Consider the following 72,089-nt stretch of genomic DNA (forward strand, 5'->3'; position numbering starts at 1 on the left):
CTGGGTTATTCAGTGCTAGGGATGAAACACGTGTTTTCATGGATGCTACACAAGGACTTCACCAACAGGACTACTTCTCAGCCCCTGGTGCTTTAATTTGCTCAGTTCACAGTGTGTACTTCCTGGAGTTCTGGTGTCCCCCACACATACCATCTTTTGACCCAGCTCCCTTCTGTCCCAGGGTTCTTGCCCAACTGGATTTAATTTTAAGTCCATGGATAGATAGCTCCTGGTACTCTGCCTTCAGGGTGCCCTCAAGGTGAAGAGAGCTCTGCCCAGCCAGCTGCTAAGGGAAGGATTTTGCCATTACTGTTGTGCTTCTCTGGAGCTCAGTGGAAGGTTGAATGTGTGTCCCTGGCTTCCTGTGCGTTTCCTTCTAACCTTTAGGAGCCTGGAGGAGTCTTGAGAAATGAATCTTCACTCTTATCCGGTGTTGACAGTCCCAGGCACCTAGATCATAGACTTTGTAGGTGGAGTCAACACTGTGGGATAATGTCTGGGTGCAGCCACCTCACACTAGAGGATTTATCCCAACACACACGCGTGCGCATACACACACACACACACACACACACACACACATACACACACACACGTCTGCAGACAAACATGCACCCACACACTGAATTTTTAAACATACTCATCCCTTGTTTGTTTTTATTATCTAATGCTAACATTTTGTAGATATTCAATAATCAACATAGTAGCACATCCATTATTTAACATCCTAGACCTGGATGACATCTACAATAAAACTATGTTTTTGACCATTGTAATTTTTCCTGAGAATTTGCAAGCTCATACAACTCTTCATTCTCCATTCTTGACCTTGATGGTTTTAAAATCGTAGCACAGTCACTCTATAGACTGTTCCTTGATTTGGATCTGTGTGCCATAATCTCAGGATTAAGGATGGCTTTTGTACAGAAAAATGACCCAAAAAATTGTTTTTTTCTCTTTCCAGCACATTGGGTGCCACACAGTCTATTTATTCCTTAAGGTGACATCCACTTAGTAATTCATGTGTCTATGGCATTATACTTTATAACTATGTAAATCCCTTTTCTCCCATTTTTACCCATGGAAAAAAGAAAGCATCTTCAACAAATGGTGCTGGCATAACTGGATGTCAAGATGCAGAAGATTGCAAATAGATCCATACCTGTCACCATGCACAAAACTCAAGTCCAAGTGGATCAAAGATCTCCCACTTTTACCTGCTGGTTTTAACATTTCTCTAACTCCACCGTTACTAAGATGGTGTCTTCATTCTTATTTTCTAAAACCATTTTCTGCCAATATTCCCTCTCTGGCTTTCTGCTGTCTTCAAGGCTCTCTCTCTCCACTGCTGTTTGACTGTCCGTAACTGCACATTCCTAAGCTAGTATTTTATTCAGTAACTGCAGCCCTATACTATCATGTTTGTTGGTGCCCAAAGTGTCCCAGACTGGGCCAGGGGAGTTCTGATGAGCCAGTGTGACTCCCTTAGACATAACTGTGTCATTCTCTAAGTGCTCCCCTTCCTACCTTACATCATGAGATCTTTTGGGTTGGTCTGTCTATTCAGGATGCTCTAACAAAATACCATAATCTGGGGGGCTTATCAACAACACAAAGCCACTTCTCACAGCCTGGACCCAGTACGTCTAAGATCAAAAGGCCTTTCTTGATGGTAGAGGAGGAGAAGCTTCTCTCTGGGGCCTTCTATAAGATCTCCAATGCCACTCACAACGGTTCTGCCCTCACGACCAAATCAACTCCCAAAGTCCCTACGTCCTAACAGTGTCACCCTGGAACATGGGAATTATGGAGGGACACACATCAGGTGCTTCACAATGGTTAGATCAGGGCCGGGGGACACTTTTGAAAGCAGCTGAAGAGCAAACCACCAACTTCCAGAAATTGCTGATTCTCATACCGAAATAGGTCTATAATTTGAACTGACTCACTAAATGTTTGGGCAACGGGAGTGCGCTCTAATCAGACTTCTGACATGGCATGCCCTGCACAGGCAGCTATCAGCACGTATCCTGCCCAGCATCAAGAACTCACACTACATCACAGTCCAAGGCTTCCACCAGGACAAACAAAACGCTAATTATACTGAACCGCTTGGGTCCCTCCACCATCTGACCGGTCCTCCCTCCCACTGTCCCTGGCCTTCATCAGACTCTCTCCCAATCCAGGCTGCAGGCTCCTTTCAGCACTCTTTCTGTAAATACAGACTCCATCCACCACATCATTCCCAGAACTCCCACAGTTTCCCATCACACGCCGTCTGTTTCTAGGAACACAAAGCTGCCACGAGGCTCAGTCTACCACGACCCTCCCCCCCCCCCCCCAGTTCCTTTAGATGAACCCTTGCTGCTGCCATGGCTGCCTCAGGCTTGCTCCCAAGTATGTTGCCCAGATGCTGCCTTCTTTGCCTGGCAACTATATCCCTGCCCTGTGCCGTGGAGCCTCGCAGGATCTGCAGCCAGGACCAGGGCTTCCTCTCCTGGCTTTTGCCTTTGGTCAGAGCTCACCCAGCAGATAACTCCTGGGCTCTTCCTGACAGTTGCAGCCACTGGATTTGTGGGTGAGCGAAGGCCCCCAACAGGTCTCTGCCTTCCTTCCCAACCTCATCTCCAGCTGCTGCTCCACCCTCACACCATGAGTGTAGAAATAACTTCAGTTCCTGCAGAACAGATGATTTTGGACATTGCCTCACTCCATAATCCCCTCCCTCCTCACTTCCTGTCGCCACCTCCCATTGTCCTGTCCATCTTTCGGACAGCCCACCCTGACTCCTCTTTTCTCCCTCCCATCCCTCCCATCCGCTGCCTGGGTAGAGATGGGCTTCCCTCCTCGGCCTTCATTTAGCCCTTCAAATGGCGCTCCACTAACCACACTGTAGTCTACCTCGAGTTCAAATCCCAGTACCTCTCCCTGGACAATCTATGATCATTGGAGATTCAATTACCTTTACCTTATGTCCCCAACACTGCACCTGGTGCCGGCAGATAGAATACAGGAGAGTCTCAGACTGCGTAAATGGATCAGGCACGGACAAACAACCCATGGCTAGATTATGCCACTGGTCCGTTTTAAATTTATTCTTTTTTTTTTTTCTTCCAGATACAAGTGTAGAGCATTCGCTCTCACAATTTTTTGAAAACTCGCTTACTGTCTTTTCAAAATATGTAGATTATGCTGAAGGAAAATGCAGAAGTGTTAGGTGTGAGAGCCTGGCACCCCCAGCCAGTGTGGACATGGCTCCGTTTCTTTCTAACGCTCTCTGCCTGCACTTTTCAGCTGATCTACAATCATCTTATATACTCCTACATTTCAGTTAAAAATCATTTTTTTTTACTATAAGACAGACTGTTCATTGTCATAAAGTTATGGTCACTGAGTCCACTCCCCTGTGGTCATTACCAGGTTGTCTTAGCAAAAATTCTTGAGTGGAATGTAGTGCCCAAATATAGTTTCTCTACAGTTCGTAGCATGGTTGATTGGAAGGATGCAAATGTACTGCTTTGTCACAAAAATTCCATTTTTAGCTAAGGTTTTCTCCATGCCTGGTATCTCCTGTTGTTCTAAACACTGAGTTCCTGGGATACAAAAAGAGGTCTCATAGTTAAGTCTAAAAATAATTGGCATTCAATAAATACTTTGAATACATGAATAAGAAGAAATATTTTTCCAGGTATGGTGGGCACATCTCTAATCCCAGCACTCAAGAGGCAGAGGCAGTTGGATCTCTGTGAGTTCCAGGCCAACCAGAGATACATAATGAGATCCTCTCTCTCAAAAAAAAAAAATAGCATTTTTATTATCATGTCATTCCTAGAGAAGAAAACCTCAGTGGCTTCCCATGGCAAAACTGTAAATAAAATATATAAATTATAACTATTATGACTAAATAACATAAATTATATAAATCAATTATACATATGAATAAAGTTTGGAGTCCATATAAGTCTGTTCCCACAATCCACGCCTGAGCAGACCGGCAGAAAGGGAGCTGGGTGGTGTGCTGACAGCTGATAGCAGAGCCCACCTGGCACAGTCCTTTCTGCCCTCTGCTTTCTGTCCCATTTCCCCTCCACTGTCCTTGTTCTTGCTGGTTCTCCCAGACTGGGGCTACAACTCTTTGGCAATTCTCTGATCCACCCAAAAACACAGATTCTCTTACATGAGCCAAATGTGGTTTATACAGCATGATAATTAAGAACATTCACTGTTATAAAATTTGGACAGTGGTTAATCATTGTTGAGTTCTAGGTTTATCTAAGTAACAAACCTGTGCCCTTCACTTAAGGAAGACAACCATAACTTCCATGCCTTTCCATGGACCCAACACACACACTGCAGAGGCATACCCAGACACCTGAATGTTGAAGGACACATAACACACACACACACACACACACACACACACACACACACACACACACACACACACACGAATCACACATACCAAGAGACAGAACAGTGGGTATCAGAGCTTTCTAATAGTATCTAGATCACTTATTTACTCCACTTTTCCTTCCAAAGTGGAGTTTACCATACTTTTTCACATGATAGAGATGAGAATATTTCTTGTCCTCGGAAGTTCAGAACATCACCCCTCCACAGCAACCCTGGTTGACTATTGTCATCTGGACAATGCTGGAGTCACCTGAGATGACAGGATCTCCTCTGAGCAGTGCTCCATCATACTGGCCTACGGGCATGTCTGTGGAGAATTTTCTTCTTGATTAAGGATTGATGTGTCTGGCCACTGTGAATGGTGGCTGTCGAGCCTGTAGGTCTGGGGCTGTATTAGAAAGCAAACTGAGAAGCTCTTAGCGCGACTCTGTGGTCTGCCCCCTGTCCTGCCTGAGTCCCAGCCTGAGCTCGGGCCCTAGCGACAATCATGGGCTGTAAGCTGTACAGTAAACAAATCCTTTCCTCCCCTAAACTGATTGTGGTCTGCAGTTTTCATGGCAACAAAAAGCAAAGCGAGTCATCTGCCTCCCTGTGGTGCTTTCTGTTGGGTGTCAGGATAAAGTGTAAGAGTGTGGAGGAGGGAGGAAGTAAGGAAGCGCAAGACTGTCTGCTTCTTCAACTTGTACTTCAGCTGCTGTGGAGGACATCAGGAGGGCTGTGAGGACATCAGGAGGGCTGTGAGGTCATCAGGAGGGCTGTGAGGACATCAGGAGGGCTGTGAGGTCATCAGGAGGGCTGTGAGGTCATCAGGAGGGCTGTGAGGACATCAGGAGGGCTGTGAGGTCATCAGGAGGGCTGTGGAGGACATCAGGAGGGCTGTGAGGTCATCAGGAGGGCTGTGAGGTCATCAGGAGGGCTGTGAGGTCATCAGGAGGGCTGTGAAGACATCAGGAGGGCTGTGAGGTCATCAGGAGGGCTGTGAGGACATCAGGAGGGCTGTGAGGTCATCAGGAGGACTGTGAGGACATCAGGAGGACTGTGAGATCATCAGGAGGGCTGTGAGGTGCATCAGGAGGGCTGTGAGGTGCATCAGGAGGACTGTGAAGACATCAGGAGGGCTGTGAGGACATCAGGAGGGCTGTGGAGGACATCAGGAGGACTGTGAGGACATCAGGAGGGCTGTGAGGACATCAGGAGGGCTGTGGAGGACATCAGGAGGACTGTGAGGACATCAGGAGGGCTGTGAGGTCATCAGGAGGACTGTGAGGTGCATCAGGAGGGCTGTGGAGGACATCAGGAGGGCTGTGAGGACATCAGGAGGGCTGTGAGGTCATCAGGAGGGCTGTGAGGACATCAGGAGGACTGTGAGGTGCATCAGGAGGACTGTGAGGACATCAGGAGGGCTGTGAGGACATCAGGAGGACTGTGAGGACATCAGGAGGACTGTGAGGACATCAGGAGGACTGTGAGGTCATCAGGAGGACTGTGAGGACATCAGGAGGACTGTGAGGACATCAGGAGGACTGTGAGGACATCAGGAGGGCTGTGAGGTGCATCAGGAGGACTGTGAGGACATCAGGAGGACTGTGAGGACATCAGGAGGACTGTGAGGACATCAGGAGGGCTGTGAGGACATCAGGAGGGCTGTGAGGACATCAGGAGGGCTGTGAGGACATCAGGAGGGCTGTGAGGACATCAGGAGGGCTGTGAGGTCATCAGGAGGGCTGTGAGGTCATCAGGAGGGCTGTGAGGTCATCAGGAGGGCTGTGGAAGGCACCAGGGCTTACAGATTTTGAATGATTGCTGTAATGTTTTTCTCCTTCCTGAAACCAAAAGGTGATAATTAGTCTGTATGTTCATTCATTCATTCATTCATTAAACAACATAGGTGGATTGCTTTCACTAAAAACAATCAAGAGGCTTATCATTTAGTCGGCTGAATGAGGCTAGTCAACGTTTTCTTCCTTTTTTCTCTTGGGATGTGTCTTGTTCACCCAGGATATGCACTCAATACGATGTCAGTGCCTAACAAACAGGTTGTTCCCGAGACCTACTGCCTGGTGTAGCTCCAGCTCCCTCTTCCATTCAGGAGAGGAAGACACTGTGAGTGTAACCTTGAATTCATCTAATGTGAAAGGAAGCCTTTTGCACACTCCCATGGTCCAAGAGGTACTGGGGATGAGCTATTTACGGGAGACTTGGCAGATGATTTTCAAACAATAGACGTCACGAATGCACGCCTGCAGAGGCAAAGGCGGCGCCGAACGCTGCTGTGGCTGACGCGCTCTCCGTCTCCTTTACACTTCCTTCTTCTTATTTTACCTCAGACCCCGTGGCTCTGCTCATCAGCCAATCCAATGGTTCTCCAATGTTACCAAGCATCAGAATCGCCTGAAGTGCCTGTAAAGACTTACAGTGAGGTTGGCTAGATGGTTCAGTGTGTAAAGTAGCTTGTCACTAAGCTAAGCCTGACCACCTGAGTTTGATCCTGGGACCCACATGATGGAAGGAGAGAACAGTGATTCCTATATGCTGTTCTCTGACCATCACACAAGCATGTGACCCATGACCTCTACACACACACACACACACACACACACACACACACACACACACACACTAAATAATAAATAAATAAATAAATAAATAAATAAATAAATAAATAAATAAATAAATAAATAAATAAATAAACAAACTTACAATTTAATTGTTCTGGTGGAAGCCCCACCTCTCTGCCCAGACCCTGACTCTCAGAAAGTCCCGCCAAACACAGCTCCTCCCCCAGAGATGCTCAAGACCACTCCCACAGGGTATTTAAACTGCACCCCAGAAAACAGACAGGTGGTTTTTCGGTCTCTTGTCCCTGTTTCCTCTCTGGGGGACTGGAGAATCACCTGGGAACGCTTTACCCCTTAAATGGGGACATTTTCTAATTCAGTCTGATTTGGTCTCTACATTGGTGAAGAGGCTTGTCCGGGTACAAAAACTTTTCAGTAATTTTTAAAAATTAAAAAAAAATAGACAACACCTATTGTGCTCAGTGCATTATAAAACAAAAGACTGTAGAGCACATGAAGTTGGGAGGAAGAGGATGGTGGTGATCTGAGAGGAGTTGAATTGGGAAGGGGTGGATTTAATCTAAATACATGGTGTTCATGTGTGAAGTTATCAGAAAATATATGTTAAAAGTTGAACAGTTCTCGGGTGAGGGTGATGCTGGAACCACGCCGTGAGAATCAGAGACTAGTGTTCCATCGGGTCTCTCACCAACACATTTATTAAAAGCCAACCAGGCTCCAGGCAACAAAGAAAAAGTAGCAGAACCGACTTCGTGTGCACGAACACTTTCCCCACACTGTGCTAAAATCTCTACAAAGACATGATTTGCCCCATTCATTCTAAGTTGGCATCTTTCTCCCATTTTAAATATGAAAATATCACAACCAAAAGCAATGAATCAACCTGACAGATCATGTGCATATGAGTCAGAATTATGATCTGAACTGGCAAAGCTTAAAAAAAATAAAAAACATAGATAAAAAATTAAAAATGAATAAATAATAGCCCTGGGTGAAAAGTACTTACAAGGAAATAGAATTTATGCAAGGTTGAAGAAGGAGTTACAGTCCAGGGTACATGCCAGGGCAAGCCACAGCAGTGTGCTGCACACAGAGGGAGGGGTAAGAAGTTTTTGTTGAAAAAAAAAAAAAAGGAGAAACATACATGAGCTGCTTGGCTGCAAAATACATTGGTGTGGGAGACCTGAGGCCAGAGCTATGAGCCCCGAGGTGGATCACTCAGGAAAAGCTTCTTTTCTGAATGGCTGACACTTTAAATCATGCTAAAAGTAAGGAAATCAGCGCAGTGTGGAGCACATGCCAGGGAGGAGTCAGTTCAGTGAGAGTGGGGAGGACATGCCGGGGAGGAGTTAGTTCAGGGAGAGTGTGGAGGACATGCTGAGGAGGAGTCAGTGTAGATGGAGTGTGGAGGACATGCCGGGGAGGAGTCAGTTCAGGGAGAGTGGGGAGGACATGCTGGGGAGGAGTCAGTTCAGCTAGAGTGGGGAGAACATGCCGGGGAGGAGTCAGTTCAGGTAGAGAGGGGAGGACATGCCGGGGAGGAGTCAGTTCAGGGAGAGTGGGGAGGACATGCCAGGGCGGAGTCAGTTCAGGGAGAGTGGGGAGGACATGCTGGGGAGGAGTCAGTTCAGGTAGAGTGGGGAGGACATGCCGGGGAGGAGTCAGTTCAGGTAGAGTGGGGAGAACATGCCACGGAGGAGTCAGTTCAGCTAGAGTCGGGAGGACATGCCGGGGAGGAGTCAGTTCAGGTAGAGTGGGGAGGACATGCCGGGGAGGAGTCAGTGCAGATGGAGTGTGGAGGACATGCTGGGGAGGTTTATGTTTGTCTCCTGTATGTTGGAGTTGGCCACTGTCCCAATTCTGTTCTGATCACAAGTAAAATGTGAGCTTCTCTCCCTCATATTTCCCTGGCTTTCCACTGTCTCTGAATCAGACAAGAGTGACTTCATCATTTCTCAGATCTGGGGCACTGGAATCCAGGTGGCACTAACTGATACCGTTCTGTAGCCAGTGATGCCCTGTAACACTGAAGAGTTGACACATTCGAAGAGTGTCATGGGTCTTTGCAGATATAAAACACACAACTACTGCTCCCAGAGATTAAATCCTTAGTCCAAACCCACGTTGCTAGGAAACATCTTACAGTTTAACCCCAGTCTTTCTGGCCTGCCAAAACCCCAGGGGCTCCAGCGATGCTGAAGTGATGCACTTGCCTGAAGCACAAGAGCCTGAGTTCCACTCCCAGAACCATGTGCAAAATCCAGGCCTGGTCAGCAACCGGGAGGCCTCAAAGACCACATGGGCCTCTGCAGCCTTGAGCCAGGCTCTGAAGGAAGGGTTTTGAACCTCCTTAAACACACAAACAGAAAAGTGGCATGCACTGTTAAACCCAGAGCTGAGGGTGGGTCGCCCTGGTTTGTTTACAAGCCCCATGACAGTGAGAAACCTTGTTTCCAAAAAACCGGCATCTTCTGGGCTCCTCATACACAGGCATCCAAACCTGTACCCATGAACACACACACATCTGAACCTGCACACATGAACACACACACATCTGAACCTGCACACAGGAATACACACACAAATATGACTCCTAACTAACCAAGATGCACTGAAAATGGGAGGTTTTGTCTTATGTTATGGTTAACAGACATAACTCTGGTGTTATCTCATTGAAAAACCTTCTGGTATTTGTGGGTTCACTCTCCACCCTTTTAGGCATGGTATCATGGAAAGTCACCTTGATGACTCAAGACCTTGTATGTTTTAGAACCACCAACAGCAGCAACAGCCGCAATCTTTCCAGAGAAACATCGTGGGAGATGCAGATATGGGATGATGGAGGTTGGCATGAATGTGTAGACAGCTCAACTGTATTCTAATCCAACTATGGTGTAACCATTTAACTTTTCTCATTTTTAAAATTGCATTTATTTATTTATGTATTCATGGAGTACACACAGAAGTGTACTGAGATCATGCATGGAGATCTCAGAGGACAGCTTGGGAGAATCATTTCTCTCCTCCCACCATGTGGGTCCTGGGGACCCAGGTCATCAGGCCTAGAGTCACTGGCCCCTACTCTTTCTATAATCAGAACCAAAAGGGGTCCAAAAGTAGGACTAACCGAATGTTTCAGTTGGGTGGGATTCAAATCACCCAATTTGTGTACGTAGTTAACAAGCACCATTAAAAGTGACCATTTCTCTCCTTTATGACTTGGTCAGTCACACAGAATGAAGCTTTCCCTGATCCCTGTGCACGGCTTTACCCCGTCATCAGGGAGAGAAACGAGCTGTGTAATTACCATTTGAGACATGAATCATCACTTGCGGGGCCCAGACCTGTGTGAGTCTATAAAAGGAACTCGGTCCAGGTGCAAATGTGCACGGCCTGACACCCCCTGGGCCGATAGGACTGCCAAGCGACCGAGAGGAGATGAAGGTCTTACCTGCCTCCGGCCTCGCTGTCCTTGTCACAGCGCTAAAGTTTGCCACTGCGACCCCCACCCTATTTGCAGCCACCCCTAGGACCTTCGGGAGCAGCTACCACCTCGCACAGGTTTGTGACTCTCTGCCCCATTCCCTCATCCTTCCCTAACCCAGAACATCCAACAGGGCACAACGAGAAAGTCAACAAAAATCCATTCTTGTTGAAAATCATTTTAATCTCCACAGAAGCCTGATGAACCGCACCATCTAAGATTCATGTCTGGTGCTTATCAGGTTCGTGTGTTCCATGGATGCATTAATGACTGGATAATTGTCTGTGTAGGTGTATCACATAATGCAGAACTGGTATGGGGTTATAAAACATACAAAATTCAAAAACAAGTATTTGAGGAAAAATAAGATCGGAAATAAAAAGACTGGGAATTTTATGCTGAGTGCTCAGCAGTCACAAGGGGAGGGGGTCTTAGGTTCACACTCTGAAACATGACTTTTGTGCTCAAGGTGACCTTGGTCAGAATTTAAGGTAGGCCAAGCTGTGTTTCTCCACAACCCTTCCCCCAACTTCCCTTCCCCCTGTGGTCTCTTGCGCCTGACGGTGATATGAAGCAAACTACCGTGGTGTGAGGGGTCTGAAACAATCAGTGATATATTAGAATTTTGTAAATATTTCATGGCTGAAAATCATCCCAAATGCAGGAAAGTCTGTTAAAGGAGAATAGTGATTCTTGACCTAGAGGAATGAATTTCTATGACAGATTGCTAGCTATAGTGAAAGGTAGATGTGCCCCGGCCTCTCGTGGGAGTCTGATGAAACTACAGCATGCATGTGATTCCATCTCCGCCTGGTAGATGTCAGCTGAGGGCTGGAGATCTGTCACCTGTGCACCCTGGATTGTCCCTACCAGCTGTTTCGCCTCTCACCCATTCCAGTCGATCAGTTTCTCTTACAACATGAGAGAATTCAGGGAGCATTTGCAAAAACAGCCCTGCAGATAAATAAGCAGGTTCAGCTCAACAGTGGATGCCAGCATCAACATTAGATGCCCACTTGAGCTGAACTTTCTTCGACTAGAGCCCATGTATAGATGAATTCAATTCAAAGTAGCTCCAGGTACTAAAACTGTAAATTGTGTTGTGCTGGTCCTCTCTGTGGGTCATCTCCCTCCAAATGTCTTTCCCTCTACAGACTAATGCTCTAGTTCAGAGACCATAAAGCTTTGTGATACCCACTTCCTGGCACATACACAGCAGGTGGTACTCAGCCAGAACAGATCTGAGCCAGTGGGAGGTTCTGACCCTAGTCCAGGGTTTGGGTAAATCTCATCCTACCAGCCAGTCTTGGCCAGACCATTAGATTATAGGCTGTTGTGCTGTAATGGCTGACTACGGTCTGCAGACCCAAAAATCAGCCCTTTACCAAAGGAATAGATGGTCCCACTGTAAATAGGACTAAGGTCAAAAAGTTTTGGTGAAGCCATCTTTGCTGGTCTGACCAGGTGGGGCGTGTTGGGGCACATTTCAAAGGAACAGTGTGATTGAGGCTGGGGCTGCTAGACATCCTTATTTCTTCTGTCTAAGCAAGTCTCTGTAACGCCCTCGGGATCATGAAATTTGTCCATCCCTTGTCACTGGGCACACAGAGGTTCCTGTTGCAGCTAGCCCAGGCATCCACTTTGGAAAGAGCATTTTCTTTAGGAGGCCACAAAGATGAGGACAGATCTCTCATGTTAAACTAGAAACAACTTATGTACCATCTTGTAGCTTACAGAAACACCCACCAGCCTTGTGAGCTTATAGAATCACAAATGTAAACAAGGAGTTTCTTTTCTTTTTTCTTTCTTTCTTTTTTTTTTTTTTTTTGGTTTTTTAAGACAGGGTTTCTCTGTGTAGCTTTGGTGCCTGTCCTGGAACTCACTTTGGAGAACAGGCTTGCCTCGAACTCACAGAGATCCGCCTGTCTTTCCCTCCCGAGTGCTGGGATTAAAGGCGTGCCCCACCACCGCCCAGCAAACAAGGAGTTTCTATTGTTACCGATCATCTCTGGGCAAAGCGTGGGTGAGAAGAACGAGCCTGTCTCTGTTCTCATGGCGCTGACATACAAGAGCGAGGCTGAGGTGAGAAGGCAAACATGTCACTCAGGTGCACGAGCTTGTTCCAGAGAGTGGGAAGTGGTACTGGAAAGAGGCTGACTGACTGGGGCTGTCCGGGGAAGCCTCTCAGGGAAAGCCACATCTGGGATGAACCTCAGCTGTAGAATGAGCTAGAAAATCCTGGAGACAGAGCAGGCTGGCAAAAGCATCCTCAAGTGCAGGAGTCCAGCATAGAGGAGTGTGGGATGCAACCACTGTGTGACTAGAGCTAAGAGACTTTGGAAGAGGTCACTAGATCATGGGCAATGAGAAAGCACCCTCCACACTGTTCTTTTCTTTCTAAATTACTAGCTAAGAAATAACTCCAGACACCTGGGTCCCCAAACCCACAGACACAAACATCTGCATTTGAGAGCTTAAATAGCTCTTGTTTAATTTATTTAATGTCTAGTTGTATCCTTAAATTCTGGTTTCTTAAGCTGCATTTGGGCTTTGAAATGACAGAATGGGACTGTAGATACACTATAAACTGAGCTGGGGATGTAGCTCAATAGTGGAGCACTTGCCTAACACGCCCGAGGTCCTTCATTCCATCCTCAGCAGGAGAGAGAGAGAGAGAGAGAGAGAGAGAGAGAGAGAGAGAGAGAGAGAGAGAGAGAGAGAGAGAGAGAGAAACTGAAATGGAATAATGACCAAATGCCTGCCTCTTCCTACAATTGAGGATTTATTTTAGGGTTTGTTTTTTAAAATAGCGCAGATGTTTCCTGGTTTATGGTGGTGTTGAATCTTCATAACCTTCACAATACACGAGTCCAACAGCTTATCAAAGGCACCGTTGGGCAGCACAGCTAGCTGGTGTCCAGCTTGCTACTGTGTGGCTGGGAGTGTGGTCATGGCTGAGGCTCAGGATCCACAGGCAGAGCCTCCCCACGCACAGCCAGCCGAGGAAAAGACTGTGAGGGAAGTTTTGAAGAGTGGTTTCTACTGAGGAGACATCACTTTCACAGTGTCAGGAAGTCAAAACTCATTAACTCACCCTATTGGAACATGGGAACTACCTAGTAGTGTTGACATAACATTGAAAACAAGCTTCTAAAGTGTCTTTGAAAGTAATATAAATTCTAATTTACACATGATTATAAAAAATTAAGCCATCCAAAAAAGAATCCTAGATTCTGGAACCATTGGTACCACTTCCTTTTCTGTAATAAAGAATGTTTTAATTGATAATATCTTTAAATTTTGGCTTCTTATCTCACTGAATATTATGCCATAAAAACATTTTGACTTTTAAACTATTTCCATAACTTTATGTTTAAAGAGTTACAAATAGGTGCTAAAGAGTTGGCTCAGAGTTCAATTCTCAACATCCACATGGCCACTCACAATTACCTTGAAGCTCCAATTTGAGGACATCTGATACCCTCTTCTGGCCTCTACAGGCCCCTCATGCACATGACACATACATTCACTCAGGAACACACACATACAAATAAAATTAAAAAAATATATTTAAAATATTTTAATTATCAAAAAATCCCAATCATTTCTGAATACAGGTAGGTTATCATTTCCTTACCCATTTCTTTTGTTAAAGAAACACATTGTTACCCTCATACTGGTGTGATCAGTAAGACAGTTGGGAAGGCTGGTGCTGGCAAAATAAAGCTAAAGTAGAGAAATTCTAAGAGTTTCCCTGGGCTGTTTGTGTGTAGCCTGCACTCAGACAGCACCAAAGTCCTTCCGAATCTCTTTCGGTGACTCTGAGAGATAGAGGGAATGTTGGAGAAAGCATACCCTGGTCGTTCCTCAGACCAGTGACACTCAGGAGGAAGATTTCCAAATGTCCTAAGATGTTGCAGGGAGCCTGGACCACTAGCCAGCAGACGCAAGCCCTGCCGGCCCCCATTACTTTCGTTTGTCAAACACCAGAAAAGACTCAGGTGAGGACTGCTTGATTTAGTGACTTTAACTGCAGGGAGGGGCAGAGGTGGGGAGTTGTGAACGGGACAGCGTGAAAGTGGTGGCCTATAAAACAGAGCAGTTCTGAGTGTACCTCTAACTGCCAAACCTTGACTCCAGAATGGATGCCAACGCCTTGTCAACAACTCTGGCAAGAAAGTCCCCAGAGTGCTGGCTCTCCCTAACTTAGAACATATGACAGTCCCCAGAAGCGGCTTTTACACTTTAGCCAAGGAAATCACTAAACCACCGTCTCCTTGATGCCATTTCAGTGACAAAGCTTTGTCTTTTTATTAAGTAGGAATAACTTCTGAATTTATTTCATTAAAACTGGCTGCTCTATTCCCATCTACTAAGTTCAGCCTTAAACTTTTAACACTATAGGTTTGGCAATCTGTGCATATTTTAAAGGAAAAGAAAACATTATAAACATTGTGTAGATTCATAGGAGAAAATGTATAAAAACTATAGTCGAAAAAGAAATGCCCAAGATCCATAATCAGCATGTAGCACTGTTAATACTTCAGTCTGTAGCTTTCAGACGAATTCCCCGTTACTCAGGGCAAGGCTTTGGACAAGGCAAGCAAGGACTTGGTTTTGGTTTTGAGGCTTGGGGTTTTTTTTAACTTCTATTTATTCTTTGAGAATTTTATACATGCAAGCAATATATTTCAACCATATTCACCCCACCCTCCAGCTCCTCCTGGATCCTGTCAACGTTCCTCACCCCAACCTCACACTTTCTCTTGTTTTAAAAATGGCCCTCTGAGTCACTCAGTGCTCCCCATGCATTCACAGGTGTGGGGCCATCCAGAGAAGCAAGGCCAACCTGCCAGGCACCTCACCCATGAGAACACTGACCCCCCATGCCAGGAGTGGGAGTCTCGGGTCATCATTTACTCCTCCCAAATATGATCCTGCTAGCACTTAAAATTTTGAGGGTTTCTTAGGGCTTTTTGGGTTGATTTTAGGAGGGTGCCCAGTGTTCAAGTGTGTTTTTTGTTTGTACAAATGTGTTATTTCTCTTGATGGTTGATTCTTTGGAAACCTCTCACTGGCCTCCCTGTGTCCTTGTTGGTGACTGTGGCACTTTAATAATAGCAGTAAGTGTGGGTTTTGCCTAATTTATCATAAATATTCCCCTTCTGTGGTCACATCTCATAAAGCAGACATCAGACTGTCGAGGACAGCACATTCTCAAACGTGGGGGGGCGGGGATACTCAAAACCAAAACCCTTTCAGAAGTAGAGCATCTGGTCTTAGATGCAGTTCTCCGATCTCCAAGGAGCATAACTGAGATGTCACTCAAGCTGCCACAGCATCAGTTTGCACACAAACCAGAAGGCCTTCATGTGGCTTCATCCTCAAAAAGAAAGAAAGAACAAACAACAACAACAAAACCCATAAAACTCCTGCCACAGATGGGGTGGAGGCAGAATCACCCCGTGTGTCAGAGCTCCTCATCCATAGAAAGGCCTGAACTAAAAAAGTTCGTTTCGGATTTATTTTTATTTGTGTGTGTGTTTGTATGAGTGTGTGCCACATGTGTGTGTGCTCACAAAGGCCCAAAGACAGAGTCGGATCTCCTGGAGCTGGAGTCACAGGTGGCTGTGAACCACCGACCTGGGTGCTGGGAACCAGACTCAGGTCCTCTGGAAGAACATCGAGCACTCTCAACTGCTGAGCCATCCCTCTAGCTCCTTAGCCAAACTTCTTGAGGGGGGATCACCAGCAAAGTCACCTCCTCTTACCAGCTTGAACATAACAACAGCCAACTTCACCACAGAAAACTTGTGGGTATGGAGAGCACGAAAGGGAAAGTACCTGTCTGCCACTGCCCCGCCCAGACGGCCAACACTGGCACTCAGACATCCCCGCCTCCCTTCATTGTTCACGGCATGCACTTTACTTCTGAAATTGCTGGCATCTGACAGAGATTGCTCTTCTGTTCACTCTGTGTGCGCTGCTCCATTGAGAGCATTCTCTATGCCGTTAAATATTTACCTTCCAAAAAACGTGATCTTAGTATGGACCTAGTTTTGTGTCACATAGATATATAATAATCTTCCTAACAAGTCACACACAGCAGCAGAGCATTTGCACAGCAAGCCAAAGTTTCCGGGTTCACTCTCCAGCACCAAAAGAAGTACACCCCCTCTTGTAAAAAATGAAGTTTGCTTCCATATATTAGGCATAAGTTATGGATAATTAAATCTATGGTTAAGGTGGAAATAAATATTGTATTTATCCATAAACTTTTACAATATAATACAATACATACAATCAATAATCAACTAAACTAAATATAAGATTCTAAATCTCTAGCTGCATTGGACAGGGGAAATTCCTGAACCAAACATGGGCCTCAACCTTTGCGTTTACAGCCCCATGCAGCTCAGGCCACCCTAATCCCAATCTAACGTCCACAGCAGGGTGAACAAGGTATCCTAAGGGGTTTGAAGTCTGTCTGAGTGGGTGAAACTTGATCATTTAGGGAGGGGACTAATATTTCTTCTTAATTATTTGAGGGTTTCACACACGCATGCAATGTATTTTGACCATATTCACGCTCCACTCCTCTCCTCTGGCCTCTCCTGGATTCTTGCCCAGGCTCACTCCCAACATCGTGTCCTCTTTTCTCTCTCCTTTTTTTTTAACCCTCTGGATCTAATTGGCACTACTCACATGCACAGAGGCACAGGGCCACCCACTGGAACGTGATCAACCTACAAGGAGTCATACCCCTAAAGAAAACGGCCCTCCTTCCCTCAGCAGCCATCACTGGTCAATACCTAAGCTAGGGAAGGGACTCGTGTGTTGCTCCTGCATCCATGCTGGAATATTGACTGGATGGATGTTGTGTAGTCACAACTGTCACAGGTAGTGGTCCTGTTGTGTCCAAAGGACACTGTCTCTTCCAATCTTTCTACCCCCTGTTCCAGAATGTTCCCTGAGCCTCGTATGCGAGAAGCCTAGTACCTTATGGCTTCTTTTCTATGCCTCAATGGATAGGGAACCTGATCAGGAAACCCACCCTATGAAAACCCACCCACAACCCACCAGAACTAGTTGCCCTCTTTGTGTCTAATGAGAGGCTGAAGCGTAAGTCCTCTTGGGGAAAAACACTCATCTCACATTACACATTGTGTGTTTTACACCATGTGATTAGAAATGACGTGGCAACATCAACCTGTGGTCTCCACATGAGCCCACACAAGCAAGTGCACCCACATACACACCTGTGTGTACCACAAACACACCCAAAGCCTGTAGGGGTGGGGATAGCAGCCTACAAGCCTCAGTACTCAAAGGTGATCTTTAATAACTTTGGATGTACCTGTTTAATCTATGCAAATATGTCTAAGTTTTTTTTTTGTTTTTTTGTTTTTTTTTTTTGTTTTTCAAGACAGGGTTTCTCTGTGTCTAAGTTTTTAATAAGAATTTATACTTTACTTTACACTGAGACTATTGTTCCGATCTTAGCCAAGTAGGGGTGTTCCCCAACCACACCATGGATGTGTCAGCCTGCCCCTCCATTTCAGGAATATCTTGACAAGTATTACACACAGAGAGGAGGCCCCCAGGCTGGTGAGATGGTGGCAAGAGGAGGCAAGCCCATGGTCAGGAAGATTAAGGAGCTGCAATCTTTCTTCGGCCTCCGCGTCACTGGGAAGTTGGACCAGAACACAGTGAACGTGATCAAGAGGCCTCGCTGTGGAGTTCCTGATGTGGCCAACTACCGCCTCTTCCCAGGTGAACCCAAATGGAAAAAAAATATTTTGACATACAGGTAATGAGATTGAGTCTTTCCCAGTTCAAAGAGAAAGACACACCTCACCCTCTTCTTTTCTTTCCAAGCTCTCTTCCTTTTGATCTGTATAAAAGGCAGAATCCACAGCAGCTGTTTGTTTGAAAATTCTAATCTCAGGATAACTGTCCACCTTCCCCTTTACAGACCTGACCAGCTGGGAACAACTCTAATAGTTTCAAGTTAAGTAACCCATGGTAGGATTGATAACCTTTTAATCTGGCCAGCTAAACTAGTCAAATGAGAGACCACCTCAGAAGAACAAGATGGATGTCTCCTGAGAAACAACAGTGAAGGTCGGCCTCTGCCCCCACCCACCCCACATACACTGCAAAAGACTCGTTAATACAATTCATTACTTGATTCCACAAATTATTTGCTGATGACTTTGGCTACTGTAGACACTCAAGTTATGGAGTATAACGGTGAACAACTCATCTTTCTCCTTTCCAGTCTTAGGGGAGATAAACATGAACAGGGAGAAAGATGTCCTCACAGGCCTCAGTGGCTCTGAGCAGCAGTGGGGGCAGCTGGCCTGTCATACAGAAGTCACACCTGACCCTGAGGTGAAGGTAGTTGCAACTCCAAGCCCCATTCCACATCTGGCATCTTCCTCTTTAGACTGAGGAGACCTGCCCCAAGGCCCTTGTCCTTCCTCCTTTGGGTCTGGGTATGGGGAGCAAATCCCCCACTCCAGCTTCCTTGAGCACATCCAGGTTAGACCTCATTCACAGGTTAGACCACAGTACATCACCCAAGGTGCCCAGCCTCAGTGGGCTTGAAGGAAGCAGGCGACGCTGTCATGCCCGGGCCTCACATAGCCCAGGGGTGCAGCTTTGGGTGGTTCGACAACAGAGTTTTTTTAGACTTAGGCCATTTCCAAGCAGAAAACCCACCAACCAAGCCGAGTGACAGTTCAGTCGAGTGCCCAAGCACAGTTCTGAAACTCAGCAGTGTGCGCAGCACGGAGTGGTGGGGACCGAGGCTGGGGGACAGGGGGGGACGCAGTCTGAGCAGTAAGAACTAGCTATCGGGAAGGCCAGGATCTGGATCAGCTTACATTCCCAGGATCAGCCCATCTGGATGAAATCTGGAGATGAGGAAGGGCTGGGCTGCTGCAAACTTCAGCAGGTCGGAGCAGAGCTCCTTCCTTCCCATATGAGGAGCCAACTCCAACAGCAGGAATTCTGGGGTCTGTCCTTATATTTCCAAGAACTTCATGACCTTGTTGCTAAGAAATGACCATATTCAATGATGTAACTTTACAATTAAATTGTATTTTAAAACAAACATAACCAAAACGTAATACTTCCTATTTTTGCATTTTGCCATCATCTAGATTCACAAGCTTATCCACGTCTATTTGACCTGATTAGTTTCCACACTCCACAATGGCCTCTTGACTGTTGCCAATGTGGCATCCCTGACCACATTGTGGTCACTATTTACAATACAGAAACCAGCAAGCCATGCAGGCCAACGCTTTATGTTCCCTGGGAAAGTAGGTTGCTAACCCATTCTGACAGACCCTTTGATCAGACACAGGACAGGAGAACTTGGGGAGACTTTTGTTAACTGCTACTGGACTCTCCGTCCACAAGATGGCGCTTAAAACAAAGAAATCTAAACAACATGGCCATCTTCGAGGGCTTAACCACAGTCTGAGAAACAGCTTAAGACCTTAAAAAAAAAAAAAAAAGTAAATCCATGACATCTTTTCATAATTCTTTTCTTCAACTGTGTCCTATAATTTTAGGCTGTGACTATGCACAGTTAACAGCAGTGACATGAATCAAGATAGCCTGACACTTGGGGATGTGTAATACTCTGTGATAAATAATGCAGCCCTGAAACCTCCACACGACTCTCCACACCCAGGCATCCTTGCTTCCAGACAAGCTGCCTGGCACCAGCACTCCGCTCCAAGACCCCAGAGGCTGTCTTGATGCCTTACAGCTCCTGGGTGTCTGAATCACATCTTGTAACAACGCCAGATGATTACAACGGAAGGCACAGCAGAGCACTCCTGTGCGCAGGCTTTGAAGGCAGACAGCAGGACCAGGCTCCCACTAACCACAGAGTGTAGGCCTTGATCACCATCATTACAACTGCCTCGGGACTGTGAGGCCTAGACAACACACCACCTTAAAAAGTACTTAGAACCCTGTCTAGTGCAGAGCATGTCTTCAAAGAGCATTGCCTATGATTACCATCAGTTCATGTTTTTCAATCCGTAGACCCTGGGTCAGGGTTTTCTCCACCTCCTCTTCTCTTCTTTTCTCCATCTTTATCTTGGCTGTCTCAATATACGTCATCAACTCAAGGATACAGTTGCTCTGCCTGTAACAAGAGGGAATGATGAGATGCTGTCTAACTGGTCCTAAATCATAGGTTTCTATGACAAAGGGGTGTGCCATCTTTTGAAATCATTAAATAGTCCAGAACTGAGCAAATTCCATCCTCTCTTTGGGTCCTTCTTTTGAGTACCCTAGGATTTTGGTCTTGTATTCTGGTTCAAATCATATCACCTGCATGAGAATAACCTAAGATACTTGCTAAAATACAGGTTTCAGGACTAAACCAGGACATTTAACGAGCTTGTTAAACAGTTGTTGTGGATCCTAAAATCTGAGAGTCCCAGAGCATCCTTAAACAGCTAGCCTTTGTCCCTCCACCTAATCTGTGTAAGATGCCGCCAAAGTCCGAACATCTGCCTTCTGCTTCTGTAGCCATTATTCCAGCCCAGTCAGAGTCCCCGCTGAAATTCTCTCCCTGACCTTCTTTTCCTGCTGGCAGAACCCCAACCTATGTGCTTCAGAGCAGAAGGAACCCCGGGATCTGGCAGCTCTGTTTCCACACACCTGTGTCCAAACCACCGATCTCTCCTATGTTGTCCCTCGGGGACTTCCTGAAGTGCTCAGCCCTTGTCTCAGCCCAGTGTGCGTTCTGTTCTAGGCTAACACATCCTCTCCAAGGGAAGCACGCACGGGGCTGGAGAGATGACTCTGAGGTTAAAAACCTGACTGCTTTTGCAGAAGATCCAGGTTCAGTTCTCAGTACCCACAAGGCAGCTCACAATCATCTGTAACTCCAGTTCCAGAGGCATCGATGTCCTCTTCTTGCATACATTACACACAGACAATTCGTGTAGGCCAAACACCAATACACATAAAATAAAAATTTAATAATAAATTTATTATAATAAATATAAAAAATAATAAAATAAAATATTTTTCAAAGTAAATTTTAAAATTTTTGAAAGAAACTGCATCCCTCTGCCTCTGTCTCTTTGCCTCTGTCTCTGTCTCTCTCTCTGTCTCTCTCTCTCTCTCTCTCACACACACACACACACACACACACACATTGACACTCACAAGCCACTCCCCAACTCTGGGGAAATCTCGTTGGCCTTTGATAAAGAATTGAGGTGTAGCAAACCCTCAAATAAATAACAATGAAAACTAAACTTTCAGAAGCCCAGGGTTGTCTCTGCCTTCTGGGTCTCTCCGTGGTGTCCTGTTTGACATGAGACAATTTGACTCAGGGAAAGAACTGTAGCATAGAGACCCGGGCCTGCGTCCTGGGAGCAGCCTGGGCAGTCCCTCCCCTGCCACTAAAGCCCACACATCTTCTTTTCCTTTGTCCAGAGTCTCTAAGTACACACCTTCCATGAGTCCTGCTGAGGTGGACAAGTCCATAGAGATGGCCCTGCGTGCCTGGAGTACCGCGGTCCCTCTGAACTTCATCAGAATAAACTCTGGGGAAGCGGATATCATGATATCTTTTGAAACCGGAGGTATTGTGCTATTTCTTGGGTTCTAGCTCTAATGCCAAGGAGAATTGCCCCAAACTTGCTCCTTTGACAGACGGATGGAGTGATCAGCACAGGGTCCCATCACACAGCGTTGGGATAAGCGAAGGCCAAGACCACAGCAAAGATGAGCATCTTATCAGAAGGTAGAACGGGGCAGTCTTAGCACTGTTTGTCATCCGTAGCCTCCACTGTGGGACAGACTCACTGAGGTACACTTTCACTGTGGCTCTGCCCCAGGAGAGGACAAGTTCTGTCGGCTTTAGTTTTCCCAGTGGCTAGGGGGCCGCATGACTCCAGTGTTCATCACTATTACCTGGTTCCATGTTACCCAATATCATCCCACCTGGAGGCCCCACTGAGGAAGTCATTTCCCAGGGACCTTGAGGTAGCCAGCCCCCCAGCAATAGTTACAGAAGCAGCATCCAGGTCTTACCCATGCTTGAACACTGCCTTTGGGAAGTACATGTGAAGCTTGACTCTACCTGCCTGCTTCTCCATTTCTCACAGCCTGATGCCAAGTAGAACATGACTTTGAACATTATTGGTAAAGCTCTGAGTCCTTTGCAGAGACACACAAGCAGGAAATAGATGAAACAAGAGGCCCCTGAAATTCTCCCCTCCTCAAGTTCCAACAGTGAAGTTGAGTGTCTCTGCCTCTTCCCCTGCCCAGATAATGTTGCTAAGTGCTCGAGACATTCTGAGCCCTGAGATTGTTCCAGTCTGATGTTGCTACAGGGAATGTGCTGGGGGTGGGGGGCAAGGGGGGAGGTCAAGAGAGTCATGACATGGCCTTGGAATCTGGCCCCCCCACAGGTCCCATTCCTGCCAGGCATCAAGGGCACTTGATGAAATGGCAGGACATTGTAACTCAAGGTAGGTTCGGGGGCATGGAACTGATTGGTGATTCTCTATCTTTCAAACTGGTATTCTGTCCCCGGCACAAAGGCTGACTAGAGACCAGGCAGCCATCTCAGCATCTCCTCAGACACACAGACCTGATTAAGCTGCGTCACCTGAGAGCTGAGGAATAGCATACTGAATTCAGGAGTGCTGGCTTTAAAAAGGATGGTCAGGGCTAGTGGGGGACCCAGCCAAGCACTTGCTGCCAAGCCTGAAGGCCCCGGGTAGATCCCAGAACCCTGTGTGGAGGAAGGAGAGAATCAGCTTACGTTGCCCTATGATCTCCACATAACAGTGAGTGCAGCCACTCACATACACACATACAAAGTAAAAAAAAAAACAAAAACAAAAAAAAAAAACAAAAACAAAAAAAAACTTAAAATTAGTGAGTGAATTAATAAAATGAAATACCAATTTTTAAGTGAACCAAAAAAGTAAGCATTGTCAGCTGGGCGGCGGTGGCACACGCCTTTAATCCCAGCACTCGGGAGGCAGAACCAGGTGGATCTTTGTGAGAAACCCTGTGTCAAAAAAAAAAAAAAAAAAAAAGAAAGAAAAGAAAAGTGAGCATTGTCACCAGAATCCTGGGAAATCGAGAACAGCAGCTCCTGCTCCATCCTCCAGATGGTTTCCTCTCCTGTCCAATTCAGAATGCTGTTAACTACGGAGGAGATAAAAAACACCTAAGGCTTTGTTTGGGTGCCAGGATTTTCCTAACCACCTTTACTTTCATAGGCTTTACGTGTGCAGGTATCAAAGTTAGAAATTCATTTTCTTTTGTTTTTTGACACTTAAATTATACTGTGCAAAACAGACAGAAAGCGGGCATTCGGCTACTGAAACCCTCTCGGGGGAATCAGATTTTCAAAGCTCTTTCTGCCAACAGGTTCATATTGAAATCAGTCAGTGGGCCTGGTTGCTGTCAAATGTCCCTCAGTTCTTTCTCCTTCTGTGATCTATGCTGTGTGACTATCTACCATGTGCTGTGTGTGGTGATAAAAGCCATTACAACAATCTTATCTGTTTGCAATGTCCCCTTTGAAGTACAAAACAATCTTTTTACTTTTCAACTAGAGAAACGATGCGGCAGTTAAAAGCACTTGAGACCTCTTCTGGCCTCCCTGGGCACTGCACTCATGTGCACATACTCCCACAGGGACACGCACACATACACATAATTAAAAATAGATCTTTAACATGAATATTGAAAAGTGCATTTAATGGTCAATGTTGTTGAGAATGTTGCCCACTTTCTGTTACCCCAAGAATTACTATGCCTTAATCTGACTGGTGTTTCCTATTTAGATCACGGGGATTCCTACCCATTTGATGGGCCTCGAGGGACTCTGGCCCATGCATTTGCACCTGGAGAAGGCCTGGGAGGAGACACACATTTCGACAATGCTGAGAAGTGGACTATGGGAATGAATGGTATATATGCACAATTCACCATAACCTGGAAACTATTGTACCTTCTTCTGGGCCTCCATCATGAAACCTTGAGGTTCAACGTTCCAAGCCACCCTTTAACTAGGGGAGCTGGCTAGGAAAAACAAGTAAGCCAAAAATCCAGAAGGGAACACACAGGGGAAGACCTTCCCACACTGATGCTGTAGACTAGCCTGCTCTCTGTTTCTTGGCATTTAATCTACAGAACCAATTCCATCTCAATGCACAGCTTACTTCTCAATCAGGAGTACAAGATTTATGGCTCTTTACCTGTATGTAGAAATGGACTATATTTAAAAATGACCCCAGGAAATGAATTAGTACTCCCCCGAGGAGTGTGATGGGGGAGGGTATAAAGTTCCCAGAATGCCATGTGAATCATCTGAAACATAAAACATGATTGAAAAAGGAAACTGGTACACCTCACACACTTAGGTATAGTTATTAGAACTCAAGCTTTGATGTCAATTAAATTAGAATCTCAATTCCTGGCTCCATCAATTGCTAATAATAACCATGGGTAAATTATTTCAAGTCTCTGAACCTAGTTCCTCACACTATTGATTATAATGTTAAATGTGTATAATACTGAGTTGTATGAAAACATATTTATTTTAAAGCCTTCTTTAACCTTCCCATAACTGAATTCAGCTTTATTTTTAAGTCCTTAATTTGCCTATAGCAGAAGATAATTTGATTGCATTGTACTACATTCAATTTCTATTCAGTGACTTTTTTTCACATAACCAATTTATAGTATCAAAATGGAGTAGGCTGTAAAAGCAGAACATGACTCAAGTATTCAGGACCCAAATCTATGCATTATAAATTTCATCATCACTACCAGCTGCAAGACCCTCTATCACACATGGCCGACAACGGGGGCATGGATTGTTTTACATTCCCCTCTGCCCCATCCCTCCAAAGGGTGAAGGAACCAAAGAGACTAAAGACAGGAAAGCGGAGTGCTTGACGAGCTGACCAGTCTTTGAATCCGGGTATGAGAAGGAGAGCTAACTGTGAGGTGGGCGCAGACTCCTGTCAGACAAATGACAAAAACAAACTGTGTTGATGCTTTCTGTCTGCTGCTGTCTAGGGTTCAACTTATTCACCGTCGCTGCTCATGAGTTTGGCCATGCTCTGGGCCTGGGCCACTCCACAGACCCATCAGCACTGATGTACCCAACTTACAAGTACCAGAACCCGTATAGGTTTCATCTCCCCAAGGACGACGTGAAAGGGATCCAAGCATTATACGGTACGATTTCCTCACTATTTCTACCCCAAAAGTGACAGGCATCCCTTCCAGGTTAGAGAAAGTGCATTTTCCCAGAGTTCCCTGCTTCAATGGAAATGAAGCTAAAGCTACACATCCTGTGAAGAGCGTGTGCACCAGCTGAAAACATTGTTGTGTTTTCTTTCCTCCAGAACATTCTGGTCCTGAAAAGTCAAAGAAAACAGTCCGCTTATCTAATTTTTCAAAGCATATAAAATTTATGCATTGGAAGATGGAAGGTGGTGATTATAGTTTATGGTACACACGTGCGCACACACACACACACACACACACACACACACTTACAGATAAGTGGTCTCAGCTCACTAAAAATAGCAATAATGATGTTAATAACTAACTCTAGCAGTTGACCACAGAGACAATCTGTTGCTTATGACACCTGCTCACGCTTGTCATCCATGCCAAGGGTGTATGAATTCTTATTTCATAGCTGAGAGCTTTGAAGGTTAAAGACAGTAGGGATCCTAAGACGTTTTTAGCTACCAGATTGGTTACGTGTAACAGTAAAAATTAGCAACCACTTCTTATATAATATTTTCATTAATTCTTTGAGAATGTCACATATGTATACAATGCCTTCTGATCATATTCATTCATATTCATTCATATTCATATCCACACCACCCTATCTCCCTATTCACAGGGCTCCCAAAGCCTCCTCCCAACTCTATGCCATCTTTTGTTTTTTTTTACAACCCACCAAGTACAAATTGTACTGCCTGTGTACTGGAGCATATTTGGCCTACTAGAGCCCACACCCATAGACAAAACTGACTTTTCTGTAGTCAACTTTTAATAGTTTTTGGGTATTATTTAAGTTTCACACAATATTCACAGGTAGATCCTACTAGTACCACTCCCAATTTACAGTTGAGGTAGCCATGGCCTTAAGAAGTTAAGTGATTTGTTTTATATCATACAACTAACAGCTAGAGAGGCCGATGTTCCAGCCTAGGTCTGCCGGCCATTAGAAGCCATTCCCTTAAGACACGGCCGTTTGCAGAGGGAATGAATGCAGACTTCTAGTGTTCTCAAGAGGAGAAGTGTCCATGCTCTGAGGTGCTGGCATCATTTTACACGTTGAATCCTAGGACCCCGGAAGACATTCCCAGGAAAACCCACTGTGCCCCATATTCCGCCTCACAAGCCATCCATCCCCGACCTCTGCGACTCCAGCTCATCCTTTGATGCAGTAACGATGCTGGGAAAGGAGCTTCTGCTCTTCAAGGATAGGTGAGCCCAAGACTCCCCAAGCCCCAGCTCACACCAACCAACACCATTGTCTGGATGGCTGAAGAGTGTGCAGAAATGCTGCCTTGACTGGATGTAGGGCAGACAGTGGTGTCTTAGGAGATACATGACTGCACAAATAACTGTGGATGGAGGACCTGCCATGGCCAGGGTGCTCTGCTGAATGCTTTCCTAAGAGCTGCAGTATTTATTCTAACTGCTTTCATGGTAGAGATTAGAACTCCCAATGTACAGGGGAAGACAGTAGTTGAAAGGCAGCAGCTTGGCTTCACTGGGCATCAGCCCTGGTGTATTGGGCTACTGTTTGGTGTTAGGGGCCTAATGAGAGGAACAGCAAAGGCTCATTCAGTATTTGGTGAATGACAGCTAGTTGGACAGATGAGTAGATGGGTGAATGCATGCAAACATGAGTGAAAAGATGATGGATGGATGGATGGATGGATGGATGGATGGATGGATGGATGGATGGATGGATGGATGGATGGGTGGATGGGTGGATGAGTGATCGAATAGATACATGCATAAGTAGGTTATTCTAGTGAAAAGCTCTTTCTAAACTCATTTTCAAGGCCTCCAGGTATTTCAATGTCAGTCTTCTGTCATCATAGGTAGCTTCTGTCCCCATACTCTGGCTTCTGAGAGAGTCTCATGTTGTCTCCATGATACCATGGTGACTCCATGGAGGAAAACAGAAACAGCAATATTCACACATATTCTTTCCTCTACTTCAGAGGAGATCTAATAGAACCAGAATAGACGTAGGACCCCAGGAATATGTGTGTAACTTTTTCTTCATTGGAAAAAGTGTCCAAGTACTCAGAGTGTCCATTGAGTCCACACTGGGTACCAAGAACTATCATACTGTCAAAAATTACAGAAGAAGCCGGGCGTTGGTGGCGCACGCCTTTAATCCCAGCACTCGGGAGGCAGAGGCAGGCGGATCTCTGTGAGTTCGAGGCCAGCCTGGGCTACCAAGTGAGCTCCAGGAAAGGCGCAAAGCTACACAGAGAAACCCTGTTTCGAAAAACCAAAAAAAAAAAAAAAATAAAAAAATAAATAAATAAATAAATAAATTACAGAAGAAGATGCGCCCTGGCACACCTCGTGGGAGGAGACCTTCAAAAACCAAGGGCAGGGATGTAGCGCAGGCTGTAGAGTGTTTGCCTACCAGGTTAATCCCTGGCACCTTGTCAACTCAGCAGTGTGGTACATACCTGTAGTTCCAGCCCTGGAGGTAGAGTCAGGAGGATCAGAAGTCCAAGGTTAGCCTTAGCTATATAATGAGTTTTGAGGCCAGCCTAGGCTACTGGAAACTGTCTCAATTTTTTTCATCATTCCAAGACAGAAGCTCAGGAGACAGCTGTGTGCAGGGGTGAGGCCGTGCTCAGGAGACAGAGCTGTGTGCAGGGGTGGGGGGTGCAGGAAAGCAGGTGGTGGAGGGGTGCTACCTTACACTCGTTTTGATGAATTAAGAAAGCTGGGGGGTGGTGCTCCACTCCTTTAATCCCAGCATTCAAGAGGCATAACCAGGCAGATCTCTGTGAGTTCAAGGCCAGCCTGGTCTACAGAGTGAGAGCAAGGACAGGCAGAAACCCTGTGTCGGGGGGAAAAAAAAGGAATCCAGACAAAAAGACAGATAGTGAGTCAAGACCGCTGACTCTGTCACTGCTGAGCTCTCTGTCTCTCTTCTGAGTGAGATGCGTCCTTCCTGTCTTCACGAGTCATGGCTTATGCAACCCCTTGCTCCTCACACGGGTGTAAACTGTTAGAGCTCTGGTGCACACACTTGACTTTTTAACCCACACCTGGCTTTATAAGCCCTGCTTTCATGGCTTCAGTGAACTAGACAATCATGGTTGATTTGGGGCCTCTGAAGCAATCTGATTAGTGAACCCCAAAATGAATGCCTTCTCACCCATGGATGTGACGGTGTATAATTCAAAGTTTTCAGGAACAAGTTTCAAAGGAACCTTACCTGTCTGGTAAACACTGTACTTAAAACTTACATAGTAATACTCTGGTTCTCTTCAGATCATATAAATCTTTTAAATTTTACATAGCATCAATTTATTGTAGATATTGTCTTTTAAATTTTTATACATAATTAGTGCCTATCAGGGTATAAAGCAGTTTCTTTTTTTAAACCCCCCTTATTCTTTTAGGGGACATGTTTGCAATGTTCAAGAGGGGCTAGTTGTAACAGAGTTGAGGTTACCACTTATCTGCCAGATGAGTGTCTAGCTCAGTGGCTGGACCTTCAGCCCACGCGCTCTGCACGTCACCCCCAGTCCCAGGGCTGCTCTAAGGGTGAACTGCTGTCTGCAAAACAGTCGTTATCGAAGGGTAGCCTGCCTTTGAAAATACAGTAAATGTCAATTCAAATGCGGCCGCTCCTTCAACATCAATCATTTTAGGAAATAAAGGAGCAGCAATAATACTGTGCGTGCTGAGAAGTTAATTAGAGAGTAGCTAGGGGAAAGGCAGTGTGGGTTGGTGATTAGTGTGTAGGTGGTAGAGAAGCGAGCCGGAGGACAGTAAGGCAAGGTCGGGAAGACAAGGCAGCCCTGGCTAGGGGTGGAATGCAAAGGAAAAGCGGTGCGGAAATACAACTGGATAGCCTAAAATCACCCCAGCTCTCGGGCTTCTCAGGTCTGACGGCAGGTGCAGCTCATGCAGCCTTCACAAGTCTGGCTGAGAATTCTGGTCCCATCCCTGGGCAGCCCTTCCCACGATGGGCTGTGAGTACTGGTCACACCTCAGCTCTGACCACACCTCCACCTCACTGAATTGCATATGGCTTTCACTCAAACTGTCTTCCTCATTGTCTAGAAGTATTCAGCTGGCCAGTTCTCATACACTCCCGTGGCAATTGCTCTGGGTCCCAAAGATGTATGGTTCCAGGAGGGTCTGTTTCCTCTAGGGTGGCTAGGCCACCATTTTACAAAGACATCTTTTATCTGCTCTGGTTGAATGCCAAAAAGAGGGGATTTCCACGGCACCCCCTCTTCCTCTGTCAGTTCATAACTTTTAACTCCCTTCTCCTTGGTTTTTGCTCCTTAAAGGGTCTGTTACTGGAATACAGTGCAGATTTTCAAAGGTCTTAGGCCATGGCGAGTCTGGCAAGCAGCTAGAGTGCGAGAACCCCCCAAAGTCCAACCATGCCTGCAGGACAGAGTCTGAACTTTCCCCTCGTCTGCTCTGCTAAGTTGGCTGTTTTGCTTTGTTATTGAAATTAGAGATTTCTTTAGCCATCACTTACCTCCTCTGATACATGTTACCTGACTTTCCCTGGTTTATTCCCGGGGATGCCGGCAGGCCATGTCTGCATGTCTTCTGCATCCTGTTTCTCTCTTTGTACCACACTGCCTGACCCCAAAAGAATAGTCAGCAACTAGGAGCATCCAAAAGTGGAGAAAGACACCTCTTCCCCCCTGAACGTAGGAAAAGGATACCAGAGAAGCAGACTCAGGAGGGTGTGGGACTAATATGGAAGGAGACAAGAGCTCCAGTGCAGCTTGAACTGGATTGCGGTGACTGTCCATGAAATACGGTGAAAACATCTCTTGAAAGGGAAAGACAGACATGATCTGCCTAGGCAGGCTTAGGAAAAAGATGGTCACAGTGTTCTGAACTGAGAGGTACAACCAATTGGAGGGAGCTGAATGTAGAGGAAGCAAAAGCTTGTCAACCGTAAAAAGTTTCTGAACAGGCAGTGACCACAAATTTAGTTAAAAATCAAACGTGTAATGAATCTCAGGTGTGACTGGCAGCCCTCACCCATGCTGTATTGTGTGATTTCGCCACAGTCTTGGTTCCGAACATGCAATCTGCACAGCTTGCATGGGGCATAGTATCTCAGCATGCAATGCCGATGGATCCAGCCCGATACTGCCACTCAAATTTGAGACTGTTGAATTTCTGTGTTATTACGGTACATACAACATTTTCTGCTCTTATCATAGTTTATAGAAAACAATGATTTATAATATGTTCCTAGAGTCATCCCTCCTATGGAAGTATCAAATCAATGCATCTTTGAACTGTCCTGTGTTAGACAATCAAACATCTCATTCGAGGGCACATTTGTTTTCATCATTAATAAGTGTTAAAAACAAAAATTTATGTATATGCCAAACAAATTGAAAATTAAGATGAAATTCTTTGTGATTCATCATCAGTAAATTGTTAATTTGTATAGCTATTTTATATGCCTATATACCTGGGTTGCTTAAATCTTCCTCAGAAGTAAAAGGGTCATACATGGGGGAAATGAGGGAAATTTTTAGAAGAACATTCAGCTTGGGAGGTAGTTCTATGACTTAGCAGGATCCAGAATTCAATTCCCAGAAAAAAAGAGAACAAAAGTCAAACACCAGAGGTCAGATGTACCAGGCAGTATGGTAAGTTCCAGGATAAAAAGATGAGTAAGACATGGTCCTGCCTGCCCCCAGCGTTCCAGAACAGGCACAGAGCAAAGGCCAGGGAGGTTATCAGTAAGTTAATCTCAAATTCAATGAATTAGTTCTAGTAAAAGGATATGTACATTTCATAAACTATGAAATTCATTGATCAAATGTATTCTGCTCAACCCTCTGGCATCAGCTGACAAATATTTATTGAATCTTGATTATGTTAGCTACCAGGTACACAAAGATAAATAGTGGCAATAAATATCAGCTGGTTGGTAATATCAAGTTCTACTGTTTTTCCTTCCTCGTCAAAGATTAGATTATGGACTGTTGATATCCATCTGCTATATTACATAGTTCCTGTATGTCCTAACCTGTCTTTTACCAACAAGTCTCTAGATTGGAAAAAGTTTCATTTTAAATTCTTTGTTCAATTTTAATTCATCTTTTGCTTTAATATGCTGAATCGGTGTTCTGTTGTTTTACTATCTACCAAACATAAGTTTTCTTCACCCACTAGCTCATGAAAAGTTTTTGTGATAATTTACATAAGTAGTAGATAAGACTAAATAGAACACAGCACCGCATGGAATGTGCACATTGTAGTTGAACTGTTTAAAACAGCGTTTCCTATCTTTGCGATTACTGATATTGTGTTCATGGTAAGTCTCTAAAGTCTCATGGCTGCTCCTAATTTTGAGAGCACTTCCCAGCCTTAGCTATGACAACCAACCTTGCCACCAGACTCTATCAAGTTCTGTGTCCCCAGAGGCACAAACATTTGAATTAGATGACTGCTCTGCTTCAGGTGAGTCCTCACAATATCTGCAACAGCCTAAACCAAGACGGACTCGGTGAGAAAATTACGATTCTAACACCTGGGGAAAGCTTCAGAGCCACACTTGGGCTGCCTGCCCTCTTAACACTGCCCTGCTGTGTACCACAGTTGCCCATCTGTGTCCCACTACTTCAGATGACAAGAGACTTTAATTTTTACCTAGTTCCTTGTTCATTTTGCAATTTCTTTCGGAGATTTTAGTTCTGGAAATACTAAAATAGAATACAAAAGAGAAATTTGTATGTAGTGGTCTTTGGGAGTAAAGGTTGCGTGTTTAATGAATACCCCACTGCTCCACCGTCTATGTTTTGAACATCCTCACATAAATGAAGTCTCAGAGGTGCTAACACAATGAGAAAGAGGAAGAAATAGTATATAAGGTTAAAAGATGAAAACCAGACACGATAGCACACGGGAACCCAGCCCACAGGAGGTGGGACCAAGCACCAGAAATTTAAAGTCATCCTTAATGAATTTGAGGCCAGCCTGGGATTCATGAGACCCTGTCTCAAAAATAATAATAATAGTGATAGCAGTAGTAGCAATAAAATGTGTTACTCTCTAAAACACGGCAAAGGGCATGGGGAACTTTGCAATGTTCTCTGCCATATGGCTTATTTTAGTCTCTGCAGTCTAAGATCTCAACCAATCCTTGACGTTGGTTTCTTCTGGCCCACCCACAGGATTTTCTGGCGAAGGCAGGTACACTTGGCAGCAGGGGTTCGGCCCAGCACCATCACCAGCTCCTTCCCCCAACTCATGTCCAACGTGGATGCAGCTTACGAAGTGGCTGAGCGGGGCATTGCTTTCTTCTTCAAAGGTACCTGCAGGTCCCTCAAAGACAGACACGCCGTGTTACTTGGTGGTCTCGGGGCAGGTTTCAGTTGCTCTTTCTCAGGCTGGGTACTAAGCGTCACTCAACACTGTTGTAGCCGTGGAAGGAATGGCTCTCCTCAGGGCCACCCTTTGAGTTTAGCAGGCACTGCATGGCCAGGGCTAGGGAGTTTGGAACCAGTCCCTGGCCTCTCTGTTCAGAACAGCATGACACGCTCTAGTGAGATCCTTTAGCATTAATTGAAATCCTCACTACAAAGTCATGCTTAGAGCAGCTGGTGGGGCACAAACTCCTGTGATTTCGGGAGACACAGGAATCCAACCTCCCGTTTCAGCCCTTCATTACTTAAATAACGTTGAGACATTATCCAACTGCCATGAGGTTTTCTTTCTCATCTGCAAAGTGATTGGAATAACACCAATCTCAGCAACAGATAGCCAAGCAAAGCTACCCAGAACACCCCGACTGCCAGGCTTCACTGATACCTAAGACTGTTGTCAGCCTAAGTCAATTGCATCATTAGATGCCACTTATCCCCTCTTCCTTGTGCATATGTGAAGGTGAGGGAAGGTTACAAACAAAAATTACATTGAAAGCAAAAAGATGATAAGTCTAAGAAGACACAAATGTATCAATATTGCTGCTTTCTCAGGGTATACATAGCCTTTCCTCCAGGGAAGTTTGAAGTCTGTTACTATTTCAATTGAGTGACTAGATATTTATATCCACATGAACTAGTGCCATTTACCATGCATAATAGAGTGTCTTCCTGAGGGAAATGACTTGATGAGGGTTACAGAACTGCCGTAGACTCTAGCCTTTCTTCCAGGTCCCCACTACTGGATCACACGAGGATTCCAGATGCAAGGTCCTCCCCGGACAATTTATGACTTTGGGTTCCCAAGGCATGTGCAGCGAATAGATGCTGCGGTCTACCTCAAGAAGCCTCAGAAGACGCTTTTCTTTGTGGGAGAGGAATACTACAGGTGCGGTTTTACCCTTTCATTTCTTCACATGCAATTGATGGGAAGGAAAAAAATCTTTTGCAAAAACAAGGGCAGGCGACTTGACAGCAGGCTGCTGACTTGTCAGCCACAGGGCGGTGGTTAAGATGCGGAGCTATAGTCAACCATCTGATTGTCTCAGGACCAGCATCTTAACACTGCAGGGAATTCATTAACGTGGCCCCAGTGGCCTGAAAGAGCAGAGACAGTGCCTCCTGGTTCACCACTACCAGACAGAAATGCCTGAGTGGGAACAGATTCCACCATTAAATGAGATCATAGGAATCTTTGTGAACTGAGGAAAAAGTGGAGGAGATCACAGAGGAGGACACAATGAAGGAGGTCACAGTAGAGGAGATCACAGAGGAGCACACAGTGGAGGAAGACACAGTGGAGGAGGACACAGTGGAGGAGGTCACAGTGGAGGAGGACACAGTGGAGGAGGACACAGTGGAGAAGGACACAGTGGTGGGGGACACAGTGGAGGAGGACACAGTGGAGGAGGACACAGTGAGGGAGGACACAGTGAAGGACACAGTGGAGGAGGACACAGTGAAGGACACAGTGGAGGAGGACACAGTGGAGGAGGACACAGTGAGGGAGGACACAGTGAAGGACACAGTGGAGGACAGTGGAGAAGGACACAGTGGTGGGGGACACAGTGGTGGAGGACACAGTGGTGGGGGACACAGTGGTGGGGGACACAGTGGAGGAGGACACAGTGGAGGAGGACACAGTGGAGAAGGACACAGTGGTGGGGGACACAGTGGAGGAGGACACAGTGAAGGACACAGTGGTGGGGGACACAGTGGAGGAGGACACAGTGGAGGAGGACACAGTGGAGAAGGACACAGTGGTGGGGGACACAGTGGAGGAGGACACAGTGAAGGACACAGTGGTGGGGGACACAGTGGAGGAGGACACAGTGGAGGAGGACACAGTGGAGGAGGTCACAGTGGAGGAGGACACAGTGAAGGAGGACACAGTGGAGGAGGACACAGTGGAGGAGGACAAAGTGGAGGAGGACACAGTGGAGGAGGTCACAGTGGAGGAGGACACAGTGGAGGAGGACACAATGGAGGAGGACACAGTGGAGGAGGACACAATGGAGGAGGACACAGTGGAGGAGGACACAGTGGAGGAGGTCACTATGTGGCTCTCTGGAAGAGAGTTCTGCTTAAAGGAAGGGCCCTCAGTGAAATCTTCTACCTAAATTAGAACATAGAGAATTCTCCGGTGAGGGAGTCGTGTGGAATCTCGTGGCTGTCCTGCAGGGGTCTTCAATCTGCATAAGGTCTGACCCAGCGTCCAGTCACTGCACAGGGGCCACTCCAGGGTAACTGCTAGGGTTCTGCCTTTAACCGACTGGCCTGGGAACTGAATGAGGCTCTCTTCCAAGCACCTCAAAGATCACCTCAGGCCCCTCACTACCACCCTCCTTCCATTTCCTCCTTGCTGTTGCTCATTTCCACGAACATCAAACAAGAAGCAAAAACAGGCTCTAAGCAGGTGGCTGTGACAACCACCATGTGTCCATGTGAGGTTCTGAAGGAAATCAGGGCAGCAGAGTACCTGATTTTGTAGAGAGAACTTTTGTCTCATTTTATGTTATCTATCTATCATCTGTCGATCATCTATCATCTGTCTATCATCTATCATCTATCATCTGTCTATCATCTAGCTAGCCATCTGTCATCTAACGTCTATCATCTATCTATCTATCTATCTATCTATCTATCTATCTATCTATCTATCTATCTATCTATATCTACTATCATCTATCTATCATTTAGTTTTCTTTAGTTTTTTTTGAAACAGGGTATTTTTTGAGACAGGTGTGTAGCCCTGGTTGTCCTGGGACTCATTCTGTAGACCAGGCTGGCCTCCAACTCAGTGATCCTCCTGCCACTGCCTCCCAAGTGCTGGATTAAAGGTGTATGCCTTTCTACCTGGCATCATTTTATGTTAGCTCTCTTAACCATTTTCAAAAAAATTGATATGAAAAAAAAAACCTCTTTCTTAATTTTCCCATCTGACTGATACTTTCCTTCTCAATCTAGACAAAAGAAAGTAACAAAATTAGAGCACACACATATCTCACAAAGATTTTATTATTATTATTTTATGAAAACCCAAACAAACGTTGACCCTACTGACGCCTCTCAGACACCCGGAGCCCTGGAAGCATTGCTCAAAGCATGTGTACTTCCCATGAGAACTGTGGCTGCGGCACAGCGTAAGCCACTGCACAGCTCCTTTTCTCTCAGAACTTTCTATCTGAAGCACTCCTGAAGTTCATCAAAGGACTTACAGCATCTTCATGCTAGCGAGTGCTCCTCAGGACTTCTCTAAAATCAGCACTGTGCTGACAAGGTCAGTGGGCTGACGGGTAGGTACCCCAGTTTCCATGAGGGATGTTCCATGAGCCAGATGGAGGGGTGCAGGGAGCACACGTGAGGACGGTTCCGTCTGTTTCTCGGTGCCCGGGGCCTGATCTCATTGCAGGGCTTACGTGCAATATCACAGTCTCTCTTATCTTAGTCTACGGCCACGACTCGGTAAAGTGTGCTGAAGGGAGGTTTGGTGAGGGCGGAAGCCTCAATTTCTCTCTGAATTGGGGATTAGGGAAGGAAAGCAGCTCTGGTTTCATGATCTCTAATGCCCTAGTGGAAATAGCAGTGCGGCTTTGAGCTGGATCTCCGTGACCGTCTATGAAGGAAGAGTCTTGATTGATTTATTTACCTACGTATTTATTGTGTGTTTGTATTTCCTGGGAGGCACACTTGTCACAGCACCATGTGGAGGTCACAGGACAGCTCGCCAGATCCACTTCCCCCCCCTCCACCATGGGAGTACTAGGGACTTAACTCTCGTCAGTCGTGATAGTGGATGTTTCTCTCTGCTGAGCCCAGGGAAGAGCCTTCAGTAATCTAGATTAAGAGAACCCCTTACCAAGTCGATCTGGGACACTGATTTAAGTGTTAATGAGCTCATTTTGTCCGTCAGGGAAGGAAGCCGTCTCCAGGGTGTTAGACGGTATGACGATACGATGTGTTCAGACACCGGCACAGGGTCTAGAGCTCAGAACGTGAGTCTTCAGCAATAGTAAACCCCATCGTAACTGACAAGTAGTCCCCTTTAAATCTGTGATCATTAACAAATCATTAATTTAACCTCGGTATCCCCCTGGGCAGCAAGGAAGTCAAAGAGCAGATCAGAGCTTCCTTTTGGGCTGTTGGAAGCCTGACATTAGACTGAAATTACCGCAGTTGCCAAAGCGTAGACACATGTATGCATGACAGGAATCCGCTGATTCGTGCTCTGCTGTGTGTGCTGAAGAATTTAAAGACAACTGACTCACAGCTGAGAAGTCCAGAATAAAACACCCACTGACGGCCCTGCGGTAAAGCTTTGTAAAGCCTCAGGCCCAGCAATTACAGTTGTCACACTAACCTCACACTGCTTAGAAAGTACGTCAGCTCCAGGTAACAGGGGTGCCCGCCCCCGCCCCAAATCACTGTGGCTTCCATACTTGAGGCATTTTTTTCATATACATCAAACAGCTGGAGCCGAACTCCTGCGGCCTGTGGCTCCATGGTCACTAGGACCCAAGTTTCTTCAGACATTTTGTCCCCATATGTTTTATTTAGTCAACATTTTTGTTTATTTTCTACAGAGGGGAGGATGCGGGCCACCGTGCACATGTGGAGGTCAGAGGTCAGAGTCTGTGGGGGTCCTGGGGACTGGGCTCAGGGTGCCAGGCTCAGCAGCAAGGCCTTTCCACACTGAGCCATCCTCTTCTTAACGCGAGGCTTTCGTTCTTGGGGTTGCCTCAGGACTTGGATGGCTGCTGGGAGCCATTCAATACTTCTTTCTTCTAAAAAAATTTGGAGAAGAAGGCAAAAAAAAAACAAACGAAGTTTCAGGCCAAGCGTGGGGCCCCACTAAAATACCCAGGAGGCCACACTAAAGTACCCAGGAGGCCACACTGAAGTACCCAGGAGGCCACACTAAAGTACCCAGGAGGCCACACTAAAGTACCCAGGAGGCCACACTAAAATACCCAGGAGGCCACATTGAAGTACCCAGGAGGCCACACTGAAGTACCCAGGAGGCCACACTAAAGTACCCAGGAGGCCACACTGAAGTACCCAGGAGGCCACACTAAAGTACCCAGGAGGCCACACTGAAGTACCCAGGAGGCCACACTAAAGTACCCAGGAGGCCACACTGAAGTACCCAGGAGGCCACACTAAAGTACCCAGGAGGCCACACTAAAATACCCAGGAGGCCACATTGAAGTACCCAGGAGGCCACACTAAAGTACCCAGGAGGCCACACTGAAGTACCCAGGAGGCCCGCGCTTCAAGTCAGGGAGCGAGCATCTCATGAATGTCCAGAGCGTGGGTTACAACCTCCTGGCCTTAGTGGTTTGTCAGGCTCTGTCCCAGTCTCCAGGCTAATTCAGGCTGTGATATAAAATTAAAGTTAAATTATGCTTCTGAGTGGGAGGCACTCCCTGAGTCCCCAGGGCTGGTCTGACTTAGTGAATGAGGTGCAGGAGAAAGATTTCTGCCACGGGGTTGCGGGTTGGCCAGGCCGCTCAGGGGAGGCCTTCGGAGGGACCACGCGTCCCACAGTCGTAGCTCACAGGGCAGTGGCGCACAGTGCTGGGGTGAAATCCCGAAGAACACTTGACCAGGTTGACGCCAGCGCACCACGCTTGGCTGTTTCCCACGCCCCCGTTACTTTTCTTCCCTTCTCGTTATCTAACAGGCCCTTCTTCCGTTGTTGATGGCTAATTCCTCCCCTCTAGTCTCTCCTTTATCTGCCCGTGGCAACAGGAAGATGGTGTCCAGGGGTTCCGTGGGGTGGGAGTGCCAGTGTCTCCGTCATTCTTTGTTATGATCAATGGTTTCTGAGTTCGTGCGGAGTGACTGGCAAGTCCACAGGCCCCACCCCCTTCTCCTTCACACTGGCAGTGAGAACACAGGCTGTCTATATGGTAGACTGAGGCTCACTGCATAAAGGACACATTTCTACATTCCCCTTTCCAGATGCCCCTGTAATACTAGAAGATATTTTCACTTAAAGATCTTATGGTTAGTTACAATAGAGAAAGATAAGTGGAAAAAGGAGGAATAGTAAAGTATAAAGTTACTTGTGAACTCTTAAAATAAAACAACTCATTGTGAAATCAACTGATTAAACCTAGTTATTGGGTGTGAGTACCTAGGCTGGAATCTTGATACTCAAAGAAGACGCAGTTTCCAGCTAAGTGTGTGCAGCAGGGCTGAGGCCATCGCTCAGGAGTGCACAACCCTACCAAGTTCGAAGCTTGACTTCAATCCCCTGCACTCCCCGGCAAGTGTGAGGACCTCAGTTCAGTCCCCAACATTCTCATAGCAAGGCTGAGGTCCTGAGTCTAATCCCCAGTGTCACAAACATAAGACAAACAAGAGGTGTGAGCAGGAACAAGGGAGCCCCAGTGTTCACATCAAGTTGACCAGCAGGAACAAGGAAGCCCCAGTGTTCACATCAAGTTGACCAGCAGAACAAAGGCACCCTAGTGTTCACATCAAGTTGACCAGCAGGAACAAGGGTACCCTAGTGTTCACATCAAGTTGACCAGTAGGAACAAGGAAGCCCCAGTGTTCACATCAAGTTGACCAGTAGGAACAAGGAAGCCCCAGTGTTCACATCAAGTTGACCAGCAGGAACAAGGGCACCCTAGTGTTCACATCAAGTTGACCAGCAGGAACAAGGGCACCCTAGTGTTCACATCAAGTTGACCAGCAGGAACAAGGAAGCCCCAGTGTTCACATCAAGTTGACCAGCAGAACAAAGGCACCCTAGTGTTCACATCAAGTTGACCAGCAGGAACAAGAGCACCCTAGTGTTCACATCAAGTTGACCAGCAGGAACAAGGAAGCCCCAGTGTTCACATCAAGTTGACCAGCAGAACAAAGGCACCCTAGTGTTCACATCAAGTTGACCAGCAGGAACAAGGGCACCCTAGTGTTCACATCAAGTTGACCAGCAGGAACAAGGAAGCCCCAGTGTTCACATCAAGTTGACCAGCAGAACAAAGGCACCCTAGTGTTCACATCAAGTTGACCAGCAGCAATCAGGCAATCTCTCTGTCTTTATTTGTAAAATAGAGGCAGAAACTGTGCTCACTTCACAGAGTTACCGAACTGAAAGAGAAAAAAAAAATGTGTGAGGCCTGTCACCTGATAGGTCCTCATTAGTCATCCTACAGATCTATAGACAAATGATGAACAGGGTTCAAGTGCAAGAGCATCCTCATGGGAGACGGCATGGCTTTCAGGGAGCCAGACCAAAGGGGACACAGGTGATAGATAGCAAAGGTATCAGGAAAGAGTCCCCGGAGAAGTGAGGGCCGCGCTCTGAGAGCTGCGTCGGGGTGAGGGCTGCGTGGGGGTTTCCCAGGCAGGAGTGGGCAGGGCCGAGGCTTCCAGGCAGAGGCAGCAGTTGAAGTAAAAGCACCAAGGCAGAATAGGCTGCAAGGTGGGGAAAACCGCGGTGATTCATTCAACGTGACCTGGGCCAAGACAAGCAGAGCAGAACAGATCAGGGAGGACCCACGACTTTCTACAAAGACCCGCGACAACTCTATAGAAGGAGGCATTGTTAAATATCTTAAATAAGAGACTAACTGAACATGTTTTGTGCTGCAGCAATATCTCTTGGTCAGCAATGTGAATGACTGGAAGTCGAAGGGTGAGACCACAAACCACAGAAAGCCTATTCCAAGTGTTCAGAGAAGTAACTCCCAGCCAGACAGGCTTCCTGCAGGAAAGCTATCATTTAAACACAAAGAGAGACTCGGCATGATGGTGCAAGACTTTTAAGTCCCAGCTTTGGGAGGCACAGGCAGAAGGATCTCTGTGAGTTCAAGGTCAGCCTGGTCTACAAAGTAGGTTCCAGGCCACCCAGAGCTACATAGTGAGAGCATATTTAAAATAGATATAGGATGGGAGATAGATAAATACAGAGAAACAGAATACTCTCAAGGAAACAAAATCTTAGAGAATTTGTGGCTTACTGACTTGCCTTTCAAGAAATACTGAAGTTATTTATGCTGAAGGCAAATGGTCCTAAATAATACACACAGACACACTCACACATGCACACGGCACCGGAAATGTAATTATGTAATAAGAGAATAATATAAATGTGCTCCCTCTTCTGTCATCTCTTAACGGACTTGGAAATCTACTTAACTGACGTATATACACATGCATACGCTTATACTGTGGGCTGTATGACACAGATGCACACATGTAATCACCACTGCCTGTGTGGAAGAAAAGCTGTTCTGAGCTATAGAAATGACATCAAATGATAACACACATTCATAGATAGTGCTAATTAAACAGCAAGGCTGATGTAACAAAAAAATCAGATAAACACTTGCATTCTTGTCCCTCAGTATCATTACAAAACATGCAATTATTTAAAATTATAGCTATACAAATTATTTACAGCTTGTAAATGTATGTTACAAAAATCTCAAAAAGGATGGGAATAAAATAGAGCTATTTACTGGAATTAAGATACTATACAACCGAGGCTCTGTTTGAGGTCTTGCTTCGAGTTTTGAGTGCATATGTATATGTGTGTGTACATTTGTTCAGTACAGATACACAGTGTGTCTGTGTGTGTGGAGGCCGGAGGACAGTCTTGGGTATTGTTTAGACTATCTATCTACCTTTTCTTTTTTCTTAAGTCTTACTGGTCTGGGACTTGCTAAGTCAGCCATGTTTGCTGGCCAGTGAGCCCCAGGGACCTTCTGTCTCTGCCTTCCCAGCACTGAGACAATAAGCATGTGCCACAGTGCCCAGCTGTTCGGACAGGTGCTGTGCAGTGAACTTGGATGCCCAGGCTTGCAAGGCAAGCCTTTGACCAGCTGAGCCCCCTCCTCAGCCCTGGGAGCTGAGTGAAGTGAAGGCATATATGGCTGAGCACTGGGCGTAGAGTGTGCCTGTGGTCCCAGCACCTGGAAAGTGGAGGTAAGAGGACCAGGGGTTATGGCCACCCACAGCTACACTGTGGATATGAGGCCAGCCTGGCCTACATGAGACTCTGTAAAAAAGAAAAAAAAAAAAGATATACATGGTAAGCCCATGAATAACCACTAATGAAATAACTTAAGAAAACATTAAGAAGTTAAAATGCTACTTTAGAAAGTTTTCACTAATAGAAAGACAACATCAAGGAGGGATAGAGAAAAATGTATATGATGTATAGATAAGATAGCAGGCACAAATCTAACTTCATTGATAATACATAGCATAGCAGTGATTATCAGATTAGATTTAAAATAAATAGGATCCAATCACATGATGTCTACCAACGACAGATTTATTTGTTTGTTTTTATTTTCATCTGTTTAATTGTGGGAGGGGAGATTTGCATGCCATCGTGTGCATGTTCAGGTCAGAGGACAATTTGCAGGAGTCAGCTTTCTCTTGTGACATGGGTCCTGCCGACGGGCTCAGCCTGTCTGCTGGAGGCGAGAGCCTCCCTCTCTGAGCCAGCTTGATGGAGCAGATACTCAAGTATTTGCCGCTACTCCGGCCTACTTCCTTTTCTCTTTTTAAGATTTATGTATTTTTATTTTATGTATATGGTGGTTTTGCCTGCTTGTATGTCTGTGTACCACATGCATGCAGTGTCTGTGGAGGCGAGAGAGGGCGTTGATGCCCTGGGACTGGATTCACAGGTGGTTACGAGCCACTGTGTGTGTAGTGGGAGTGGAACCCAGGTCCTCTGGATGGGAAATCAGAGCTCTTAACCACTGAACCACCTCTCTAGCCCCTAGTTCCTTTGTAACAGCTAAAGATTACCACAGTTTCTGTCAACTCTTAGTCTAACTAAAAAGTTATATAAATTTTTGCTTCGTTTTTAATTTTGGCTTCTAATGTGTTATTCAACCCAGAGATGGCTGGCTCCCTATTGAGTTCAGTCTGCTGGAATAGGTCTTACTAGATACCAATACTGTGTCACGTGGACTGCCAAAGGAAATATGCTTCATTTGTTAAGAAATTTTCATTATGATGGTTATTCAGAAGTTATTTGAGTATATTTCCAAATATAGAGAGAAGTTTGTCTGGTCTTATCTAAGAGAAGATTTTGTATCATTTTGGTCACTGGACATTGATCCCAACTTGCCTTGTAGCTCAAGCATAGCAAATAATGTCCTCTATGAGAGGACATTTTGAGTTGTGGTGTACTCAATGGGAGAATACTTGCCTAGCATGTGAGGCCTGGGGTTCAACCCTCAACACCTCAAAGGGAACACCTGAGAGGACATTCCACAATTGGAGTTAGGCCTTTAAATAGTTCCGATTCAGACATTCTATCCTCTGCTTTGCCTCCTCCTTATTTGATACAGAAATGTTACAATCCATGCTCTTTTCCCATGCTATCAACCACTGCTTTTTATTACAGAGGCTGTGTTATGATTACATACACACACACACACACACACACACACACACACACACACACACACACACACAAATACTTAAGTCCCCCTGATGGAGTGAATCTTTAACACTGTGACTTGTTCCTGCTTTGGGTAAATGGTTTTTGTTGTTCTGTGCTTATGATTGTTCTGTTAACACATAGCATATTGGTTTTATACTCGCTTTATTTTCTGATAAGTGGCTTATGGACACAGTATTTTGCTTTTTGTTTATAGGAGGTGGGGTTTTTTTTAGACAATATCTCTCTCTATGCAGATCACATTAGCTTCACTCAGCAATCCTCCTGCCTCAGCCTCCTGAGTGCTAGAATTACAAGCATGTGCCATCATGCCCAACTAGTATTGTATTTAAATAAGAAGACATTTAGTTGAAAACAAAAACATATCCCTATTTTAGAATTCCCAATAATTCCGGATGCACCGTCCTGTGCCTCGGTTTAGCACCTCCTGTACTCTGCTCCCTATGCCCACACTTGCCACTGCATCTTAAGGATCGCGAGCCAGGTCTGATGGCGCTGCCCCACAGGATCTGTGCAGACTGTGTGCCTTTGGACACACTGTCCGTGCCTGTGCCTGGCCAAGTTCCTTTAACCTTATAAAAACAATTGACAGTTTTTGTGGTGATCAGCTGTTCCTGAAAAATGTTCCTTGGTACCTGTGTGTAGCTGTGTGGTCGCTACACGAGTGTGTGGGTTCACGCAGATCCATGGAATGGAGACACAGAGGCATCTTAAGAAGGAATTTAGCCTTTCATGGCTGCAGGGGGGTCCAGCCTCAAAGGACTGAAGCCCCTTCCCTTCACCTAGGACAAATTTATTTATTCCTTTTTACAGTTTAGATTCTTAATTTCCATACCTTCAAAGCAACCCAAAAGGAACTCCCAGAGACCAAATGCCAGGTGCAAATTACTTGAATTATCAGGAACTTCGGTTTTTCCAGGGTTTCCTGGACCAAGTTTTGCATAGGCCTTTGATCCTTGGCGGACTCTCTGATCCTTGATTCTCAGACAAGATTCACATAGGGTGATAAGAGAAACAAAAGGTAAGAGAAACCAAAGGTGTGGCTAAACAAAGGAAGGATTAGTTAGGTGCTGCTCTCTGGAGCCAAGCCAGGAGCTCAGCAGGAATGCTACCACACCTGTGAGCACACACATGCATACATACACATTCATGTACACAGATGCACACACACACATATGCTTTTTAAGATAAAATAAATCTTTAAAGAGAACAATATTACAAATTCTTATAAAATAAAATTTATGCTAAATATTTCAAATTGAAATAATACTGAACAAATAATTTTACATTAGAAATTCTCTGGAAGGGTTTATTCACCAGTGATTTCTACCAAAACATTTAAAGAAGAATTAATACCAAATTTTCACAAACTTAGATGAGAGCAACACCCGGCAGGCTGTATGAGCCAGCAAGTCCTTGATGCCCAAACTGGGCAAAGTTGTTATGAGGAAATAAAGAAATTTATTCATAAATATGAATCTAAAAGTGCTCCAAAAATACTGTCTAGGAATCTAGGAAGTAATTAAAATAATTATACACAAAGATGAAGAAGGGATTTTATGGGAATGTAAGAATATATTAATATCTAGAAATCCAATAGTGTCATGTTTTGTGCTGATAGAGTAAGAAAAAACATGGGATTGTCTTCTTGGATGCAGAAAAGATGTTTGGTAAAACCCAGCACCGTTTTATGATAAAAAGAAAACATGACAGTAATAGAAATAGAATAGACTAGAGAGAAACTTCCTGAACTGGCATGAGACTTGGCAGGGAACGACTGATGGCTGTCCCCACCAAGGTCGGGATGAACAGAAACTCCACTCTGCACTCCTTCAGTGATTCAGGAAGTGCCAAGCAGGGCAGCGGGCCGAGACAAGTGACATGGACGCCGTTTAGACGGGAACGTCTAACTGTTTCTCCTTGTGCATGACTTAATCTTTCCGTAGAAGGATGTAATTAAGACTCAAAACTTTTCGAACTAACAAATGCACTCAACAAGTCTGAAAGGATGAAAACAAAATAAATGACTACGTAATATAGCATCAAAGAGACTAAAATATGTAAAAAAGTAAACTAAAAAGAAATTGAAAGACATGCTGTCTAAAAACTGAACTCTCAATGAAAGAGATTACACATGACCTCCAAATGGAAATGTGCTGTCTGTCTGTGGGCTGCAAGCCCTCGTAGTTTGAAGACACCAGTACTTCCTAAACCGATCTGCAGCTTGAGCACAATATCAGAGTATCACTTGCTGCTTTATAGAAAGTGACAGGATGAACTTCAACTTTACATGGAAATTCATGGGCCCTCAAATAGCTCAAACACTGGGGGAAGAAAAAGGAATGAGGAAAATTTATATATACACAGTCCATTCTTCCTGATTTCAAGACCCACTACAAAGAAGCAGCAAACAGAGAAGTACGAACATCATAAGGACAGACATACACATCAGTGGAATAAAAGTTGGAGTCTAGAATTTGACCCATATGTCTGTGGTAAGTTGGCTCACAAGCTGCTGAGGACATTCAGTGGGGTGGCAATACTTATCACAAACTCCACTGGTGCAAGTGAAGAGCCACACACAAAAGCATGGGACTGGACTCTTCACAGAGTGAATAAAATTAAGTCAAAAGTGGTTAAATAATGAGAAAGACCTTTAGAGAAAAATATAAGCTCCCTTACTTTGGATTTGACACTGTGTGCTTAGACACACACACACACACACACACGCACGCACACACACACACACACACACACACACACACACACACACACACACACACACACGGAAATCAGACCAATTGGACCTTATTAAATTAAGAAGTTTTCTGCTCAAAGGACACTACAAGAAAGTGTGGTAAAGCATAGGGAGTGGAAAATGTAAGTCAGACCTGACAAAAGATTTGTGTCATATAGCTCAATCACCAGAAAGACACACAATCCAGTTAAAATATGGCAAAAGGATCTAGCTAGACATTTCTCAAAAAAAAAAAAAAATGTTCAAATGTCCAAGTAACACATGGACAGATGGCTGACATCAATGCCATTGGATAAAGATGAACCAAACCACAAGATGTCACTTCATACATATTAGAAACTCTAATCAAAAAGCCAAATCGTTTCAAGGATTGTTGGGAATGTAGGCGAGTCAGGACCTTCATACAATTGCTGATGGGATGGAGAGTTAATGGGGCCACAATGGAAGACTATCTTCCATACCAGAGAAAGGTCAATAGAATTACATCAGATTCAAATTACACTCACAGGCATGTTCCTAAAAGAAATGAAAGCTGTATACAAGTATTTATGGCAACATCTTGTATGTATCATATCATAGAAACAATCCAAATTACCTTTAAGTGTTGAATTGGTAGATAAAATGTGATAAGTTCATTCAATTGAGTACTGTGTGGCCATAAAACTGAGGTAAGTATGGACACTACACGTGACTCTCGGAAGAGTATCCGGAAGTATACCGAAGCTGGCTGCACACATACCAGAAACAGTGGAATGTCGTCACACATGCCTCAGCACTGGGCAGACGGAAGCAGGAAGATCAGGAGCTCTGCTACATGACCAGTTCAAGGCCAGCCTAGGAAGACGTTGCCTCAGAAGAACAAAGCCATGCCAACAGAGGTGCTTAACAAACCTACACTGTAAGTACAGTGTTATGTTCAGTTAAACGAAAGTGCAAGCCCTTGCCAACATTAGTCTTCAACTACAAATGTGGAGAGGAAGGCCCATCTGAAATTCTACATAGGATATCTCTGCGCTGTGATATCATTAAGCCACTGGCAACGATTCGCAGCTATATCCTAAAGGATATAAATTAAATGTGGATTAAAATCCACATTAAATGATGGGGTGAATGTTCATGAATGAAGTGATCATACTTACAGAGAGTTGTTTCTAATTTGGTATCAGGTGTCATAGACAAGACTTTAGCAATGAGAAAATAAAGCAGCAATTTTAACATATCATAGCGCATATCAGATTATCAACAAAAATATTCTCTATATCAGCTAATAGTCATTTTGATGGCTTATCATGTGGCAGGAAGTGTACACTATCTCAGATCAAATTATAGAGTCTGCTAGACCTCATACTAAAAAGCCAGAGTCAATAGTTCTTGGGATCAAAATAAGCCACAGTGTCTACGACTGGAGCTTGTCTTGGCTGTGGAGAGTGGCGTATGGGAGTGTGTTTGTGCATGTGTGAGTTGTCTTGTTCTCATGGCAGCTCTTTTCCAAATGAAGGCTTACAGCTCAGAGCGTATTCTCATATTCCCTCGATTACACCTTGGGTAGATAAAAAGTTGAAAAGCCAAACCCAAAGCTGTTTACCTATAGATATGATGCTCTCTGCTCTGTCGCTGAAATCCCCAAATATCTGTCCACAAAGGGCAAGACCATCATCACCAAGTTTTCACAACAAAGTAAGAACAGCACCGTGCCATAAAGGGGGAGCATGTCAGCACTGCGAAGGTCATTGGCAAGAACCATCTTCTATTCCCAGCTTACATCCTTTCTGCGTTTCTTAGTGATAGCTAGCTTCCTTCTTTGTGAAACGATGGTGGATGATGGAAATAAGCAGTAACCAGAAACTTGATGATTACGTTCTTACTCAGCAAAAACAAAAGCAGATAACTTGGTGTCAGTGAAAAGACCTACATCAAAGGTCTCAGTGGAAAATTAGTTGATCTGTTGATATGTTGGCAGCGTTATCTTCTCTCCTGCCCATAGCACTCTAGAAAACAGCACTGTGGGGCTTGGTGGAACCTGGAGAGAAGCTCTCCAGCAACAAATGGTGCCCAACGGAACCTGGAGAGAAGCTCTCCAGCAACATAGCACACCTCAGTTCACCAGCCTGAACACTTCTTTGTGAAGGCTTCATTTCTCCTCAGATCTCGGCAGCTGTTTTCCTCTGTCCCATGAGGCAGAGGCACATTTCAGGGGATGGTGGGCATAATCTGCCATAGGAAACTACCCGATAACCCGGGGGTGGGGGGGAATTATCGGACCTACTGGTGAGGTGTGCACATGGGAATGCCCCAGCGTCAGCTCTGTGCTCCTAAAGAAGGGACTTTCTCATAGTTTAGATAGAGTCTTGCTGAGGAGTCATCTCCACCTGTGCTGAGCTCATACAGTACCGCTGACTCACAGCCACAGCCTCTTACAGCAAAGAGACATGCTGACCGATTTCAGAGCTGGAATCCTAATCTCTTTCCAGGAAAGAGCAGTGGGATTCAAGTGACCTGATTTCAAAGATAAAAGCTCATATGTGACAATCATGTGGAGCTGTCCTTTAGAGCCTGGTGGGCTCTTCAGGGGGTATACAGCTAAGGACAATGACTGCCTATCCCCCAAATCCACCTCGGTTCTGCAAGGTGGGGTAACTCGAAAGTGTGGGAAGAATGAGAGAAGGTGCAGGGTCCTAGTACCCAGAATGTAAAATGTGCATGTTTGAAACTGTCAAAAAACAAATGCAACAAAGCTGTTTTTTAAGACTTGAAGGCTGTTACTACAGATTTGCTCAGTTCTGATGTACTGAACATTCATTCACATGTTCATTTGTTCATTTAAGAGAGACAGAGACAAAGAGAGATCTCAAATATGTTCAAAATCAGAGCTGGCTAATTATACTCCTGACCATCTTGATGTCACCTATATTCAACAGTAACTTATTTGTGAAATAATATTTCCTCCAGCTATGATGAAAGAAAAAAGAAAATGGAAAAAGACTATCCAAAGAACACTGAAGAGGAATTTTCAGGAGTGAGTGGGCAGGTAGATGCCGCTGTGGAATTAAATGGTGAGTGTCTCCACAGGAAACATTCCCTGGGAAATCACAACAGGAAATCTGGGCTCTGCTTTAACTTGATAGAAAATGGGTTTCAGTGGGAGTCACTGGTTCTTATTTTGGTCCTAAGTAATTTCATAAACTTAAATAGCCTGGTTACATACTAGAAAGAGGAATTATTTTTTAAAAATCCTCTATTAAAAAAATAAGTAAATAAAAATAAAATGGTGGTTCTCCTTTTACTAGCAGATATGTTTAAAAGTATAGCTTTAATTTGGGAATGTAGCTGACCCTGACCCTGACCCGACCCTGACCTAGCTATTATGCACAGCCCTGGGATCAATCCCCAGCACAACATAAACTAGGCATGTGGTTTGTAATCCCAAGCACTTGGGAAAGGGAAGTTCAAAGTCATCCTCCACTACATAGCAAGTCTAAGGACAGTCTGGGATGTGTGAAACCTTCCTCAAATGAACATGCAAGAAGTGCAGCTCCGACCCATAATCCCAGCGTTCAAGAGGCTGAAGCCCGTAGATGAAGAGTTTGAGGTCAGCCTGGGCTACAGAGTGAGAATCTTTCTCAAAAACAAACAAACACTAATGCAATGTCGCTTCAGTCCAGCAGTTGTAGTCTGAGCCTTCCCAGATTCTTCTACCTTTTCATCACCCAACTCCTGAAATCTACACATAGCTGAGGAGGTCATATGAAGTGAGTGTTCTACACAAATCAAATCAATTTAATTCCTTCTTGAGTGTGTAGCACGGAAACAGACAGTGTTCAGAAGTGCAAATGATATTCCAAATGTGGCCTCTATTCTTATGACATGTTGAGCGTCCTTGGGAAACGCCTATCTATCTAACACCGAGGAAACTGCTGGGAGACAAGACAGGCTGTGCTCTAGCACTGCCCGGTGTTAATAGGGCTTCACAATGACTTCAAGAAGTCATTGATCTGAGGCAGCAGGGCCAAACGTGGCAGTTGGCTATATCCTGATGGGACATTAGCTGGTTCTGAAGGCCAGTCAGACATTTGACAGCTATAAAAAGGAGAAAGGACTAGAAAAATCATGAAGCGTGATGAGGGCACTTTATCGCATGACCCAAAGTGAAGACCTTACCCTGCTGATGCAAAGGATGGGGTGAGGGATGACCTGAGAAGTCAGAGGTGACAAGTTGCCAGAGCTGTGCAGAAGACAAGCTCACTGCCTTCTGACAGCCCCCTGTTCCTCATTGGTAGCACCTCAGAAAGCGGCAACCTTACCCCTTAGGGACTCACACGTCATCTCCAGTAACCACAGTTTCAACTTTATCTCTTCTAGGCTACATTTACTTCTTTTCAGGACCCAAAACGTTCAAGTATGACACAGAGAAGGAAGACGTGGTCAGTGTGGTAAAATCCAGCTCCTGGGTTGGTTGCTAAATCCACAGGGTTAGTCTCTCCACAGGGATGAAGACCATTGTGAGCAACTGATGACTGGACTTGAGGGGCTAGGCAGATAGCCCGGGACGCTCTTCCTGGCCTTCAGTCGGGAGGGTTCCTTGAAAATAATAACAATTCCATTGTTTTCCTAATTATTCTTTCACAAGGATTATCCAAATAAGAAAGTAAGCCATCTTACTCAGAATCATATAACACACCCTTTGGTTGAGCATTCTTTTTTTTAACCTACTATACTAAAGTAAATTGATCAGTTTGGTTTCTATTTATAGGAAAAAGACTTCATATGTGCTCGTGTGTATGTGTGTGCGCGCACACACACACACAATTCTTTCATTAAGAAAGGTCATTACCATACAAATTATAATTATCCTTTAAAAACAATGGCCATCATTTATTATGATGAGCATACATGTTCCTGTTTATGTTTTGAAGCATGGCTAACAAAACGCGGCACCAGGCCTGTGACTTGGTTGGGTTGCTCCCTGGGTCCCGCACTGGTCTCTGAAGTGGGTGGTAGACAACATTCAAATTCCTTCCATGCTCACCAGCAGCTGGGCTCTGTGCAACAGGGAACCTTTTTAAGGAAACCCAATAAAAATGGTGTGTTAGAACAGTTCCTCATTTCTCTTTTCTGTTAATATTTACTAGCCCATATCATGCTTTATCCGGCAACAAACTTTGTGTACCTGTAGTAAATTTAAACAACAGTATCATAAGTACACAGAGCCGGAAAAATAACATAACCTGACCTATTTCCTTCTTCCTGGTGGCACCCCCCAGTGGGGACATCTTTGATCCACCTCAGTTTCTTTTGAATGGTTTTCTACTTAGGGAAGTTTTTGTTGTTTTAGTTAGTGTTTTCTGTTTGTTTATTTGTTTTGTTTTGTTGTTTTTTGTTCAAACTAAACCTTTTCTTCCTAGCTCTACCCAGTTAACAACACAGACATAATTATGGCTATCAGTCTTATAGTTTTTGAAACTTTAGCCTCTAGAATTCTATAATTAATATAGAGAAACTCTACCACATTTTAGGAGTTCTGAAACTGAATAATATTTTACTTCATAGGCTGCTTAGAAGAGCTGCAGTTTTAACAGCTATAACCTGTTGTTGTTAACATCGTTCATTAAATTTGCTTCTTGTATTCATTAAAAGCCTTAATGACAGTTACTGCAAGCATCCCACTAGGTTTCTAATATGGAAAGTCATGGTGCATATCCAACCAGATGTTGACTATTGAAGACAACATCTGGTGTCTTTGCTAAGGTCAAGGTGCTCCTATTAAGAAGCAGAACCAATAAGCAAAAAACCAGAGGCTAGAGGTATGACTCAGAGATTAGAAATACTTGCTGTCCTTGCAGAGGACCTGAGTTCAGCCTCCAGCACCCATGTGGGCAATTTACAACCATCTCTTAGCTCCAGTTTCAGGAGAGCTGATCCACTCTGTCACCTCCTTGGGCACCTGAACATATGTGTACATACTGATACACATAGACATATGTGTGCATACTGACACACAGTCACATAAATAAAAATAAAATAAATTGTTTAAAAAACAAGCAAAGAGCAAAGTAGTGTGGCAAGTCCTCACAATGTTAAACAGAAGCACAGCAACTACACCACTGTGTATATACATATAAGAAATTAAAACACAAAACCTGTACATAGATGTTCATGGCAGCATTATTCATAATATCCTAGGGAGGAAATATGTCCATCACATGATGTATGTTTGAATAAAATGTGGTAGATTCAGACAATGGAATGTTTAGAAAGCCATAAAAGGAGTGAAGTGCTGAGACATGGTATCATATGGATGAAGTTCGAAAACATCGTACTAAGTAGGAAGATGGACACAAAAGATCTCATGCTGTGTGATTCAATTTATATGAAATGCTGATGATAAAAAAACACAAAGACATAAACGCCAGTGCTTATCAGGCAACATGGAGCCAGGCAGCAGGGGACAGGTGTAGAGTTTCTTTACTGGGTGGGTGGGAATGTTCTAGAACTGAGGGTGGTGATGGCTGTACAACTCTGTGATGGTACAAAAGCCATCAAATTGTACATTTCAAATATTGAATTACGTATTTATAAATTCTGTCTTGATAAAGTTGTTATAAAAACATAAATAAGCAAGGAGATCAAAGTGGTGTAGTGATCCATGAAATTCCTGCAACTTGGGAACTGTGGCGAGAAACACAGAGCGATGAAGCATTGGGCTGGAGACATCGGGTACTGAGCAGCCAGTGGGGTGCCTTCTTTCTGTCCAGCACTTCCCAGGAAAAGAAGGACTGAGAGAGATGTCCCAGGAAGAGACAGAGTTTGTGCTCTGGGGATGGGCTGGCTGCATTCTAAAGCCAAGGACTTGTTTCCAGCTGTGTGGTGTTCACGATCTCCAATCTCTTCTTGATTTCCTTCTTTGCAAGACAAATCAGAATAGCTCTTGACCTCCTGGGACATTTAGAGACTTAAAATATGACTCAGCTCACACAAAGTTCCGAGAGCATTTCCTTATAGTCTGAAGGGTTTACTAATTGTTATTCTTAAGATGATTAGTTAATTTTGTTCTGACATGTTGTGGAGAATTCAGACTTCCCTTGAGATCTCACAAGATCTGGTGACCTGTAACAGCATATGAATTGACACTTGGTAACTTGGAATTTTTCCTCTTTAAATTTCAGATTAAGTCAAAAACTAGAAAATATGCTGTGGTTAACTCCATGCCCCCCCCCAAAAAAAACCTCTCAAATTGTCATCATTTCTTTGTTGAATCAGAGGCATCTGGGAAGATTCAGGCTCTAAAGCATAAGAGACAGTTTTTGTGTCATTACGTATGGCACTGACCCTATCAGATGCAAGAAGTATTCAAGAAATAACTTATACACCGTGAGATTTCCATATCTGAGGACCTCTTACCCACAGATTTGCCAAACAAGGATAAAATATAACGACAAACAGTTGTCTCTGTATTGAGTACATGTATTTTTTATTTGCTAAAATGATATCATTCTGCTATCTGCATATCATTTACATTGCTTTAGAAACTCTAAGTAACAGAGATGACTAAACTGCATGTGAGCATGCGTAAACTGCATGTGAGCATGCATGTAGCTTACCTTTTACAGGGGAACCTCTGTATTCCTAGACGTTGGTATCCATGGAGTCAGGATCCGAGGGACACTGCTCTCACTCAGCTTCAGGGAAACTAAGTGGAAAATGGCCGTGCAGTAACAGCCCACTCTCCGGTGACCTCGGTGGGGACTGTGGGCAGAGCCCTCTGCAAGGCCCAGAAAGGCTTCTCCTGGGGGTGCTTCCCTAGGCTCCCTTTCAATGTCCTGTGACTGGGGTCAGATGTTCTTCACTTAACCTCATCCAAAATGGCAGCCCTAAGTCAGCTGGGAAGCATCAGGAGCCAGCATAGATCTCGGTGTCACAAAGTAGATGCTAAACCAACGAGGTTTTATTTAGAATTCTGAACATGTATTTCTGAGTTCTCAGAAGGTGTTCAGGGTGTTTTCATTTAGACACATCCATGTTTTGTCCTTATTTCTGTTTTCATCATTTTCTATAATGGTATCAAAGGGTCTTTGTGAATATTTACAATTACAATACCCAGTAAAGTACCACTGAGAGAAACCGCACTTTACTGCCCTAGGGGTGCAGTTTCTAGAAGACTCTGTGGGAAAGGATACTCTGCATTTCCCCCCACGGGCCTGAACAAAGGAAGATACAGCGTCCTTGGGTTGTTCACACCTGCCAAGCGTATCTTCGGTGTTGATCCCATCTCAACGTGACTTGATGATGTGGTCAGATCAAAAGGCATCTTTTGTCCCCCGAGTTCTATAATCCCATTATGGAATAATCTCATTGCCTAGACTCTTGGAATTGAAACAGGAGCAGAACTGAAAATCTTCTGGTAAATAAATTTTAGTTTGAAATTAGTAAATGATTTTCAGGGACAAATTAGCTTGTTTTTCAAGTGAACATGTCTTCATTGTAATCTGGTCTCAATCTGCCACTTCTCTCTCTAATCTAATATGTCTTTTAACATGTTTGAGGAAAAAATTAAACTTTTCTTGCACAACGCAGTTGTTCTAGCCAGAGTTGGGGGACAGATCAAAAGACAGTAGGGCAGGAGCCAATGAGAAAATCGTAAGAGAACACAGAACACAGAAATCCCTCTTGGGTTGTTCACAGTAGGGAAAACCATGTGTTGGTATGAAATAACAACTTGCTTATTCTTGGACTATCTCAAGGCCATAATACAATGTTAAACATTAATAATTAAATGATAACATTAGCCTGAGGTTAAATTGTGGACATATTTCTATATGTGAGTCTGCTATACATTCATAGGTAACTACCACCTATGCTTTTGAGAGAATATCTGGGAACATATCTAAGAACAGAATTGTTGGGTCATAATCTCTGAATGGATTGAGTTTTAATATGTACCACCAAATCATTTTCACAGTGATTGTAATTATACTATTGTACATTTCCACCCACAGTGTGTGAGCCTTTTCATTGAGTTTTATTAAATGATCTTTCTATAGAGCACTCATTGTGTGCCAGACACTGTTGATTTATGCAGGTTGTTTATCTCCACATTAAGCAAGATGAGTGTTTCTCTTTCTCCATTTCCAAGCTAAGTGCACTTAAGCTGTCAGAGCTGAAAAGAGGCAGCTGTGAGTGGAACCTAAGCCCAATACTCTTAGACCTCCTGAGACCCTGGGAGTTCTGTCACACTCAGAGCAGATGCCTGTGTTCTTCATAGAACACTAAAGGAAGAGTGGTGTTTTGCTCTGTGCACACATCAGCTCTCAGCTCTGCACTGGAGCCTGCTAAGGGTGGTGGACAGACAGGGAGCTCCCAGATGGACCCAGTGTGGGAAGAAACATGGGGAGGCACGGGGGGGGGGGGCCTGTGAGGGGGGGGCTGGTAAGGCAAGGCTCAGCAGTGAGCATGCACAGTGAGGCCGAGAGTCTGCTCCCACCCTGCCCTCAGCATTGGCACCTTACACAGGTGATGTCTTTGCCAGTGAGTCATCTGGTTCTTCTAGAACTGTGAGAAGCATGTAGACAGACCCTGCTACCCTGACCTTTCCCTGGGCACCTCTCCTCAGTTATTTACTCTGACCCCTCAGGCCATTGTTCTTTGGTGCTGTTTTTCTGCCTCTTTTCCTCCTTCTGCTTGGGCTGAGATCACCACACTGCTGGGAATTCCTCTTCAAATGCCCACAGGCTCTTTAATGAACCTTGCCTGCAAACTTACCGTTCGCCCTGGGCAGAATGCCCTGAGCCTCTGAGGCAGCTTCCCAGCTTTCTACAATGCACAGCTAGAATGCTCCAGGGCACAAATGATCCACATTTTCCCCCTTGAGAGGGGAAGGGGACATGTAGTCAGGTGGTTTTTACTGCTGTTCTGTTTTGGCTTAGACTCAGGCATTTGATGGAGGTTTTTCTAGATCCAGTTTACAGGACCCTCTTCTCCTCTCTGCTTCCTGACTTAGGGTGTCAGTGGTTTTCTCTCTCATGCAGGCCTGTCATGCTGGAACAGCCTGCTGCAGGCCTTTGCCAAGTGTTACCAAGCACATGGATGCATTACACCACAATATAAACGCTCTATATTTTGAAATTTATATTTGTAAATTGTAGAACAGATATTTACAGTTTGGACAAATGGGATGGACATCTAATTTCCTGTCCACTGTGCCTATGGCCATCTTATAATTTGTAGAAAGCCATGAGACAAAGGCTGGAACATGTACATTTAACTCTGAGACAACTAAATGGTGGGGGAGGGCAGGCTTGGATCCAGGGGCCTGAGACAGGAAGTCCAAGCACTTGTCTATTAACCTGTTTTAGAAGTGAGACCTGCCCGTGTGACAAAAGTAAGGTCAGAATGCAAGTCCATGGTCATGCTACATCTCACCGTTGTTTCCTGCATGTCAGCCAAGAGCTGGACACAGCAAACCTAGTAACCCAAAGTAGTTCCCAGTTCCAACACTGGATTATGGCTACAGCCCTTCAGGTAACATGGATCTTGGCAGAACTGGGTAAACAGCACAAACTAAGGTTAGACCTGGGCACTCCCTCAAGAGACTTGGGTCTGTTTTCCCTACGTAGTCACCAAACTCAAGCCCTAAGGAAAAATCTGTGCCTACACAGTTAGCCTTGCTAGTGTACAGATCCAGGATGTCATCTCAGGCCAGTGTGGACGAGGGTGGAGCATGGAGGCGGGGAAGTCCAGGCAGCAGTGTGCTTCTCAGGAAAGAAGAAGCAGTGCAGTTTCATGGCCACCACAGGGAACTCCTCTGACTGTGCAAAGTACCGTGGAAAATCCTCAGGCAAGAATGACTGGAAGGAGACTCGGTACCATGACTATACCAAAGGAGTCGAATAGATGGGAGGAGGGTGTTCTTTTTTTACCACTGAATGAAATTTCTCCAAGTCAAGGAACTGGGGAAAAAATGAAGAAGCCAGGTCATGGTGGTGGTAGCCTGTAACACCTACAGTTAGGAGGCTAGAGGAGGGGGTGACAAGGTCAGCATGCCTGGGCTGCACAGTGAAGCCCTGTCAGAGGGAGACCCGGGAGGAGGAGGAGGAGAAAAAAGGGCATTGACTCTGTTATTTAACAGACGCTCATAGGTAAACCATGAAGTGCTGCTAACTAATGGGAAATGATTTACGTCAGGAGCGGGGAAGGTCAAGAGTGGGAGTCGGAGAGGTGGCTCAGGGGTCAAGAGTGCCGAGTACTCTTCCAGAGAACTGAGTTTCTCAGTCTCACATCAGGCAGCTCACAACCACTGTAATTCCAGTTCCTGGGCATGCTACATCCTCTTCTGGCCTCCCCGGGCACCAGCCTCACGTGGTACACACACACACACACACACCACACACATTTTAAAGGCCCAAAGTAACCAATTGGGAATTACCAAAAGCCCCGGCTATTACCCTCAAGGGCAGGCCAGGGACCTCCCACGCCGAGCTGTACTCCCCAAGGCCTTCTCCTCTAGAAGGGATTTAATACTTATAGGTGAGTTTAATTGAACCAAAAAAATTGACATGAGATAAATATCATAGAAAATCTGAAGATTTTTATGTGTTAAAACCAAACTCTAAACTTAAAAAAAAAAAAAAAAGTAGCTGAGGCCTAGAGATGTAAATCATTGGTAGATCATTCCCTAGCATGTATGAGACTCTGAATTCAAGTATATAAACATACATACACATGTGTGTGTGTGTGTGTCTATAAAATAAAATAAACCAAATAGTTGGCCATAGTGCCACATCTATAATCCTAGCATGTAGGAATCAATGGTAGAAAAATCAGGAAGTCAAGGTTCTCAGCGACACAGCAAGTACAAGGCCGGCCTGTCTCAAAGGCATAAAAACTCCTGGCATGCTGGCGCACGCCTCTAATCCCAGCACTCAGGAGGCAGAGGCAAAGGAATGTCTTAGTTTGAGGCCAGCCTGGTCTACATAATAATTTCCAGGGCAGCCATGTCTACACAGAGAAAGCTTATTTCAAAAAAATAAACAAAAGAGCTATAAAAACAAACCAAAGCCCACTGCTAATAGATGTTTATGGTGTTAAATATATTTCAATAAACCTATTTTATAAAAACAGAATTAATATCTGCTAGGCTTTCTTGAAAATTACACATGTTGCAGTTGGAAATTCCCTCTCCATTGTAGAAAAATCAGTTATTTTTATTTCATGTTTTTAGCCACATTTTTTTAATTTCTTTTTTTTTTTTTTTTTTTGGATTTTTCGAGACAGGGTTTCTCTGTGTAGCTTTGTGCCTTTCCTGGAACTCACTCGGTAGTCCAGGCTGGCCTCAAACTCACAGAGATCCAACTGCCTCTGCCTCCTGAGTGCTGGGATTAAAGGCATGCGCCACCGCCTGGCTTAAATTTCTTAAAGACATGTAAATATCTGTACTTACAGAAGGGGAAAATATAATTTCCTCACTCCCTTTCACGGTGCTGCCTTGGGGCAGACCTATTTAGCAAAGGATAGATTAACGAGAGAAAACCAAAAAGGCTGACAACAGTAGATCTTGTGTGCGCGTGGCGGAGAGTCGGGGGTGGGAGACAAGTGAGCCAGCTGCAGGTGGCTTTGGACCCTGCCTGGCAAAGGTGGGGAAGGTCCTGGAGCGTGGCAGGTGGGTGAGGACTACGCAGCAGGTCTGCCCTCTTCCCCATTGATAAGAATTTTCGATGATGTAAAGTCCTTCTCTTTCTGGTGCAGACACAGGACCAACTTTACAGATAAAGATTTCCTCTAAAGACAGATGTTGACTTAAAGCTGGGTAAATTCTCACTTTCAGTTTCTCAAGATTCTACTGTTCCCTAAACCATCAGCTCAAATTAATCCATATGCTAATGAGATCAAATTAGGTGGTATCTTCTGGTCTCCCACAGCCATATTTAGGAATGTTATGCGCCCCCCCAAAAGCTATAATTTTCATGTACATATATATGTACCTAAATTCTTAGTAATGCCAGAGAGATGAAAAAGTAGTCTGAATAATTAAGAACGTGGGTTGGGGGCTGCGGGGTTCAGTGGGTAAAGTGTTTCTTGTATAAGGACCTGAGTTCAGATCCCAGCACCCACTTTAAAAGCCAGGCTGGTCAACATGCGCCTGTAATCCTACCTAATCCTTGGAAGGCAGAACAGAGGACCCCTGGGCCTCTCTGGGCTCACCAGTCCAGCTAAATCAATTAGCTCCAGGTTCAGTGAGAAGCCTTGTCTCAAGAGGTAAGGTGGAGAGTGAGAAAGACAGGAGACATTGGCCTCTGCCCACTACGTGCATGGGTCCACATACACACACACACACACACACACACACACACACACACACACACACACACGCACGCACGCACGCACGCACGCACGTTTGGTTTCGGACCAAGCTGACAACTGATCTTAACCTCTTACTAACTGGTTACTTTCATCTTCCTTGTCTGTAACATCATGATGGAGATGAGCATGGAATACTGGGATGGCAAAGAGCATGGTGATCCTGCTGCTCTTTCACCCACCAGCAAAGTCTCTCTGTGCCTGGATGGCCTCTAACAACAGGCCTGCTGCCCTCTAGCCTCACGCAGGGCACACTCTGAGAGGTAGGAGGGGTGAAGGAGGATTAGGGAGGCAGCAGGTCGGCAGCCCCTGGTGCTCTCAAGCCTGAAGCCACCACCTTGGTCTGGAGGGGACGTGAAGTGGTCACAGGTAAGAATACACACAGCTGCAGGCTCCGGGATCTGGAAGATTAGCAGGTTATGAGATCAAAGGCTAAGATTCTGGGAAATGGACAGCGTGAACTTAGAGAAGGAAGCACATGACGTGCAAATCTCTCTGCCTCACCTCAGTGCACCCAGACCACCTGCTGAGGATGGAGCCCTGAGGTAGCCAGCCTCTGATCTCACCATGAACATGACGCATCCACTAAACAACGCAGCCCTCGAGAAGGCATGAACCCCACACTACAGTCAATCTGCCTGCCGAGGACAACGATGGTGGTGACGGTCTGATTTGTCAAGACTGAATCCTTAAACAAGGCACCACCCATCGGGAGAGCCAAGTCGCCTTGGGGCAGCCGTTCGTGTTGATTAGGACTGACAGGCTTCCTAAATGTGGCTTCGCTTTCTCTGCCCTTGGAGTGTCAGCCCCTGAGCTTGATGCTTGAATCTGCACCCAAAACTCCCTTACACAGACTGCATTGCATTCTCATTCTGTGTCTGCTTCAGCCAAACTGCCAGCTGCCTTTTAAAGATTTGTGTGTGTGCCTGAGTGCACGAGTGTGTGTGTGTGTGTGCGTGCGTGCGTGCGTGTGTGCCAAGTGCATGTGTGTACTCTCAGAGACCAGAAGAGGGCATTGGATCCCCTGGAGCTGGAGCTAGAGTTATTAATGGTTGTGAGCGATCCACATGGGTGCTGCGAGCCCAACTCCTCTGGAAGGCCAGTGAGCGCTCTTAACCACAGAGCCGTCTCTCCAGTCCATGTCTTACTCTTCGCCTTGCCCAGGCCTTCTACAGGACCAGATGACCCGGCATGTGTTTTATGGATATTTGATCAGTATGTGAATGATTCTAAAAGTCATGCAGACACTCAAAGGAGGGATGTTAAGAACCATCAGTTGGACAGTGGCAGTTGCTTCTCATACTCTCCTGTCCTTTGTCCCCCACAGCATGCTGGGTCATAGTAACCAAGAATAGATGGCAACCCACTTGACTCTGGGTACAGGAAAAATTGGAACAAGCAGTAATTCTGCTGATGAAACTCTATGATTATCTATCCATTACCCAGGAGTGCAACGCCAAAACAAGAGAGCACCAGAAGTCTGTCACATGTCTGTCTAGTTCTAACACCTAGCACCATGGCCGACATAGCACACACCGTACATGATTGCAGAATCACTGAATGAGCTATCTGATTAATGAGTGGTTGACAGTGTGGAATGCTGCAGGGAGGGTGGGATTCACAGATAATCCAACCTGGATTCAAATCCCAGCCCTCTGGGGTTTGGAAGATGAAACAATACCTTCCCATACCACACTGGACTTAGTTGTCTGGAAATGTCCTCAAACTCAACCCACACTAGCTCGGCTAACAGCAGACAGTAGCTATGGAGACCTTCATTGGCTTACACAGCTAAGTGTGATGGCCGCGGATCTCTTCGGGTCTGGTTAAATTACGTGACTGAAAGACAGAGGCCATGAATGAATTGGCCTTTGCTTTTTTTCCCCCTGAGACAGGGTTTCTCTCTGTAGCTCTGGCTGTCCTGGACTTGCTCTGTAGACCAAGTGGGTCTCAAACTCACAGATTTGCCTGCCTCGGCCTCCTGAGTACTAGGATTAAAGGGGTGCACCACCACCACCTGGCTGACTACCTTTTTTTCAATGAATAGAAGTTTAAGGCTGTAAGCAAGCAGATGTAGGAAAATTCAAGCAACAAGGCAGGATGCAGATCTAATCATTGAAACATTTATTTACTTAGAATTGAGCACTGATTATGAATTTTTAAAATTTGTTTGCCATATGGGGCCATCACCTACGTTCCAATGCTCACTATTCTCCCATAAAGTCCACACTGTCCCACAGGGTTGCTTCTTGTGTGTTCACGTGGAAGAGGCCAGACATACCGAGTTGTGTTCAGCTTCAGAGTTTGGACTGGGACAAGGGTGGCCACTTTCCTTTCTTCCTGGAGGACAACCTGTAAAACCTAAACTGACAGGGCAAATGGTTAGCTCCACTCAGAAACCGTTCTGCCCCGCCCCCTCTTGAGTGGAGCTATGCTTGGTTATAAAAGGTCCAAATTTGTGACAGGTTTGGGTGGGAAGGAGAAGTGGACTCCTTCCTGTGACCGTGGAGAACGTGCCCCGGCAGAGGGGTTCTGAGCTGGAGCTCTGGGCATGCAAACCATCCTTTCCCTCAGATTCCTCTCACTTCCCCTTTCTGTTCCTTTCTCCTGCAGCTTCCCATCCGGAACTCACCATCTTCTGATGCGTGAACCTCGAGCCTCGGGGGCGGCGGCGGCTTACCCATGAGCCTCGGGGGCGGCGGCGGCTTACCCATGAGCCTCGGGGGCGGCGGCGGCTTACCCATGAGCCTCGGGGGCGGCGGCGGCTTACCCATGAGCCTCGGGGGCGGCGGCGGCTTACCCATGAGCCTCGGGGGCGGCGGCGGCTTACCCATGATCCTCGGGGCGGCGGGGGCTTACCCATGATCCTCGGGGGCGGCGGCGGCTTACCCATGATCCTCGGGGGCGGTGGCGGCTTACCCATGAGCCTCGGGGCGGCGGCGGCTTACCCATGAGCCTCGGGGCGGCGGCGGCTTACCCATGAACCTCGGGACAATGGCGGCTGCACTGAGAGGCGTGGTGGATGGAACAGCTCGCACCTCTTTGGCAAGGAGCTTGTGTTGCGCTTGTCTGCCCTGTGCCTCCCATGGGAGGGCCACTGGCTCCAGACGAATCCCACTGCCTTCTGCCCTTCCTCAAGCCTTCTGAGGTGGGGCATTTCCAGGCATTGAGAACTTGGCTTGTGTCACTTGTCTTGGTTTCAGTCTTGTTTTCCTCTCTGTTCTGTTGCCCACACTGTGTACCCAGACAGCTTCCGGATGAAAACCCTCCTTGTTTGCAGAGGGAACAGACAAGAGACTCCTTTGCCAGCTATCATTACACATCATGCTGTAATAGTCAAAGCAGTTACTTCCTGATGTCTCAGAGAGCGTCAGCATTAGCAATTTCAATAAAGATTTTTGGGACACATCCATTTCAACCTTTATTTTCTTCTTCTTCTATATTTGTTGTATTTTGACACTAGGTTCAGAGATGTGAAAGAAACAGAAAATTACAACACATAACTCCCAGAAAAGGAAGATGGCTCACAGTTAAGAGCACTGGCTGCTCTTCTAATACACCCGGGTTCGATTCCCAGCACCCACACAGCAACTCACGGCCATCTGTAACTCCAGTCCCAGAGTACCCAGCACCCACTCTTCTGGACTTTAAGGACACTTTATATACATGGTGTACAGATATGCATGCCCGCAAATCTCTCTCTCTCTCTGTCACACACACACACACACACACACACACACACACACACACACACACGGCTCATCTCCCAGAATAATAACAACATTGATACTCAGCTAGCGTTTACTAGCCTCTTACTAGGATCCCAGAACACTGCTCAGTCTTTTATAAACTTGGTCTCCTCATTAGCCCTAAGAAAAAAGAACTACCTTCATTTTTCAGGTAAGGGAATCTGCATTGTGTCACTATGAAACAGACAGAAAGTAACTTACTTACTTTTAACGTAATAACCAGGTGAATCTGACTGATCAGCAAAGCAGAAACTCACACTAAGACAAAAGGAAACCTATCGTACAAAAAGAGACTATGGCTAAGAAGCTGTCAAGTGTTTACTTAGTACATAAGCTGGAAGATCTAAGTTCACACATCCACAAATGTATAAACAGACTGGCACACCCTGGTGCTCCCAGGCTGGGGAAGCCGGTCCCTGGAGCTCACTAAGCAATGTGAGAGCCAAAGTTACATTTGAAGTTTTAATCTCTATGCCTAAGAGATTCCCTGAAGCAAAAATGTCTGATCTGCAAGCCCCTTGCCCAAGGACAATGCTGGAGGCTATAGTTTCTGGGAGATAACAAGCCACATCTTTTCACTCCCCTAACAAGTGTGTTTGACCCATCTGTACTGGTTTTCAATAATCACATGTGGGCAGGAGGTTCATGGGCAGGAAATACATCAGAATGTATGCTTGCCCCAGATTGGACCTGATGGAAAATATGGTGAATTGTGGGTTTTGCCTTTTTAAGCCCCTATAAACTATGACTTGGGGCCCTTTCCTGGGAACCCAGGTATGGACCTGGCCAGAGTCCATCCACCAGACCAGTATTTAATTACAGCTTGCTTTAAATTTGGCTTTAAGCTGTGGTGGTGGTCTTACTCTCAGCAGTCATCCTAGCCAGTCTGTGAATTTCAGGTTGGTGAGAGACCCTATCTAGAAAAAAATCAAGGTAATGAGGAATTAAGGGAGACACTCGACATTGACTTCTGCCCTCCACAAGTACAGGCATGTACATGCACACACATGAAGACATGTACCACAAATACACACTCAAAGAAATGGGTGAGAAAATGTCAAACATAGAGCATATGAGTCAGTGATCCAAGTATAAGCAGCTAACATCACAAAAATCGCCAAAGAGAATGGAGAGTGAGTCACCATGGCTCTGAATAAGCCTTGGTTCTTAGACCTGACAGAGGAAGCATCAACAACCGAAGAAACGTGAGTAAAAAGGGCACCATCAAAATTAGAAACTTTCACACATCAAAGGACATTTTGGAATAAGCAAAAGAACAGTCTACAGAATGGGGAGAACATTTGTAAGCCACACATCTGGTAAAGGTTTACCCAGTTCCAAGGGACCCAACGCCCTCTTCTGGCCTTTTCAGGCACTGCACACACATGGTGTGTAGACATACACTCAGGCACACCCACATACACATAAAACAAAAAATAAATTTAAAAAGCATAGTATCTAGAACATGTATGGAAGTCTCGAGTTCTACAATTCAGCAGCAAAAAGCAAAAAGACAAACAACCCAATTAAAACTATGAGCCAAAGACTTGAAGAGACATTTCTCTGTGTAGTCAGCGGGCATTCACCAGCTGCTCACCAGCTTGCATGTCGTTGAGGAAAGACAGAGACAGAGAAGTGCTCTATCAGCCTAGAAGGAAGGGCTTCTATGCATAAGCACAATAATATGAAAAAAACAGGAAATAAAAAGTATTGATGAGGATTTACAGAAATTGAGATCCTGGAATATTGCAAGTACAGATGCAAAATGCCAGAAGCAGGCCAGAGAAATGGCTCAAGGAGTACTGCTCTTCACAGCACCTAGGCTGGGTTCCCAGCACTCACACCAGGCACAGTACCCAGGCTGGGTTCCCAGCACTCACACCAGGCGCAGTACCCAGGCTGGGTTCCCAGCACTCACACCAGGCACAGTACCCAGGCTGGGTTCCCAGCACTCACACCAGGCACAGTACCCAGGTTGGGTTCCGAACACTCACACCAGGCAGCTCACAACCGCCTGTAACTCCAGCTCCAACTTCCTCTTCTGGACTCTCAGGTGCCTGCACTCACATGTGCACATACACAGACATACATATACTCACATAATTAAAAACAAAATCTTTTTGAAAAAGAATAGAAGATGGTGACTATTTTGTAAATAATAGTTTGGCAATTCTTCAAAAAAGTTTGAATGTAAGCTTACTGTTAAGACCAAGAAAATTCACTCTTGATTACATACACAAAATAATTGGAACCAAAATTTTTTAATGTCTTTACATTAGTGATCATTGCACAAGTTACCCAAATGTCTGTTTGGGAATGAAGGATAAACAAGATTTGTTATATACAAGTGATGGAGTACTATTTATCTATTAAACAGAGAGTGGAGGTCTGATACAGGCTATCACATCAGTAAATATTGAAAATATCGGGGAGGGACATAATCACACACAAAAAAATGGTACTTATTACAATGGCTGCATTTAGATGAAGTTTCTGGAATGGTCAGAACCATGGAGACAGGACAGAGAATGGAGATTATGAAGAGAATGGGGGGAGAAAAGACAGTGATGTGAAATGATGGAAAGTTCTGGAAATGAATAAATACCTTGACAGTTGGAGAACATGGTAACATGTTAGTGTCGTTGAACTGGATTTAGAAACAAGGCTGGTGAGATGGCTCAGGGGTAAAGATGCTTGCTGCCAACCTGACCACCCGAGTTCAGTCCCCAGGACCTACACGGCAGAACCAACTCCTACATAAGCAATGTAATTTGTCAAAAGGTGAAAATTGAGCTAGAAGGATGGCTCAGTGGTTAAGGGCACTGGCCGCTCTTGAAGCGAACTAAGGTTTAGTTCCCAGCTCCCACACGATGACTCACAATCATCTAACTCCAGTTCCAGGAGATCCAATACCTATTTCTGGCCTCCATGAGCTCCAAGCTTATACACAGTGCTCAGACATACAGACAGGCGAATCACTCATACACAAGAAATAAAAATAAAACTTTTTAAAATTTAAAGTTTAAAAGGGCAAATTTTACATCATGTCTATTCTATACACCCCCCCAACACACACACACACACACACACACACACACACACACACACACACACGCACGCACGCACGCACGCACATCTGGTTTTCCTCCTTTAACAGTGAGTCACTTACAGCCTGTGTCTGCACAATGCATCACTCTCATGAGTTCAGGACATGATTTCCCAGCTGAACCCTCAAATTCAATAACCAATACTGATACCAATGGCTTAGACACAACCAACTCTCTCGTTCCCTGGTAATGGCCACCCCTTCATCTATAAGCCTTGTCCCAACAGTAGACCCACTCATTAACTCAGATCTTCGACTCTTTCCTCTTCAATCCTGCAGCTGACTGGCTCCCAAGTTTTTGTTCTGTTTTTTTTTCCCTCTAAATCCTGGTTTATTTGTTTGCTTATCCTTTCTTTCTTTTTAAACAATAGTTCTTTATTCCATGGTTTAAAATACATGGCAGAGTAGCCATGTTCTCTGAAATTTAGCAGTGGCATTCAATACAAGCCTCCCACTGTAGTTCTAATGGGTTTCCATAGAATTCATTTCATAAAGCCTTGCTCAAAAGGAGCTCTAAGCAGCAGTAAGATGGTTGCTAACAGTGGCTTTATTTCTTCATGTCATAGTCAGATATGCAGACTCTCCTTACCATGTGCCTATAAAGTGAGGGCTACAGAGTTTATAAATGTAATTTACCAACACAAAGTTGAAGCCATTAAAAAGAGTTTAATAACTACTGCCAGGAGACAAATTTTGAGAATCTGAAGAGACGTGGACACACAGACATACATGACAGCAAATGTTTACTCCGGTAGAGATGCAAGGGGAACTTCTTATGCACTACAGGGTTCCATAAGCTGCTCCAAGCCTATTTTCTTTCTGGTCTTATCTTTAAATACTGCAGAGCATTGTGGGTAGTGTGACTCTGTGCATTGCCACAGGAGACGCCTGAGCCATGACACATGGAAGTGGGGCTGGTGGGCAGTTCTGAGAGACACTGCCACTGTCCATTGGCACTCAGTTCTTCTGTATCTGAATGGTATGCTAAAACCTTGCTCCTTGGCAATCTTACTAAGCAGCTTGATGTAATCTGTATTCAGGGGACTGAGGTGGCTTCTTTTCAGTAGGTTGATCTTTTTACCAGGGGAATTCTTCAAGGAATGCCAAGTGCAGTCTAAGAAATACCCCACAATGTTCGTTAGAGAAATGTTGTTCTCTGGAGAAATATTACTAGATTTGGTAAGAAATTTCTCAACAGTGTCTCTCTTGTCTGTTGTTGTTGTTTGCTTGTTTTTTAAATCTCCCTTTCCAGTTTCCATAAACAAGTCTACCCTGCAAACTGCTATACCCTATGGGCAGTCCCTTCTTCCTGGGAAAGGCTACATTCCGGAAGTCGCCAGCCACCATGAGTAGCCAATTCCTGGAAGGGGCCAATTGAGTTATGCAGTTTAGATGGATCGGGCACTAAGGGTCAGGAACTGCAAAGCAAATACTCACCCTGGATTTCAAATGCTTTGCCAGCTTCTTCCTGTACCACCCGTCACGCGTCACCCACGCTCACTCTGAAGGTGAAAGCATGTCTGTTTGCCGTAAGCCAGAATGTCTTGGTCTTCATGCCGCATTTGTGCTGTGCCTGAACCGGTGTTTTCCTGAGCTTAGCCATTATCCTCCTCTCCACACTGAAGGTCTTGCTGCCCCTGTGCTCCAGCGGCAGGTCTGGGGGTGATGCCTGCTGTGTGGGTGGCATGGTGAGAGGGGACATCTGGGCAGGATCCTCACTCTCAGCTCTCAGCTTTCTAGTCCCCAAGAGGAACTCACCTGCCCTGCCCTGGCCTGCCCTGGCCTCAGATCGCTGCCTCCATCCTGCAAAGGGACAGGAAGGGCTAGAGCTAAATTCTGGTTTCTTGGCGTGCCTTGGATCATCTTCCTCTACCCCAGTTAGTCTCCCTACCTCACCCTGGCTCTTGTAGTAGCCTCTGCTTATCTCTCTCTCTCGGCCCTCAACAGAGAGTCATCCCTCCTTCCACAATCGGTCTTTAGAGCAAGCGCTAGCATTTTCTCACAATTCTAACCCAGTCACAATAATTTCTTCTTTCAAACATTGCTTTGAGAGCCTTAGGATGAAGTCCCAACTCCTTGCACCCAAGGCTGACTGTCGATGACTTTACTCCAGCCAGCTTTCTAGCCTCACTACCTCATCACCAATACACTGCCTGCCTCTCTTCCCCATCCATGGCTTGCATTAGGGCTCACTCTTGATATCGTACATTGTAAGGTTTTAGACAAATGTGTGATGGCATGCATTCATCACTAAATACCTGAGTGTTTTATTGTTTTAAACACCCTCTGTGCTCTGTATCCCCCCTCAGCCATCCTTTCCCAACCCTATCCCTGTACCACTGATCTGCCTGCTGCTTCCTTTCATTGAATGGCATCTACCTGGAATCACAGATTTAACCCTTTCCTATTGGCTCCATTCACTCAGTAGCACTCATTTAAGGCTCTTCCATGTCTTTTCATCGTTGGTAGCTCTTTTGGTTTTGGTGCTGAATAATATTCCTTTGTGTGGCTAATTCAGTCTATCCAGCCATTCCCCCACTGAAAGACATCTTGAGTATTCCCAAGTTTTGAACAGTATGAATAAAAGTGTGATAAGCACGTTTTATATAGGCATGGATTTTCATTTCTTCTTTGGCTGGGAAGGAGTATGCTTCCTGGATCATGTGGTAAAAGGAGGTTTAGTTTTGGACGTGCCAAACTGCATTGCTAAGAGGCCGTACCCTTTGTATTCCCAGCATGCCTTGCCTTAGCGTTGCCCACGTTCTGGATTTGAATCATTTTAATGGGTTTTAATTGGCTTGTTGTTATTTTAATTCACATTTCCCTGGTAACTGCAAAGGGGAACATCTTTTCATGTTTACTTCGAATCTATGTGTCTCTTTAGGTGAATTATTGTTTGGATCCTTGGTGTATTTTTTTAATCAGATTATTTGTGTTCTTGCTGTTGGATTTTAAGAGTTCTTTATACAATTTAGATAATAGTCTGTAAATGGAGGCGGAGTTTTTCTGTCTCAACTGCCCAGTCCTAAATAAACACGTAAAAGCTTATATTAAGTACAATATGCTTGGCCAATAGCTCAGGCTTATTACTAACTAGCTCTTACTTTTAAATTAACCCATTTCTATTAATTATTGTGTTGCCACATGGCCCTTGGCTTTACCGGTCCTCTGGCATCTTGCTTCTTGGGTGGCTCACTCCAGTCTCTCTCCACTCCGCCCTTCTTCATCTTCATCTTCAGTTTGATTGTCCCGCCTAACTTTATCCTGCCTTGCTATAGGCCAAACAGCTTTATTAATTAATGGATGAGAGTAGTATATTCACAGTGTACAGAAGAGTCATCCCACAGCACTAGTCCTTCACTGGATATGTTTTTTTGCAATATTTCCTTCCAGTCTGTGGCTTCTCTAAGATAAGAAAAGATCCATGATTTTACTCCAATACAAGGATCAATGAATATCTCATAGCATTATGGTTATCTGATACAGGTCACGTCTATAAATATTCATATATTATACAGACATGTTACACATGGCTCTCCCTGGAGATTTACTGGGGTGTTTGATTGAAGGAAATTAGGAATAGCATTAAGAAAAGAAGCCACTGATTAAAGGGGCACTTACAGGAGCTTCGCACTGTGTGACTGAAATGCCCGGATGAGAGCTCGCTCTACAGCAGCCACTGACACAGAACCTGCACCTGTCACACCTGTCCCCCTCCTTTACAAAGCATTATGGGATGCCAGTAATGCTCCAGTTCCTCCTTCCTTCTGTCCTCCCTTCCTTCCTCCCTTCCTTCCTTCCTTCCTTCCTTCCTTCCTTCCTTCCTTCCTTCCTTCCTTCTTTCTTTCTTATTTTAATTATTGTCTCACTGTGTAGCCAATGGTCTAACTATACAGGCACTATGTGGCCTAAACTTGCAATCCTCCTGCCTAAGCAGCCTCCTGAATTTTGGATTCCAGGTGTGTCTCATCACCTTGGTGTCCTATTCTTTCTTGGTGCTGGTTTTGTTGCAGTACCTGATCGGTGATGTTATTCTATTTGTGCACTATTCCACATATTACAAATGTTTAGAAAAATCCTTGTAAGATACAGAATACAATGAAGGGTTCAGAACTGCTTTGTCAGTGAGAGACTTGGGAGGGTAGTGATTTGATTCCAACAAATAAAACAAGTTTTCTTGTGGATTCAGCACGGGGGGGGGAGGGGGTCCTCTAAAAGATAAAAGCCATATGTTCCTCCTGCCAATAAAGGACACAATACTTCCTCATTGTTGCTAATGGAAAATAACACATGCATTCTAAAAAGAAGAAAAGCCTGCAAATGAGTCACCTATTTTCACATTCAGGGCTGAGAAGTCATATAAATTTCTCCAGCTCCTGTCATAAGACATCAAAGCATCTGGTTGGTCTGAGAACAATCGCCTTTTGATGACGACTATGCAACTCACCCTGTTCTGGACTGTGTGTCTGCTTCCTGGCCACCTAGCCCTGCCACTGTCCCAGGAGGCTGCCGATGTGAGCACGCTGCAGTGGGAACAGGCTCAGGTATCTGGTCCTCTCACTTGGGGTTCTTTGGCCTCACCATCTGCACACCAAGTGTGTTTCTGAATGATCTGTCCTTCGTTGTTAATGTGGCAGTGAATATTCGTTTGTAAAGTTCCTGGTTAGAAAAGCAGAGCATGCTTTCTGTGAGGAGCCATGCAAGCTGGCTTCCAGAGCCTTCCTGAACTCTGACTGAGTGCCAGCTCCTTTATCTGATATCTAGGAGGACTTGAGAATGTCATTTCATTTCTGAACTTAAATTTTCCAATTCAGAAACTGGAGAAGTATAATAATGATGTCAGCAAGTGGAGCTAGTATAAGACATTTAATATAATACTTGAAATACAGTTCATGTTCAGGAAATAGAAGTGTTATTATTGTTATTTATTGCAACTTGAAATTCTTTTCATGAACTGGACTGGACTGTACCACTAAAGACGAAGCCTCCCGGGGAACAGACTCACAGTCAGAAAGCACCAGTAGAAGACGTGGCTTTCTTGCCTGCGCACTAGAAGTTAGAACACCGTCCGTGTTCTGCCCACAGGACTAATCTACCAGACAAATAACAGATGACAGAAACTCACGTGTGTGCAGTGGTTACAGACCACGAGTAACTCCACATACAGCATGCCATTTGATCATTCAGGGTCTCCTTGATTCATATTCTTGCTGCCAATAGAGACAGGAATCAGGATAAGCTTCTCTAGTTCAGAAATCGTGTTTCTTCATGCATATTGCTGAGTAAGTATAATAATTAATGAGTATAAAATGTCATTTGGTAAAATTGGATAGCGACTGATAAGCTCCAAGCATAAGAAAAATAGAACTGTATTTCACGTTCAGTTTGACTTTTTAAAAGACTCAATTGATAAACTAGATTCAACCACATGAAGTCACCAATATTTAACTGGTTTTTACCTTACCAAATAGCATTTTTAGGAGTTTTAAGC

At 45.0% G+C, this 72,089-nt stretch overlaps 2 protein-coding genes and 1 pseudogene across 2 annotated transcripts in view; 2 read left to right on the forward strand and 1 right to left on the reverse strand.

The window, feature by feature from the left end:
• The first annotated feature begins 10,328 nt into the window (after nucleotides 1-10,328).
• Nucleotides 10,329-51,325, forward strand: Mmp20 (matrix metallopeptidase 20). Its single transcript, XM_006983770.2, has 10 exons — nucleotides 10,329-10,553; nucleotides 18,039-18,286; nucleotides 21,952-22,100; nucleotides 24,324-24,449; nucleotides 25,564-25,725; nucleotides 26,856-26,997; nucleotides 32,946-33,082; nucleotides 33,927-34,083; nucleotides 49,343-49,446; nucleotides 50,753-51,325. Exons 1-10 carry the CDS (start codon nucleotides 10,431-10,433, stop codon nucleotides 50,851-50,853), a joined length of 1,449 nt encoding a protein of 482 aa, XP_006983832.1. The 5' UTR covers nucleotides 10,329-10,430; the 3' UTR covers nucleotides 50,854-51,325.
• A 15,383-nt stretch (nucleotides 51,326-66,708) lies between these two features.
• On the reverse strand, nucleotides 66,709-69,907 carry LOC143274092 (interferon-inducible double-stranded RNA-dependent protein kinase activator A pseudogene; annotated as a pseudogene).
• A 945-nt stretch (nucleotides 69,908-70,852) lies between these two features.
• The window catches only part of Mmp7 (matrix metallopeptidase 7), a 7,181-nt gene continuing 5,944 nt past the window's right edge, over nucleotides 70,853-72,089 (forward strand). Inside the window, exon 1 of the mRNA XM_006983782.4 lies at nucleotides 70,853-71,142. Coding sequence (XP_006983844.1) covers nucleotides 71,026-71,142 — 117 coding nt within the window. The 5' untranslated portion in view covers nucleotides 70,853-71,025. The remainder of the gene's footprint in view (nucleotides 71,143-72,089) is intronic.

Source organism: Peromyscus maniculatus, chromosome 7 (genome assembly GCF_049852395.1).
Source record: "Peromyscus maniculatus bairdii isolate BWxNUB_F1_BW_parent chromosome 7, HU_Pman_BW_mat_3.1, whole genome shotgun sequence".
NCBI classification, from domain to species: domain Eukaryota; kingdom Metazoa; phylum Chordata; class Mammalia; order Rodentia; family Cricetidae; genus Peromyscus; species Peromyscus maniculatus.

Coding starts and splice junctions, on each gene's coding strand:
- Mmp20 (XM_006983770.2), top strand. CDS start 10,431: ATGAAGGTCTTACCTGCCTCCGGCCTCGCTGTCCTTGTCACAGCGCTA. Junction 10,554..18,038: donor GCAGCTACCACCTCGCACAG/GTTTGTGACTCT, acceptor CCTCCATTTCAG/GAATATCTTGACAAGTATTA. Junction 22,101..24,323: donor GATATCTTTTGAAACCGGAG/GTATTGTGCTAT, acceptor TTTCCTATTTAG/ATCACGGGGATTCCTACCCA.